The sequence below is a fragment of the Rana temporaria genome, chromosome 6, assembly GCF_905171775.1.
Source record: "Rana temporaria chromosome 6, aRanTem1.1, whole genome shotgun sequence".
Taxonomy (NCBI): domain Eukaryota; kingdom Metazoa; phylum Chordata; class Amphibia; order Anura; family Ranidae; genus Rana; species Rana temporaria.
This window is the reverse complement of record NC_053494.1, coordinates 31213175-31285263: the sequence shown is the minus strand read 5'-3', so window position 1 is coordinate 31285263 and position 72089 is coordinate 31213175. Positions and strand designations below refer to the sequence as shown.

Here is a 72089-nt window from a genome sequence, read left to right as displayed (position 1 = left end):
TATATCCTCTCCCGTGCCCTCCTCCTCCTCCGTGCCCTCCTCCTTCTGCGCGCATCTAAAGCCAGTAGTATAGCTATGACCATGGATGCCCCTGGCATGTTGGCATACAGATTGTTGTCCTGCAAGTGTGGGTGCTCAGCTCGTCCCTAACGGTGCTGCTGAAGCTGACCTGCACACGTCTGGTGCAAAGTTAAAGCTACTTTTATGAGGGGTAACTTTAGACCGGACGTACAGCTTACGCGCATAGCCTGTGTCGGACAAATGTAATTTTTATGGATCGCCGTATCTCCCTCATTTGCATATTTGCATAGCAAAACAATGGTGCGTCCAGCGTATTTTTGCGCCCACGATGCGCCGGTGTAGAAAAATTACGTCGGTCGTAAAAACCTGTTTTGGGGATACTGCGCATAGATACGACGGTGCATATTTACACTTACGCCGCGCATCTCGAGATACGCCGGCGTAAGTGCTTTGTGGATCTGCCCCACAGTGTATTAGTTAGAAGCAGGTTTTCAGGCATCATCTAAAGATGGATAGACTAGGAGATAGTTGGACAGATTGGGGTAGGGAGTTCTAAAGGATGAGTGAAGCTCTGGATAAATCCTGGAGGCGAGCATGGGAGGGAGTGACAAGGGAGCTAGAGAGCAGGAGGTTTACAGTATATCAAATGGGAAGCACAGGTTTGTGGAGCTATGATAAGGACTCCTCCTTCCCACCAGCCCACCTGAGTTATGCACTGTATAACGCATGGAAGTTGCTTTGTGTTATGAACGGAGGTGTTATATAAAAATGAGAAACACAGAGGTCTGTGGAGCTATGATGAAACATGGAAACATAGAGGTATGTGGAGCTATTATGTAAACATGGAGACACAGAGGTCTGTGGAGCTATGATGTAAACATGCAGACACAGAGGTCTGTGGAGCTATGATGTAAACATGGAAACACAGAGGTCTGTGGAGCTATGATGTAAACATGGAAACACAGAGGTCTGTGGAGCTATGATGTAAACATGGAAACACAGAGGTTTGTGGAGCTATGATGTAAACATGGAAACACAGAGGTCTGTGGAGCTATGATGTAAACATGGAAACACAGAGGTCTGTGGAGCTATGATGTAAACATGGAGACACAGAGGTCTGTGGAGCTATGATGTAAACATGGAGACACAGAGGTCTGTGGAGCTATGATTTAAACATGGAAACATAGAGGTATGTGGAGCTATGATGTAAACATGGAGACACAGAGGTCTGTGGAGCTATGATGTAAACATGGAGACACAGAGGTTTGTGGAGCTTTGATGTAAACATGGAAACACAGAGGTCTGTGGAGCTATGATGTAAACACGGAGACACAGAGGTCTGTGGAGCTATGATGTAAACATGGAAACACAGAGGTCTGTGGAGCTATGATGTAAACATGGAGACACAGAGGTCTGTGGAGTTATATCAAATGGGAAAAAAAGGTCTGTGGAGCTATGATGTCTGTGGAGCTGACATGATAATGTTTTTGACGCACAGAGTGCTACGTGCCATGGGGAAGTTGTTGGTATTAGCTTAGGTTTCCACTATTGCAACCTGAAAGTAGCGCGATTTTGCAGCTGTTTTTTTTTTGGCGTGATTTTGATGCGACTTAAAGCAATGACTGTGTATTCTTGAGGTCTATGAACCTCAAGTGGCATCAAAGTCAGGACTACTTTGAAGTTGCACAGATATGAACGGTACTCATTGGAAATCATGGGGTACAACTTTCCATGCGACTTTGTAGTCCCAAGTCGCAGGACGAGTTCCACACATGCTCAGAATCAAGTCGACGCATGCTCGGAAGCAATGAACTTAATTTTTTTCGGCTCGTCGCAGTGTTTTACGTCACCGCGTTTTGGCACGGTTGGAATTTAGTCTGATAGTGTGTATGCAAGACTGATGAAAGTCAGCTTCATCGGATATCCGACGAAAAAATCCATCGGATTCGATTCCATCAGATATCCGATCGTGTGTACACGGCTAAGTGTTTTGATAGTTATTTCATGAATCCAGGCTTAGGCCTAAGCTGGCTCCTCCATTCTGATACTGTAGGTGACAGGTAAATATGTAAAGTTTGGCGTTCCTCTGGTGTATTTGGTGCTGTACAGTCACCCAGTCCTCTCTCTACTATTTTAAATCAGCCAAGCTGTGAGTAAACATGAGCCGGATAAATACTCCCAGAACCCGATGAATTATTAATACCATCACCTCGCCTGTCAGAACCTCTCACGCAGCTGTCTGGCACACACTAGCCAATACCTCCCTCATCTGCTAATCCCCGTTCCTCCATTGAATCATACAGAGTCCAGGGCTGTGCAAATGCACATTGCAAATAAGACCCAGTGAGGGGCTCAGTACAGGTCATAGACAGGACCATTAATACACAATAACTGATAATAATAGGAGCCAATAAAAAAAAAAAAAAAACGAAAGAACATTAAACTCTGGTTTAAAAAATTATATTAAAGTATATATTTTTAAAGAATTTGGGGGTTGGGCATAAAGGGCTAAAAAAGGCACCGCATCCCAATTGGAAGGCAATTTAAAGAGACAAAAAAGCAGAACTTTGAAGGTGCCAAAGAATCAGATTATCATAAAATATATCAAAATTGTATTCTATAACAAGAAAAGTTTATGATCACATAAAAATTCATTTTATACAACATTGCAGCCACTTCGGCTCTACATGTTTCGCCACAAAGAGCTTCCTCGGGAGTCTTAAGAGTGCAGCATAAAGTTGATACTATAGATAAAGAGAACAAACATTTAAGAACATTTGCAAAATGTTACATACCAATATATATATTACATAACATTAACCACTAGCTGACCAGCTCACACAGATATACTGTGGCAGGTCGGCTCTCCTGCGCGAATCGGCGTACCTGTACGGCGGCTCACACAGTTGCGGTTGCTCCTACTGCATGTTGTGGGAGCGTGCCCACAGGTCGAGCGAATAAGATGTCCGCCGGTGACCCGCAATCACGGTGAGGAGAGGCAGAACCTGCCTATGTAAATAAGGCGAGCCCCCAGTGATCGGGAACAGTAATCTCTGTCATGTCCCAGGTAGCCCATCCCCTACAGTTAGAACACACCTAGGGGAAACAATTAAAGCGGAGTTCCACCTAAAAATGTAACTTCCGCTTAACCCACTCCTCGCCCCCTTACATGCCACATTTGGCATGTAATTTTTTTTGGGGGGGAGTGGGGGCTTCAGGAGAAGGGGACTTCCTGTCCCACTTCCTCCTTCCGCCGAGGGGCTGGAAAGGCGATTAGCTTAATCGCCTTTTCACAGCCCCTCCCTGTAGGCGAGCGCCTGTCCAATCGGACGGCGCCGCGCCGCTCACGCATGCGCACTGCCGCTTGCGCATGCGCAGTGGGTGCCCGGCCGTGAAGCCGAAAGCTGTCACTGCCGGGTGCCCACACTAAGAATGAAGACGCCGGCCGGAGAGGGGGAGCGGAGCTCCGGCCGGCGCGGCGCTGGAGCCGTGGAGCAGGTAAGTGTCTGTTTATTAAAAGCCAGCAGCTACACTTTTTGTAGCTGCTGACTTTTAATAAACTTAAAAAAAAGGTGGAAAACCCCTAGATCACCCCGTAGTGTTAACCCCTTCCCTGCCAGTTTGTAGGCGTGATAACTTTTGCACAAACCAATCAATATACGCCTATTGCGATTTTTTTTTTACCAAAAATATGTAAAAGAATACATATAGGCCTAAATATAAATAAATTATTTTTTTCATAAATTATTTAATTTTTCAAAAAATTGTTGCTCTTTGTTTGTTTATAGCGCAAAAAATAAAAACTGCAGAGGTGATCAAATACCACCAGAAGAAAGCTCTATTTGTGGGAAAAAAAGGATGTAAATTTTGCGCAATTGGCAGTTAAAGCGACACAGTGACGAATCGCAAAAAAATGGCCTGGTCGTTGATAGAGGAGCAGCACTGCCTCCAGCACTAAAGGGCCACCGGGAGCAGAGGCGGCTCTAGGCTTTGTGAGGCCTTAGGCAAAACTTGACATGGGGCCCCACACCCATGATGGGAAAAATAATTCAAGGACAACAGCCTCTTCCCCACAACCCTGGCCGGGGGTTTTGAGGGTCTGTGGGCAGGGGGCTTATCGGAATATGGAAGCCCCCTTTAACAAGGTGGCCCCCAGATCCTGTTCTTTAAAAACTAAGGTGCGGGGGCCACCCGGTAATGTCACCTGGTGAACCCGCCCCCTTGTGACGTTATTGACTGAGGGCATGCTGGGTCATTGACGTCACAAGGGGTGGTGTCACCGATTATCACTGGTTGTTAGGGACGCTGGTCTCTTAACGCTGTCTTAGCACAGCAGTGTTAAGGTCCCCTGTCCCTCAAAACTGGAGTAATGCATTGGATAAGTTAGGTGGCCGCGAGGCCCCTGTGAGTGCGAGGCCTTAGGCGACCGCCTAATTAAAGAGCCACCTCTGACCGCATTATTTTATTAATGCAAACAGTGCAAGTACCTGCTTTAGTCTCAGCCTCTGGTTAGTTACCTGTATAGCAGAGATCAGATGTGAAGAGGGAGAAGCAGCACAGCGAGCCAATCTGTTGTGTTTCAGTGCTCATGTGCTAACCTAGAGCATGCTGATATAGGATGAGAGAGCAGAGTAACTGAATTTAGCTTGGTATCAGCCTCTCAGTCCCTGACTGTGAGCGAAGGAAGCAGCACAAGGAGCCACTCAGTTGTGCTCATGGGCGTCCGCTCCATAGGGCAAGGGGGGGCAATTGACCCCCCCTGAAAAATCGAGAAGGTGTTGAAGAGTTTTGCGGCCACGGGCTGTCTGAGCGGTCCCGGGTTGGATGTCACACAGGCACAGCGAGCAGAGTGAAGCCGCCCCCCCACCCCTCCAGTGTACACAGGGGGAGGGAACCTGTTGTGCCTGTGCTGCGCTGATGGCTGATCTGAGGTACTGAATGGGATGGTGGAGGGGGGTTTGTGCTGAATGGGGGGTCCATCTGTGCTGAAGGGGGGGTCTGTAATGAAGGGTGTGTGTGCTGAAGGGGGGTCTGTGCTGAATGGAGGGGTCTGTGCAGAATGGGGGGGTCTGTGCAGAATGGGGGGTCCATCGGTGCTGAATGGAGGGGTCTGTGCTGAAGGTGGGGTCCATCTGTGCTGAAGGGGGTTCTGTACATTCTCTAGGCTATATTTGATGGGCATGGAGTGAAGCTGAATTATCTCAAGAGCTATTTCACACTGCCAGCTGGCCGCGTTATCGGTAAAGTGGCGCTTTACCATCATGTTAGCTGCGCTATTCGGCCGCTAGCGGGGCGCTTTTAACCCCCGCTAACGTTTGAAGAAAGGGTTAAATGTGACTGTGTATCGCCGCTGCCGAAGCACCCCTCTCTGCAAAAATGTCAGCGGACACCCATGGTTGTGCTGCAGTGTAAACAGAATGCTGATAGGCAGAGAGAGCAGACGGATAAGCTAATCAGTCTGCTGCTACTCCTGCTACTATCCAGTCACAGGTTGGGGGAGGGACAAGACCTGCAAGTGTTACCTAGTTGCACCCAGGAAGATCAGGTCTTCTGTCCTGCCAGACAAGGTTGTGCTGTGTGGCAGAGCAGTGCAAATCTCAGAACTGGATAGCCAGAAAAACAAAACGTTAGCAGTTGGAAAAGCACCCTCTCATGTCTGTATGTAGCCGTTTGCCCGGAGTTCAGCTTTTATTTTTTAACAATTCAGCGGGTAGGGTTTTCCCCCCAAAAATCACCCCTTTAGTCCGCGGCCTGAAGGATGTTTCCACAAAGGTTGTCACGTGTCTGGTGTATAGCGATTATCAGAACAGGAATAAAGTCCTGTATGCACAGCGGATACCTTACGTGTTATTAGTAGAAGAAGGCAGAGTGTGGCGTGACGCCGCTTTACTTATTCCCTGATCCCTTCCTTGTGTTACATGTGACAGAACAAAGCAAGGTAACCTCATCTTTTACCGCTCGGCGGATCAGGTGTCTGGGAGGGGACCTTAACCCCGTCACTCCAAGAGCCTGACTCCAAAACGACCTGCAAAAAACGCATGGCGAGCAAAACCCAACCATATCTCGTCACTATTGTCACCCATAGGATGCACACGTGAAACCGAGAATAAACATTTAAAGCGGTAGTAAACTGCAGCATGAACCACTTGACCTCCGGAAGATTTACCCCACTTCCTGACCAGGCCATTTTTTGCGATACGGCACTGCGTTACTTTAACCAATTCCACCCGAGAGGATTTACCCCCTTCCCGACCAGAGCGTTTTTTGCGATTCGGCACTGCGTGGCTTTAACTGACAATTGCGCGGTCATGTGACGTTGCACCCAAACAAAATTGACGTCCTTTTTGTCCTACAAATAGAGATTTCTTTTGGTGGTATTTGATCACCTCTGCGGTTTTTATTTTTTGCACTATAAACAAAAAAAAGCGACAATTCTGAAAAAAATATACCGGTATATTTACCTGTCTATATATTTATTATTTATATACCGCATTTATCGGGGTATTGCTCGCTCCAGCGTATAGCGCGCACCCCTAAAGTGGACCCGCATTCCTGTAAAAAAAAAAAAACATTTTAGTACTTACAGTTTTGGTGTCTTGCGCGGCGGCCTCGTCGGGTCCGGCTGCGGCGGTGTCCTCCTCGTCGGGTCCGGCGTCCTTCTGCGGTGTCCTCCCCGCTCGATCCCCGCGCTGAGTTTGAACTACTGCGCCGGGATATACCGAGTGCAGTACACTCGTGTATAGTCGGGCAGGCTCGGCTCCTCTCGCGGTCACGTCCTGTATGTGCAGGACGTGACTGCGAGAGGAGCCGAGCCTGCCCGACTATACACGAGTGTAGTACTGCCGGCGCAGTAGTTCAAACTCGGCGCGGGTATCAGGGTATATCGCGCACCCACGATTTTCCCTGAATTTCAGGGCAAAAAAGTGTGCTCCCCGGCCGTAGGTCCCCCAGAAAGCAAACTTTTCACACTTGTAGAGGAAGAGTGGGGCTACATGTGTGCCGAGTTTGGGGTCCAGGGGACCTACGGCCGGCCAGTACTGGGTCCCCAAATTCCGGGAGATCAGGCGCAAAAAGGTGACTCAAGTATAAGCCGAGGGGGGAATTTTCAGCACCAAAAAATGTGCTGAAAATCTTGGCTTATACTCGAGTATATACGGTAACTAATGGCAAAAAAAAAATTGATTTTGCATAGTGTCCGATTGCAGAGATTTTCCTTCACTTCCTGTCCTGTAGCCAAAAGAAGAGGAAGTGAAAGGAAATTTCTCCAAAATGAGGGAATCCCTGGTTGTCACCACAACTAGCGTTCCTTTAGGAAGATTTCCCCTCTATCACTTTTCAAGTCTTGTGTACGCGGCATAACAGAGGCCAGCTTGTTTTTATACCACAGGCCCTGTATGCGGACAATCCAACAAGACTAGGCCACAGGGCTCTTCAGAACTTGTGGAAGGAATAATGAGAGGCAGGGAACACATACTGGGCCTTGTAATCCCTCAGAGGCTGCAAAGCAATGGGCTGTCTGCCATGGCTCCTCTGTTCCCTCCATTTCTACAGAACAGCTCTTTTCTGGCTATTGCTCCAGTCATGCGTAAACATCTTTTATACAACCCTCACAGACCTGCCTTGTGAATGTGAAGTAAGCTGGTTTGAACAACAAGTGACACCATTGAGAATCCTAACCCAAGATGAGGAGAGAAGGACGGGGCATGCTGGGTTGGCAGGTCGACATGTGCTGACCATCGCGGAGTTAACCGCGTCCTTGCCGAGGCCCAGCATTCCCTCACACAAGGAAGAAACGCACTGGCCACACAAGGCTCAGCTATTGGGAACAGGCCCAGCAACTTTTAACCCTTCTTGGTACCTCCAAGGAATGTTCAGCATGAATGGACCTGCCCGGGAACTTGGGCGGATGACAACCCCCCTCCTTTCTCTACCTCCCAGGGAATTGTGATCGGCAGGGACACAAAGTGCGCTGTCACCTGGGCCTGCCCAGACATGTCTCCTTGTGTCACTCCTTGCATTCCTTTACACTGGCTTAACCACTTGCTGCCTGGAAATAGTTTCTGGTGAAAACGATAAAGTTACTAAATCGCAAGAACAATGCCGAGACAAAACATTTTCTGGAGAGGATCCAGCGAGTGGGAAATCTGGTTCAAATATACTTAGCAGCTTAGGGTTTCACCGATACCATTTTTTTACCGGCAAGTACGAGTACTGATACTTTCGGGTAAAGCGGAGTTCCACCCAAAAGTGTAACTTCCGCTTTAAGCACATCCTGCCCCCTGACATATCACATTTGGGATGTCATTTGTTGAGGGGGGGGGGGGGGACCTTATTTTTAGTGGGACTTCCTGTCCCACTTCCTCCTATTTTTGACCACCTAGGCGACTCCTCCCTGCCAGCGATCTTCTGGGACTCAACCCATGTCCCAGAAGATTGGGTTCCAGAAGTTTGAAACATTGGTCATTATATGTATCCGCATGTTCTGTCTTTTTTTGTCATAAATAAAGATTACATAAAAAAAATAAAAACACCAAAAGAATGTGGCCCTTTGCTTGCCTTTATCCGGCCCTTGAGCACTATTCTTCTGCCGATATGGGCACTATTCACCCCACTAACACCAATTATGGGACGCTATTCCTCCCACTGACACCAAATGATGCAACTTTTGTACCACCAATGCCATGAGATGTTCTACTCCCACTGGCCACAGCCCAACCCCCCCTAAAGTTTGAAGGGCATTAAATGCCTGGCCGACCAGCGCACGACTATATACGTTGACAGCATGGCTCAAACAGGCAGAAGGACGTACCAGTATGTCCCCTTTAAGATCACGGCATTGTGGACGTGCACGCACGCCGCAAGCCCGACCTCAGGTCCCGCGGACTCGATCGCCGCGGGATACCTGCGATCATCTCACAGGGAGTTAGAATGGGGAGATGCTGATGTAAACAAGTATCTCCCCGCTCTGCCTAGTGACAATGACAGTGATCACCGCTACCTATAATTGGAAGTGGTGATCACCGTCTTGTCACACACAGTCCATCCCCCCTACAGTAAGAATGACTCACTAGGGCACACTTAACCCCTACAGCGCCACCTAGTCATTAACCCCTTCACTGCCATTTTCACAGAAATCAGTAGCACTGATCGCTGTAAAAATGACAATGGTCCCAAAAATGTGTCAAAAGTGTCCGATGTATCTGCCATAAAGTCGAAGTCATGATAAAAATCACTGATCGCCTCCATTACTAGTATATATATATATATATATATATATATATATATATATATATATATATATATATATATATATATATAAATAAAAAAAAGGATTAATAAAAATGCCATAAAAACTATACCCTATTTTGTAAACTTTTGCGCAAACCGACCAATAAACGCTTATGTTTTTTTTTGCCAAAAATATGTAGAAGAATACATATCGGCCTAAACCGAGGAAAAAAAATATATGTTTTTATATATTTTTTGGGGGGATATTATAGTAAAAAAATATTGTTTTTCAAAATTGTCGCTCTATTTTTTTTTGTTTATAGCGCAAAAAATAAAAACCGCAGAGGTGATCAAATATCACCAAAAGAAAGCTCCATTTGTAAAAAAAAAAAAAAAGAAAAAAGAAGGATGTCAAATTTTGTTTGGGAGCCACGTTGCACGACTGCACAATTGTCAGTTAAAGCGACGCAGTGCCAAATTGTAAAAAGAACTCTGTCTTTAAAGCGGGATTCCACCTGCGATTTTTTTTTTTTTAAAGTCAGCAGCTACAAACACTGTAGCTGTTGACTTTTAATAAGGACACTTACCTGTCCTAGGCACCCGCGATGTCGCCCCCCCCCCTGATGCCGATCCCTCGATCATTGCAGGTCCCGTGCCGCCATCCTCACTAAGGGTAACAGGCAGTGAAGCCTTGAGACTTCACTGCCCGTTTCCTACTGCGCATGCGCGAGTCTCGCGCCGATTTTCGAATGGGCGGCTGCTCTCTGGGATTACACACAGTTCCCAGAAGGCAGTGCGCCCCATTCACCAGAAGACACCGCGAGGAGGATGCGGAAGTTGACCCACCACGGATAAGGAAGAGGAAGATTAGGAACATCCGCATAGCAACCGGTATTTCTGGTGAGTACATTTTTTTTTTTCTCTCATCGTCCATGGACGGACACATCACCTTAAATCTTGACAAGTGGGTTATGTTCCTGTTCACAGGAAAGGACCAAGTCCTCTCCTGTGAACAGGAACATAACCCACTTGTCAAGATTTAAGGTGCTGTGTCCGTCCATGGACGACAGAGAAAAGGATTTTAAGGCGAGTACAACAAATCCAACTTCTTTGCTGCATTTTTGTGTAATTTTTTTTTTTCAGGGTGGAACTCCACTTTAGGCTGACAAATGGTCGGGGCTGAAGTGGTAAACCGGTGTATTGTCACAGTTTGCTGCCTATCCTAGAATGCTCCGGAAGTCACTTGGCGGCCAACTGCGCATGCGGGATGCGTTCCAAACGCAAATGCTATCCGTTCCAATGGATTCACGACAGTGCACACCGGTGAAGCATCGGTCGGCATCCAGGCTCTTTCCTTAAATCCCCGTGGATTGGAGGATGTTAAAAAAAAAAAAAAGTGCCAGGAGACCGAGCGAGCGGAGCGAGCCGTCCGAGCGAAGCGAGGACGTGAGGCCGACTGGCCACTTTCCTCTAAATCCACGTCGCCCTGAATGCCGGGTTCGCTGGTGTGTACTGTCGAAAATCCATTGGAACGCATCGCACTTGCGTTTGGAACACATCGCGCATGCGCAGTTGGCCGCCACGTGACTTCCGCAGCATTCTACGATAGGCAGCAAAACTGTGACACTACACCGGCCCTTTGTTTCAAAAGTTTGAAGACCCCTGGGTTAGACCAACAAAATGGACAAAGAAAACCATTATAAATTCTAGTATTTTTTTATTATTTTACAACACATTTTCCATAAATAAACATCTGAATGGATTTCACAATGAAGGATGAAAATTGTGTAACTAGATGAAACTCAAGAAATAACATGGAAAGCTGGTGTACAGACGCCCATTCACACTCACACATCTTAAAAGATATATATGGACACACGTAAAACCAATATGGTTGTGCAATATGATGTGTAATTGTATATGGAGAAATTCAGTATGACTAATATATAAAATGTTTACATATATATGTCATTAAAGAACTACTCCAGGCAAATGAGAAAAACATTTTTAAATAAAATGTAGGTAGACCCCATATTTTTCTTATCTGTATTGTAGGATTTGGGGGGCAGTTTAATATTGTCAGTTAACGACTGCTAAAGTCCGTCTTAAACTGCGCTCCTCATATCAAATGTCGGTCTAACCAAAACTGATGTCCCAGCTGCAGATGGAGACTGGGGCAGCCAATATTGAGGTCTCGTTACCATAATTACCGTCTACCTAGTAAGCTCACAACGTCTGCTACAACAGGAATTTTCTCCTCCCGCAGACTTTTCCATAATATAAAATTAAAATATCCAACAAGAAGAGTGGGAGTTTATTGTAAATGCCACATCATGTGCATGGGCCTGGAAACGCAGAGGTTTCAACCCTTAAGAGACATTAGCAACCACTTGATGGAAGACCTCTGCAGCCTCTACTTAAATATGAAGTATCACCTTTGAATGGACTGATTCAGAACATTTTTCTATCACCCGCTGCACACTTGCTGAAATTGTGTACAAGGCTGACAGTGGGTGGGCCCTATGTTGCTGCTAATGGTGAAAAGAAAAGGCAAAAAAATAAATAAGAAAGCAGTAGTTATAAACATGAATTTTTAGGGTTGCACCTATACCGCTTTTCTATCAGCAAGTACTTAACGTAACAACACTTTCGGTCAAGTACTCGCCGAGATTAAGTAGCCATACTTTGCGGTGCCATTTGAGTCAATAAAAAACAAAAAAAAAATGCCACATTCCTGCCTGAATCGCATGCGATTTCCCCCCCACTGCTACCGTGTGCGCGCGCTCGCGCATGTATAGAAAAGGAAACGCGCCATCTAGTGGACAGTTTAAAAAACATGTTAGAAAACACAGTACAAATCTGGCCACATGCAAAATAATCCACATAGGTGTCCCGGTCCGCCGATAGTAGTAAATCAGGGTCGCTGGACGAGAAGGTCCAGGACACCGTGGGCATATGATGGAAGTGATGTCAGCTTGGGGATGAACTGCCTCTACATCACCTCCAGCCGTGTGAGCACCTCCAGCGGCCTGTGCATGCAGGCTCTATGTGCTGCAAGTTCTAGCATTTTTTTTTTAACTGCCCACTAGATGGCGCTTTAATCTCTTTCTATTATATATATATATATATATATATATATATATATATATATATATATATATATATATATATATATATATATACACACACACACACACACACACACATTTTATATATATATATATATATAATGTATGTATGTATGTATGTATGTATATCACACACACACATAAACAGGAGCAGTGGGGGTGGGGGGGGGAATTGCATGCAAATCAGACAGGAATCGCACCCCATTCCTGTTTAAATCGCATGTGATTCTTTGCAGTGCAATTTGTGTCCATTAATTTATGCAAATCGCAATGCAAAGTATCAGCTTCGGTATCAGGAGAATTGGGCGAGTAGCGATACTCGCCCAAATGCTTGGTATTGGCACCGGTGTCAGGACATCCCTATAAATTAGGTGTCGGGCAGGACACACATTTAGCAGAATTTATTTGTAGGAAAGTGCAGGTCAGCATCTTAAAGAAATAACCATGGATAAAATGTGGAGTTTCAGCTGACACAGGAAATATGACTTCTTAAGAAAAATGCTAGGAGTACTTTGAAAACCTTGAAAACATCCTTTGCCTGGGGTTGTTCTTTAATCTGTGTCAAGGACTGAAGTGCCATCTGGCTAATATTAACATAACCTGGGCAAAAAAGGAAAATAAAAACATATTCATATGAAGTCCACCTTTAACTACAACCCCTCATCACTGCCACAACCTTAAAGATCCTTTACCTGTATTGTAATCTACATGTACGAAATTCGAAACAGAAAAAAAAAACCTGAAATGTATATGCCTCATGCATCCAGGTGCATTTACCCAAACAGCACAAATTTTTTGTATTTCGGGTTCCAAGAAGGCACAGGTGGTATGAACATCCCGCTGCCAGCAGCCTGTCATAATGAATACACTTTGGCTGTACGCACTTCTAAATGGTACCCATGTACGTGGCTGATGCCCCAAACACGGGCTCTCTGTGTATGGTCTTGTATACCAGTACTGCTCAGAAGTGTGTACAATCAAAGCATATTGCAGCCTGTCATTGATCTTCACAGGCTGCTGAAGTGAACACATAGCAAAAAAACACACTCAGGCCCCGTACACACGACCAGTTTCCTCGGCAGAATTCAGCTTCCGACCGAGTTTCTGGCTGAATTCTGCCGAGGAAACTGGTCGTGTGTACACTTTCGGCCGAGGAAGCCGACGAGGAGCTCGGCGAGGAAATAGAGAACATGTTCTCTATTTCCTCGTTGTTCTATGGGAGCTCTCGTCCCGCCGAGCTCCTCGGCGGCTTCAGTGCTGAACTGGCCGAGGAACTCGATGTGTTTGGCACGTCGAGTTCCTCGGCCGTGTGTACGAGGCTTCAGGTGAAGATCCAGTTTGCAGCCATCAGATACTCCACAAATATACAAAGAGGTTGGCCGCACACCAATTGGCAGGAAATCCAATGAAGTTTATGGATATAAACCCATAGTATAAAACAGTGGTCTCCAAACTGTGGCCTGTGGTGCGGATGTGGCCCTGATTTGCTTGCCTTCATTTGGCCCTTGGGACACTGCTCCTCCCACTGACACCAACAAGGAGGCCCTGTTCCTCCCACTGACACCAATGATGGGACACCATTCTTCTCACTGACACCAATGAGGGGCGCCATTGCTCCCACTGACACCAACAATGGGGCATTATTCCTCTCTAGGACAACAACCAGACATTATTCCTCTCAGCGACATCAATGAGGGGCGCTATACCTCCCACTGACACCAACAATAGGGCACTATCCCTCTCAATGACAACAACCAGACATTATTCCTTTCGCCGACATCAACGAGGGGCGCTATCCCTCCCACTGACACCAACAATGGGGCACTATCCCTCTCAATGACAATACCATTCAGACACTATTCCTCCCACTGACATCAGTAGGGCCGTATTCTTTCCACTGACACCAATGATGGTGTTATTTACTTCCACTGACATCAGGACATTTTCTTTTTCCAAAGGCCACAGCCCGGCCCCCCTAAAGTCTGAAGGACAGTAAACTGGCCCTTTGTTTACAAAGTTTGGCGAACCCTGGTATAAAACATTACAGCACAAACAGGCAAGGAACAAGAGGGTAACGCGTTTCACGCAACATGCTCTTACTCATAATCATTATGATTAAACGCATGTTGCGTGAAAGACGTTATTGTTCTCTTCCGGTCTGAGCTGCGATTTTTTTTTTCTTTACCATGGGTTTATATCAATAAACTTCATTGAATTTCCTGCCAATTGGAGTGCGGTCAACCTCTGTGTATTTGTGGAGGCTGCTGAAGCAGTGAGCTGTATGTAGCACCTGTGCCAGAATACACCTGGTTATTACGGCGTACAGGCAAATGCACCAGTGTGCGCGACACCTTCAAATGAAATAAAATAAACTTTCTGCAGTAAAAGTGAAAAACTAATATCAGCTCCCACTAGATTAAGTTTATGACAATGAAAGCCACTTTATGATTGTGCATTTATTTGTTTTTTTTATACAAGAGACGGGTTATGTGAAGTTTTACGAGTGCAGACACAGTGCACAGATCCACACATACATACTGGCGGGAGGTGCAAACTGCATCCTAAGGATACCAAAACTCAATAAATTATAAATTCATCTGTCTGTACTCTGCATGCTAGGGAGAAAAACTGGGCTTGATGAAAAACAAGGCTTATTAAAAATAAAACCTGTACTGACTTCTGTCTGGAAATGCCAATTGCCTGGCTATCTCTAGCTCCAATACTCTGCGTCACTGACCTGGACTAAGAATGCAGCAGGGTGGGTCAGCATGACGTTGAAACTCCTGGTTGGATCATTAGGTTGGTTTGACAACCAGGCAACTCAGCACTTTCAAACTAAAGCACAGTAGTAGAGGATTACAGATTTCTTAGGTTTCCCTTAAAGAGAACATGTTACCTTTTTGCTGTGTACTGCTGGGAAAAATTCCTTTCATTTCCTGTCCCAGAAACGCAATTTGAGAAGAAATCTCCCAAAGTCACGGGAAGTCCCCTTTTAAACATCCATCACAGGAAGAGGCATCTCAACTGGAAGATTTCCCCTTTATAGAACTTCCTTTTTCGGGCACTAGTACAAATAGAGGCGTGAATCTTCCCAGTGGGGGACACACAGCACTAGGGCAGCACAGTGGTGTAGTGGTTAGCACTTTCACCTAGCAGCAATAGGGTCGCTGGTTCAAATCCCGACAATGACACCATCTGCCTGGGGCTTGCATGTTCTCCCTGTGCCTGCGTGGGTTTCCGCCCACACTCCAAAGACATGCTGGTAGGTTAATCAGATCCGGTCTATAAATTGGCCCTAGTATGTGTATGCGTTTGTCAGTGCGTCGGGACCCTTTGGGGTAAGACCGCGATATAGCAAGATTCCTTTCAACTCAAATAAACTAAAAACTTGCAACATCACCCCATAATTGCACTCAATCATCCCTTGGGACACAGTACTAAAAACGTGATAGAGAGACTTAAGTCCCAACTTTATCGAAAACTTGAAAAATGTTTTGCCTGTAGATACATTTTAAGGTGAAAAGAACACATTTACTTAACAATTCTTAAAAAAAAGGGGGACTTCCGCCTCACATTGCCAGCTAGTTCTTTAGATAAAAGGACACCAAGGATTGGCAGTGAAAAGACCAGTAGGAGAATGCCAATGTACTGATCCACAGCAACCAATCAATTGGGGTTACATTTAGCTTAGTTGGTGAAAAATAAATTCTGATTGGTTACCATGATTGTATGAAATTAGCCTTAGCATATAAAATTTAAAAACCTCAGTTGGCCCTAAATCCTGTAAGGATTGAATATTGTATTATGCGATTCTGAGACTATATCCAAGGCATTTCATGGCACCCTGGCAGGGTTCTTGGTGAACTGCGATGGATGATGTCAGCAAGCCTTTCCTCCTCTGCCAATCTGTCTGAAATCTCAAAACGTTTCAGAGGCAGCAAAGGCAAAAATGAAACAGGGAAGCGATTGTAAAATATAGGAGATACATAAATTATACTGTATGGCCACACAAGAGCCACTAGCAATGTAATTATGTTAGGCTGAACTGGGGTATCAGTTGAAGCTCCGCTTGCTCAGCGGGGATTGCTCCGTTGATCCCCACACACTGTGCAGGGACCGCCCTGTCTTTTCTCCGCTCTCCCCTATGGGAGGGATCGGATGAACACGGACTGCCTGTCCGTGTTCATCCGATCCCATCCGCCAGACGGATGGAAAAGTAGGTTTTTCCTCCGTCACACTTTGGCGGATCAGATGTCAGCGGGCATGTCACTACTGACATCCGCGGCTCCATAGAGGAGCACGGAGTGTCCGTTCAGGTCCGCCTAAAAAACTGGCAGGCGTCCTGAACGGGCCACCCGTGTGAAAGAGCCCTTACAGTCTTTTTTGGGATATTAATATCTGTCCTCGAATACAAACCCAATCTTGTCAACCACGGGCTTCTCTGCCCTTCCAATGGTCGAAAAATTAAATAAAACATGGGAACAAACTTACAGAACCACATACACGCCACCATCAATGATTAGATATTTATATACAGTACACCAGTATCAGACACACCCAGCAGTGGACAGGTATTGGCTCTAGTCTGCCAGACAAGCAGTATATTGGTCAGACTCTACTTGCAGCTAGCACATCGGGAAGACGGAGAAGGGCGAATCTGTCCTCTACATAGCAGAGGCCTTATAAACTGCTGCATAGTGCTGTGTGCCCGTGAATAACACTCTCGAAAGCAAGCAAGTGGTTACACTTGCAGCAGATATTCTCTGACCGTTGCCGAGACCCGAAGACATTTTCAATAGCTTAAAAAAAAAAAAAAAAAAAAGGTTTAAAAAATAAAAATAAATCATGCAGCTCCAGGCTACAAAACAGTAAACACTTAGGCTGCTTTCCTGTGTCACTGGACAATGGGATCCTCTAAGGGGGGGGGGGGGTATTGAGGGACTAGGGGTAAAGCAGCAGCCAAAAATCATGAAAATGGAAAAGGAAGATCCCATTGAGTTCTTATTTTGTGCATGGGTGCAAAGCAGATCCCAGAATGCCGGGAGAGGTGATATAAATCACAGACCCTGTATCCTATTCCTAAATGTTAGAAGTGTTGCTGTTCTCTGTATTGGAAGTCATGTGACACCTCTATGATGACAATCATCCTATCGTGATGACGGGAAGAGCAGACTGCGATGCTCACACACTGAAAGGTTCAGCTTCAAGGATCTGTTGGATAAAAAAAAAAAAAAAAAGACAATTAGGCAATGAAGAATTTATTTTTAAACAAGAGAAAATCTTTTATTCAGAACTTTAAGGCAATGAAGAATTTAAAATTTGCTCAGTGGGACGAAATTTACTGAGAAATATCCTAAGGCAGACAATGGTCTGGGAGATACCTCCTATGTCACCCAGTGCCAACACTGAGGAATGTACAGTACTTTAGGTCCTTCTCCATTGAAGGTTGAAGAAATACGACAATCATCAGTGGCCACTTGCAGTGTAGAATCGGCCTTATCATTTGCTAGTGATGCTCTGAATAGGGAACATCAATTACTTTAATCAAACCACCTATGACCAGCCCTCGTGGTACCAACTTGTTGCCAAACTTTTAAAATTACCAATAGCTTAAATTTTTATACAGGAAAAGTGGATTACAGAAGTGTAAACTTAAAATCTAACTGGCAATTGCAACATCACCCCATAATTGCACTCAATCATCCCTATTGCCGATCAAGCAACCCCAGCTGCAAAGGGGATTCCTCTCCAGACTCTCCCTGCAAAGCAATGCAAACTTGTAATTCCGCGTACACACGATCGGTCAATCCGATGAGACCGGTCTGATGGACCGTTTTCATCGGACCAAACCGATCGTGTGTAGGCCCCATCGGTTATTTATCCATCGGTTAAAAAATTGAAACTTGTTTTAAAATTAACCCGATGGATATCTAACCGATAGAAAAAAAAACGATCGTTTGTAGACACGTCTATCGGTTAAAAATCCACGCATGCTCAGAATCAAGTCGACGCATGCTTGGAAGCATTGAACTTCATTTTTTTCAGCACGTCGTCGTGTTTTACGTCACCGCGTTCTGACACGATTGTTTTTTTAACTGATAGTGTGTAGGCACGACTGATCATCAGTCAGCTTCATCGGTTAACCGATTGAAAACGGTCCATCAGACCGTTCTCATCGGATTGACCGATCGTGTGTAGAGGGCATAAGGCTTCGCACTGCTCTTTCTCCATTCGTCAGATAAACTTTTATCAAGACAAGGAGAGAGAACATTCTACCTGCTGGTTTCCTTAACGCATTTTGCCTCCCTACTAGGAGTTTTTTGTAGACTCTATGATTAAGCCCCAATAGGGGGAGAAATGAATTAGAGGAAGCCAGCTGGTACTGTGTTCCACTTGTCTGAGAAACTCTGGAATCGTAGTGTGCAGCCATATAAAGTTTGTATTGCTATCTAAAAAGGCATTTGGTTTGTTTTAAAGTCAAACAACATAAAAATCAGTTTCCAGAGTCTGATTGATTTTAACATGTCCGACAACCTAATTTTCCTAAAGAAAAAACATCTTATATATCTTGGCCATAGGCGTGCGCTAAGGGTGTGCCAGGGCATACCCTAATCCTGGGATTGGCAACCTGTCAATGGTGGGCAGGTAAACCGCAATCCTTCCTTGCCGACCCTCAGAACCTGGACAGGAGAGGTGGCGGGGGGTGGAATTTAGTGGAACCGATCTGTATTTTCCTCCTGCAGCAGCTGAAAGTAGGCTTCTCATTCTCCACCCTTTTGTCAACATTCAGCTGCTACAGGAGGAAAATATAGGGGATCGGTACTAATATATGCCACTCTTCCTTCTGTTGCCCGGGTCCCCCATGTGCTCCCTTGCTCCCCCTTCATCCCATTGTTTCAGGATAGAGAGTGGTGAAGAGGCCGGTAAATATTTAAAATGCATATGTGTTGGAGCTTTGGGGTGCACACCCTAATGCAATAGGCTGCGCACACCTATGATCTTGGCAACATGGATTCAAAAGAAGTATTTACAGAAAATACAGACAAGATAGTTTCCTATTAAATAACGCAGGGGCCTCCAAACTACGGCCCTCCAGTTGTTCAGAAACTACAATTCCCATCATGCCCAGTCATGTCTGTGAATGTCAGAGTTTTCCAATGCCTCATGGGATGTGTAGTTCTACATCTGGAAGGCCGCAGTTTGGAGATCCCTGCATCTAGAGGAGAGTACATAGTAGGCAGAAAGTAATGGAGTAGGTGAATGCCGCATACAGTTGAAGACAAGGTGGAGGAGACAGTGTAAAGCATCACACCTACGTAAAATAATAACGAATCATTGAGACAGAACAGTAGCTCTACCCAGTTAATAGCGAGTAGCATTACCTGTGGTCACATGGTACGACTGTACTCGATGCCACTCTTGGCAGAGATGCCAGACCAGGGTAGCAAATTCCGCAACAGGGTGTGAGCCTGACGGTATATCCTCTGAGGAAGAGAGCAGGGGCTGAGACCGGCCAGCGCAGAGCCTAGATGTTGAATATAGTCCGTGAACAGCAGTTAAGGAAAACAAAAAGACAAGCAAGGAAACACTTGTAGTCGGGATATATCTAATCTTTCCATGTAAGTTACTCTATTTCAGGAGGCCGACACAAGCCAAGAAGCGGGAATGATGTATTGTTAGATCAAAAGCAATGGAAAACAGATACCATTTTTTGGAAAGCTCTTGGGAAGTTGAATCGCATGCAGATTTATCTAGAATGTTTGAGAAGGTCAGTGGACTCCGCAATCTAAATCAGGTCAATAGCTGGGGAGTCCATCTGCAGAAGACATTTATTATATGTGAAGAGGGGCAGTTGTTGTGTTAAAGCAGAATCAAAGTTCTCAAGCACGGGCCCCTTTGTTTAGGTACCAGTCCTAGTAGTTCGATTGGCTTACAATTTTATGCCCGGGGACCCTTGTCCTGGGGGGTTTGAAGTTTTTGGCAATGGTACTGAAAGTTTTGATTCTTATATATTAGATTGCACTTTGGGTTGTACCCTGGAGATTCTTTCAGAGATGGTTTATATTTTTGTGGACCGCTACATTCTTGTATGATTGATGCATGGGCCTGAGGCTGCTTTCACATTGGGCAGCGGAGGTGCGGTGACGGTATAGCCGCGCTATTTTTAGCGCCGCTATACCGTCATATTTACCGCGATATTCGGGCGCTAGCGGTGAGGTTTTAACCCCCGCTAGCGGCCAAAAAAGTGTTATTACCGCCCACATTGCGGGCAGTATTACCGCGGTTTCCCATTGATTTCAATGGGAAGGCGCGGTATAGGAGCGGTAAGCACCCCACTCCTATACCGCTCTAAAGATGCGGCTAGCAGGACTTTTGGAGCCGTCCTGCTAGCGCACCGCTTCAGTGTGAAAGCCTTCGGGCTTTCACATTGAAGCCTGCAGGGCATGATTTTTTCATGCGGTATAGCAGCACTATTTTTAGCGCTGTACCGTATGAAAAACGCCTCAATGTGAAAGGGGTCTTAGTTTGCGTTTGCTAAAGATTGCTGATGTATTGAGATACTTTTGTACTGTTGTATAAATCTTTTCAATAAAAATAATTGAAACATAAAGCAGAATCAAAAGGGGTTGTAAAGGTAAAAATATTTTTTCCCAAATAGCTTCCTTTACCTTAGTGCAGTCCTCCTTCACTTACCTCATCCTTCCATTTTGCTTTTAAATGTCCTTATTTCTTCTGAGAAATCCTCACTTCCTGTTCTTCTGTCTGTAACTCCACACAGTAATGCAAGGCTTTCTCCCTGGTGTGGAGTGTCGTGCTCGCCCCCTCCCTTGGACTACGGAGAGTCAGGACGCTCTCTAACACACAGCTACTTTCTCTATCTGCAATGTAGAGAGCGTCCTGACTCTCCTGGATTCCAGGGGAGGAGGTCGAGCACGACACTCCACACCAGGGAGAAAGCCTTGCATTACTGTGTGGAGTTACAGACAGAAGAACAGGAAATGAGGATTTCTCAGAAGAAATAAGGACATTTAAAAGCAAAATGGGATGAGATAAGTGAAGGAGGACTGCACCAAGGTAAAGGAAGCTATTTAGGAAAAAAAAAAAAATTGTACCTTTACAACCCTTTAACATCTAGCCTGGGATTCCACTTTAACACCCCGAAAGAAATACCTGCATTTTTATTTAGGCAGCTTACCACAATGCACAGAGCATTCACACCTATCTGTTTCAGTACGCTGAAGGGCAGGTGGATTGTTTATGTTTCATATGCTCAAGCTCTTGCTCAAAAAGATCCTGCATTTTAGGTTGTCCAAATGCTGCAAGCGTGCAATAGTTACATGTGTACAAGCATAAAGCGTTAATGCAGCCTACTGGTTGCTAGGACTGCTGCCTAGTGTCTTAGCTGCTAGCATGCAGGAAGTGATTGTATGCCAAAAGAGTACATTTGTTCTGTCGGCATGTAAATGTTAGTACATACTGTAGGCATACATGCAATATAGTGTAAAAATACATGCAGGTTTGTGTGTTTTTTTTGCGGTTGTGTACATAAAGCGGGAGGTCAGCCGAAAAATAAATAAATATTAAAAGCCAGCAGCTACAAATACTGAAGCTGCTGACTTTTAATATATGGACACTTACCTGTCCAGCCCGCCCGCGATGTTCGTCAGCCGAAGCCGATCTGTGCGTAGGCTCTCGGCTGCTGCCGCCGCCACCATCCTCTGTAAGGGAATCAGGAAGTGAAGCCGTGCGGCTTCACTTCCTGGTTCCCTACTGCGCATGCGCGAGTCACGCTGCACATCCTCACCGGTCCCTACTGTCTTCTGGGACCTGTGTGTCTCCCAGAAGACAGCGGGGAAAGACAGAGTAGGCGCCGGAAGTGGCGTAGGTCACTGTGATGATATATGCCAGGAAGTGGGAGCAAATACCTGTATTACACAAATATCTGCTCCCTCCTCCCCCTGAAAGGTGCCAAATGTGACACCGGAGGGGGGGTGGGGGTGGGGAAGAGGATTCCAAAAAGTGGAAGTTCCATGCTTGGGTGGAACTCCACTTTAAGGATCTATTTAGAATCAATGGTAAGGCACATATGCAGTGCGTTTCTGAACGCTCCTTCTGAAACTGCTGCCACACTGATTGGCATGGGTGCTCAACCTGTGGCCCTCCAGCTGTTGCGGAACTACAAGTCCCATCATGCCTCTGCCATTGAGAGTCATGTTTGTAATGGTCAGCAACTTACAATGCCTCTTGGGACTTGTAGTTCTACAACAGCTAAAGCGCCACAGGATGAGCAACCATGGTTTAAATGCTGGCCCAGAACAGTTATGCAAGTCAAGACTTCATATCACCCTTGTTGCCTTTGGAGTTCAGCTTAACCCCTACGCGCCGACAGTATGCATATTTGCGTTGATTAGGACAAATACAACTGTGCCGAGAGCACGCACCCTGTGCTCTCCTGGCACAGTTATCGGCGGCTAATGGAAAGCTCACAAACGGGGCTTACGTCCGGGAGCTTTCTGATCATGTGATGGCCATGACAGGCAATCACGGAGGTCACATGATCCCTAACCCCGCCTCCCAGCATCCTAAACCCCTTAAAGACCCAGGAGGCGCCCGCTCCAAGGGGTTAAACCATGGGTGCTCAACCTTTGGCCCTTCAGCTGTTGAGGAACTAGCATGACTCCCAAAGCCAAAAGCATGATGGGAATTGTAGTTCAGCAACAGCTGAAGGGCCACAGGTTGATCACCCATGGGTTAAACCGTTAAAGTGAACAGTAAAATGTGTCATTTATTAAAAGTTGCCAGTAAAGAAACACAGCTGACAAATATATATTTGGGTGCAACAAATTCGACCAGGCAGATGCAAGTGAGGAATAATGCAGTTTTGTTAGCAACGTCCACTGAAGGATATATTACTGTCCAGGGTGGGTGACCACCGTTAAGGTATAAGACATAAGTGTAGGCGTCCTGCAACACCCCACGGATGGAGTAGTAGTAGGGCAGATAGTGGTGCTGATGGAAGTGGCGGTTCTCATAGAAGCGGATTGCACTGCTGTTGGTAGTCAGGACATGCAGGTACAGAGCTTTACACAGATCCTGGGCAGTGCTGGAAATGTGACTCTTCAAGCTTTCCAGCAGCAGGGAACCTGATGGGAGAAATACAAGATAAAGCAGCAAGACATGTCATTTGCTAATCATTGTTCTTGACAAGTCTAATCCAAAAAGAAGCAGAAGTAGCACTGTAGGTTTACATTCCTCGGTTAATAAATCTCCAACCATTATACAAAAGGAACAGTTAGATATTCTGCTAAGGAGATGATAGAACATTAGCCTCACTGTCCCAGTAGATCCACACAAATAGGTAGATTCAGGTAGAGTTAGGTCGGCGTATCAGTAGATACGCCGACCTAACTCAGAATCTGCGCCGACCTATGTTTAAGTGTATTCTCAAACTGAGATACGCTTAAACATATCTAAGATAGGACGGCTTGCGCCGTCCCATCTTAGGTTGCAATATTTCGGCTGGCCGCTAGGTGGCGCTTCCATTGCGGTCGGCGTAGAATATGCAAATCAGTAGATACGCCTATTCACGAACGTACGCCCGGCCGCCGCAGTACATTTACGCCGTTTACGTAAGAGATAGGCCGCCTAAAGTTAAAGATGCCCCCTAGGTAAAGTAGCCAATGTTAAAGTATGGCCGCCATTCCCGCTTCGAAAATTTTACGTCGTTTGCGTAAGTCGTCCGTGAATAGGGATTTACGTAGTTTACGTCCACGTCGAAATCAATAGGCCCGTGCGGCGGACTTAGCCACAATGCACACTGGGAAATGTAGGCCTAAACACGCTAAGCTACGCCGCCAAACAAAGTTGCGGCCATCTCTCTGAAACTAGCCAAAGGACTCCATAGTTTGCTTTAGAAATGGCTGATAAACCAAACCATTTTATTAGTGTAAACTATATTCTCTAGGAATTATTTAAAGCGATTTTCAAGGCTGATGGCATGCCAAGAGTGCTGGCGGGGGAGGATCTGGGTTGCTCTGTGTAAAACCACAGCACAGAGCAGGCAAGTAGAACATGTTTGTAATAAAAAATAAAATAAATAGATATAGAGATAATAAAGATATTCGGACGCTAGCGGTGAGGTTTTAACCCCCGCTAGTGGCCGAAAAAGGGTTAATACCACCCGCATTGCGGGCAGTATTACCGCTGTTTCCCATTGATTTCATTCGGAAGGCGCGGTATAGGAGCGGTAAACACCCCGCTCCTATACAGCTCCAAAGATGCGGCTAGCAGGACTTTTGGAGCGGTCCTGCTACCGCACCGCTTCAGTGTGAAAGCCTTCGGGCTTTCACATTGAAGCCTGCAGGGCATGATTCTTTCATGCGGTATAGCAGCGCTATTTTTAGCGCTGTACCGCATGAAAAACGCCTCAATGTGAAAGGGGCCTTTAAATGCATTCCATTTACGCTTATTGGGTTAGGCCTGGGGTTCTAGTGACACCTACAGTCAAAGGTGACATTTTCCCTTACTCTGGACATTCCAAATCACATAACGCAGCTGTTAAAAAAACAGAGAGGTTCCAATCCTTCTCTATAACTAGAAAAAAAAAGTTTGTCTGGCATTCCACTTTATTTTTCACAGGATAATTATGGGTTGTTTGAAGTCACAGACCACCCCCCCCCCTTATTTTTTTTTTTAAGATGAGCTGTGTTAAGACTTACTAGTAGATGGAAGCAATGAGGATCTTCTTAAAGCGGAGGTTCACCCTAAAACAATTATACACCATTCCAACCAGCATACTGCCGACATGTACAGTATGCTGTTTTTTTTTTTCTTCCGCTGTACATACCGTTTTATACTTCTTTTTCTTTTCAGACTCCCGCGGGGAATAGGCGTTCCTATGAAGAGGCGTAGATGATTGACGTGCGGCTAAGGCGCGTCACGCGTTCCGAAAATAGCCGGACTGGGACTCGGCTCTATACGGCGCCTGCGCACAGACTAGGAGCTGACTGCGCAGGCGCGGTATAGAGCCGAGTCCCAGTCCAGCTATTTTCGGAACGCGTGACGCGCCTTAGCCGCACGTCGATCATCTACAACTCTTCATAGGAACGCCTATTCCCCGCGGGAGTCTGAAAAGAAAAAGTATAAACCGGCATGTACAGCGAAAAAAAAAAAAAAAAAAAAAACACAGCATACTGTACATGTCGGCAGTATGCTGGTTGGATTGGTATAGAATTGTTTTAGGGTGAACCTCCACTTTAAGTACCAAACAACCAGCCTATTAACCAGTCTATAAATCACTGCATGACCTTCACTTGTAAGCAGGTGGAAAAGGGTCAACTCTTTTCTGGAGAATGTTTAACCACTTGCCACCCAGGCTAATCCGGACACTTTTCTCCTACATTAACTCAGAACCCCCGAACATATATTTTTTTTTAGCAGAGACCCTAGGGCATGGGTCTTCAAACTACGGCCCTCCAGTTGTTCAGGAACTACAATTCCCATTATGCCTAGTCATGTCTGTGAATGTCAGTGTGTTACAATGCCTCATGGGATGGAGGGCCGTAGTTTAAGAATCCCTGCCCTAGGGAATAAAATGGTGGTCGTTTTAACTCACACGTTATTTGCACAGCAATTTTTAAACGCCTAAAAATAAAAAATGTTTGCCCAATTTTTTTGCCTAAAGTGAAAGATGATGTTACATCGGGTAAATAGATACCCAACATGTCATGCTTTAAAATTGTGCACACTCATGGAATGGCTCCAAACTTCGGTACTTAAAAATCCCCATAGGGGACATTTTAAAAATGTTTAGAGGTTAGCAGTTTATAGTTACAGTGGAGGTCTTGAAGCTAGAATTATTGCTCTCGCTCTAACACTCCTGGCAATATCTCACGTGTGGTTTGAATTCTGTTTACATATGTGGGCGTGACCTATGTATGCGGTCGCTTCTGTGAGCAAGCACGTGGAGGGGGGGGGGGCACTGAAATGTTTTATTTTTTATTGGTTATTTTACTTTTCGATTCTGACACTTTTTTTATCACTTTTATTTCTATTACAAGGAATGTAAACATCCCTTGTAATAAGAATAGGGCACGACAGGTCTTCTTTACAAAGAAAACAAATGATTTAAAAAAAAAAAAAAAACATGACCTCAGCTTCCCAGCCGAGGCAACAGAATTTTTTCATTGTCAGATCATAACATCGCACCTGGCCCCCGAAAGGTCATAGAGACTTCCGGGGGCCGTCTAGCCCGCAGGATTCTCTATGGTGACCTACCGGCTTCGGCGGATTCCTTCCACGTGTGAGCCGGTAAAAGCACCAGAGGGGGGTGGAAGGGGGGTCCCCTCCTGCCGCCTGAAAGAACAATTAAGTGGCTGAACAGCAACTATGATTGTTCTCCTGGTTCTGGGAATCGCTGGCTGAATTTATTTTGGAACGGCAGGCATCATTCAGCCATCACCACTCAAAGTCTGCAACGTCATATGTTGTCATCCCAGGGAAGAGTGGTTCAATTCTATTAAATAGCACAGTAGCCAAGTGGTTAGCACTTCTGCCTAGTAGCACTGGGGTCATTTGTTCAAATTCCAATCATGGCACTACCTGCATGTTCTCCCTGAGCCTGTATAGGTTTCTTCTGTGTACTCCGGTTTCCTCCCACACAACTAGGACATGCTGGTAGGTTAACTGGCTCCTGTCTAAATTGGTCCTAGTTTGTGTATGTATGAATGCGAGTTAGGAACCTTCGATTGTAAGCTCCTTAAGGGCAGGGACTGATGTGAATGTATATGTGTAAAGTGCTGCATAAATTGACAGCGCTATACAAGTACCTGTAATAAATAAAATAGGGACAACATAGGGGATTGCCTACATTAGATCATAGAAGGAGTACATTATTATAATGGTAGGTAATGATGATTCTGTAGCTCCATGTTTATGTAGTGCAATCCTGAGTCTAGCAATTTGTATATGCTTATGCTACATCATCAGTACAGCTAATAAGTGGGTCTACAGTGACTACGCATGTACAATACTCCAGAGCAGGGGTCTCCAAACATTCTAAACAAAGGGCCGGTTTATTGTCCTTCAGACTCTTTGCGGGCCGGACTTTGACCACCAGGAGTAGAAATTTTCCTGGCATCATTGAATGAATGAATGAATGAATGACTTGTATAGCGCAACTCATGCGAACTGAATCGCCTCTGGGCGCTTTTTCCAGCCAGAGTCTGCTTGGCTGGTGCGGTCATTTTACCCCGTAGGATCGTGACACGCTTGGGACACACAGTCATACACACAGATATACATATATATACCGGGCCAATTTGGACAAGATCCAATTTACCTACCAGCATGTCTTTGGAGTGTAGGAGGAAACCGGAGTACCCGGAGGAAACCCACACCCATGCAAACTCCAGGCAGATGGTGTCGTGGTCGGGATTCGAACCAGCGACCCTTTTGCTGCTAGGCGAAAGTGCTACTCACTGCACCACTGTGCTGTCATTGTTAGTGAACATCTGGTAGTAGGGGAAGGAATAGTGCCCCAATTGCTGGTATCATAGGGAGTAATAGTGCCCCATTAGTGGTGTCAGTGGAAGAAATGATGCTCCATTGTCGGTGTCAGATGGCAGAATAGTGTCTCGTATCAGTGGGAGGGATAGTGCCCCAAGGGCCTGATTAAAGGCAAGCAAAGGGCCGCATCTGGCCCTCGGGCCACAGTTTGGAGACCACTGCTCCAGAGGAATCAAATTCTCAGTTCTCTGTACCAAAAATGGCTTAGTAGACCTCCTGCACTGGTATAAATCTGCCTTCTGTTGCCCAAATGTGTATTAAGAGCACAACTCCAATCAAAAAACTGTTATACAGGAAAGCCTAAAACGTTGACTTATTATAGAATGAAAGCAATGTGGAAAAATCTGGTCCTCACCAATCCCTTGTTTCCTGAATTCCTTTACCACACCCAGGCTAAGAATATACGCCACTTGTGTGTCGCTTGTGAAACTGGATGCCAAGATGTCCCCATCCTTTAAAACAAAATCATACAGAAACGGTCACACTACAGTCCTTCCTGACAAGCAGAGAAAGCACTGCAAGCATTGTCTTGCCTCCTTGTGTACTTTGGTCCTGCTCTTTATTTCTGCCACAATCATGCCCACTATTTGCCCATGATATGTGGCTGCCAATGAGAAGAATTTCTTGTTGGAAGTGATGTCTCTGTACCATGAGTCTGGATACCTGAAGAATATGAGGAGAAATGATTATGCATGTTCATCTGTTGGTGAAGCAAAGTGCAGCTTCTGCAGTATTACACTTACTCGATGGGGAACCAATCGGCACATAGCTCCTTCACAGTGTCTATGTCATCGTGGCAAAGAAACCGCAGAACAGTGTCAGCGACGGCAGTGGGAAGCTCCTCTTCGCTCATTCACACCTAAAGGAGATCAAAGGGGGAAAAAAAATATTTGAATAAGGAACAGTCTTTTCTTTTACAGCTTGATCAAACAATGAATGAGTAGAATTTGAAGCCACGTGGCACCATGGCATGCTCGCTTTGCAATACTGAGTTTCTGGGTTCAATTCCCAGCAGGAACACAATCTGTATGCCACTTTTATATTCTCCCCGTACTAATATGGTTCTCTGTTGGCTTTCTCCTGGAGCCCAAAATATATTAGTACATTAAGTGGCAACTGGTAAGGTGCTTTGAGGGCAGGGGCAAGAGGTTGGAAGGCTTTTTTCAAAGACTTTTTTTTTTATTAGAAAAAAGGGAAGTGTAGAATATGTTCTTTTACAATATTAAGTAATATATCTATGACATGGTATAAAAACTATATAACATGTAAAATCTTAAAATTATTGCAAGTTTGCTCAGCTGAAGACAAGCCAATCCTGGAATACAGTTCAAGTAACACTGTACTTCTCAATGCAGTCCTCAAACAAGAGAAATCTGCATTTCTGTCACTAGGGGGCACTGTAAGGGAAAGGCTCCAGTTTAATTTGCTTGTTGGCTCCATCTTGTACCTCCTTCAGTTGGGCGATTGTTGGGATATAGTAGATATAGTTTTTGTCCTCTCAGGCCTTAATTGACAGGTAAGAGGGTAAATTTGTCTGACAAATTAGTTAATCTTATTTAACCTTTAAAATTATTTATTTATATTAAATGTTGTCCACCATCACAGCATATTTTTTCTCTATAGTCCGGTTAGTAAATTTGTTTTTCTTTTCCTCCTCTCAGTAAAATTATGAGACCAACATCTAGAGTTTGGAAACATTTCCACAGTGAGATTTCTGCTTAGAGTAAAGCTGCAATTTGCAAATATTGTGTGGGAAGAAATATTTTCCAAAAGCTACAAAGGAAGACAAAAAGACATCGCGGCATGCTAGAGGTGCCCTAAAGACACTAAAAAATACTTTATGAAATGAAATCATGAGGACCAGAATGAAAGTGCGAGGAGCCTTTCCCTCCAGAGTTCTTATTCCAGAAACAGTCTTTCTGCTGCTTTTGGACCATTACAAAGTGTTTCTTCTCCAGCAGCATCTTCAAGGAAGAAAGTGTTACAAACCACGGCCTCCCAAAAAATACAAAATCCTTTTATTTATAGATAAAATAACCTGAAAATCAAGAGAAAGTTGAAGTGGTCTCCTTGTACAAATCAGGGCATCATGAACACAGCCGTAGCAGAGGGAGGTGCTTTCTAGATGGTACCTGGTGCCAGACCGCCTCTCGAAAACGTACCAGGGGGTTTCCTCTCTGTTTTCGGAGATGTGGTCAGCCTGGTACGATGTTCCACATTATGGTGGACCTGTGCCAAGGTTCGTCGGTTATGGATTAGAGTTGACTCCCCGATCTATTCTGTGACAATGGTGACTATAGTTAAAAACCCTAAAAAGGTGTCTCTTCTCTATGAGCCTGTCCTTGATGCGCCCAAGCATGTTCAAACTTTAATCCACTTCAGGTTTCTTTCGGCAAAAAAATAAAATCGCTATAGCGATCGCTTGGAAGAAACCAGTGGTAGATCTAGCCATTATGAAAAATAAACTGACATGGATAATGCTCAACGAAAAGCTGGTCAGTATCTTGCCGGATAAGACTGTCAAGTTCTTGGATTAAGTATCTCCAACTTTCAGCTGACTGAGGAGTGGAGGCGGGCGTTTGGACAGACCTTTTTCCTTTCGCTTTGTCCCTTTCTTCTTCCCCTCTTTCACTTCTTTTGTTTCTCTTTCCTTGTCTTATCCTTCTAAATTTCCCCTTCTCCCCCCTTTTCTTTCTTGAATTCGCACTTCCCTTTTCATTTAGTTGTGTTGCTTCCACTTGTGGTTGTACATTATGTATACTCGCGCCACGTGCTGGCGGGTGGTGGTGAAGTATGGGTTCTAATGGGATTGCCGTTTGTTCCATGAGAATCCCCTTTTTATTTTATGTTGAATTACTAATCTATACGGCATCCTTTTGTGTCAGAAATAACTGGTGGTACAACATTCGATTTCTCTTTTATACCTTTTCTTAAAGGGGTTGTAAAGGTTCGTGTTTTTTCACCTTAATGCATCCTATGCATTCCCAGGAAAAAATTAAGGGATTCCCCCCCCCCCCCATGGCTTCAAAATTTACTGACATTTTACATCTGTAGCAGGGACTGATGTGAATGGTTACACTCAGTAAGAGTGCTGGATTAGGCTTCATGCACGCATCCACATCCGTATCGCCATCCGTCTGATTTTGGCGGGTTGGATGTCAACGCTGAGATCTGACGCTCCACAGGATTGCATGGAGCGGCTGTTCAGGTCTGTCGTCAAAACTGAACGGTCCGACCGTGTGAAACCATTTTCAGTTCAGCCTTTCGTATGGAGCTGTGATGTCTTGACCTGGGTTTCCCTTGATCAAAGGCTTTGACTTACTGACCCCAAACATAAGGTTATTCCAGCATTGTCAGCTGGGGTTGAGTATTTGTTTAAACTTAACATTACATTTGCATTGATTACATTGGGTTAATACGATTATCTGAAGAACCAGTTCCCTGAGACCTTCCTTCTTATCCTTGTCTTAAAATGATTAGAAGGGCGAATTTAGTTATTGCAAAATCATTTGGTTATTATGAAAATGGGTGGTCAATAGGCGCCAAGCAGCCAATAGTGCAGCAATATTTATTCAACAAAAGGGCTAAAATAAAACTATCACATGCGATTCTTTACAGTGGGATTTGAGCACATTCATTCAAAAGGTATCAGGGAGTACGCAACGGTAAAAAAACAGGTATCGGTGCATCGCTAGATAAAAGAATGGACTTTGACCAAAGAAGCCCCAAGGTTGTCTCTATAGTCCGACTTAAAACTAAAAACGCCAGACAAACAAACAGTTACATATACTGGGCCGGATTCAGATACGAGATACGACAGCGTATCTCCAGATACGCCGTCGTATCTCTGCGCCTGATTCAGAGAATCAGTTACGCATAGATTTCCCTAAGATCCGACAGACACTTACGTGTCTTACACCGTCGTATCTTAGGCTGCATATTTACGCTGGCCGCTAGGTGGCGCTTCCGTATAGTTACGCAAGGAATATGCTAATTAGGTATTTACGCCGATTCAGAAACGTGCGTCCCGCCGGCGCATTTTTTTACGTCGTTTACGTTAGGCTTTTTCCAGCGTAAAGTTACCCCTGCTATATGAGGCGTAGCTAATGTCAAGTATGAACGTCGTTTGCGAATAGGGCTTTGCGTAAGTTACGTTCACGTCGAAACCAATGAGGCTTTGCGGCGTAATTTCGAGCATGCGCACTGGGATTCTTTCACAAACGGCGCATGCGCCGTTCACAAAAAACGTAAAATACGCGGGGTCAAGCGAAATTTATATAAAACACGCCCACAACATCCCCATTTGAATTAGGCGGGCTTACGCCGCCACACATACGTTATGCCGCCGTAACTAAGGGCGCAAGTTCTTTCTGCATACGGAACTTGCCCCCAAAGTTACAGCGGCATACCGTATCGCAGATACGTTACGCCAGCAGATAGATAGAGAAATCTATCTGAATCCGGCCCACTGTTGCAACACATATATGGGAAACGACCCAACGTCACTATAATACACCTCAATTTACGATACAAGTTTACACACTATATTCAGAATTCCTTGTCCGGCCACTTCCTTTTGTCCTTTTTTTTTTTTTAGGGGGGGGGGAATTACTTGCTATTTGCATACCTGTGCCCATCCCAGGCATCATCAGTTGGATGTTTGTTTACCATATTTACCAGTATGAGTGTACAAGGTAACATAAGTGATAAATATATTGTTGTCTTGAAACGGAGGTTCACCCTAATAACATGTATATAACATTACATTCTGCATACTTCCAACATTTACAGTATGCTTTTTTTTTTTTTGCTGTACATACCGTATTATTGCTATTTTCCACCCGGCTTCCGGGTGCTCACTCCCGCGGGAGTAGGTGTTCCTATGCAGAGGCGCAGTGTCATGTGGGACTTCGCCCAGATGATTGACGTCTTGAGAAAAACTTCCCCCCGGCGGATAAGGAGCGTCACGAGTTTCCGAAAGTAGCCGATCTGCGAGTCGGCTCTATACGGCGCCTGCGCACCGACTAGGAGCCGTGTAGAGCTGACTGCGCAGGCGCCGTATAGAGCAGACTCGCACTTCGGCTACTTTCGGAAACTCGTGACACGCCTTATGCGCCGGGGGGAAGTTTTTCTCAAGACGTCAATCATCTGGGCGAAGTCCCACATGACACTGCGCCTCTGCATAGGAACGCCTACTCCCGCGGGAGTGAGCACCCGGAAGCCGGGTGGAAAAATAGCAATAATACGGTATGTACAGCAAAAAACAAACAGCATACTGTAAATGTTGGAAGTATGCAGAATGTAATGTTATATACATATTTTTAGGGTGAACCTCCGGTTTAAATTGGATTTGTCATATTGTGGTACTATTATATTATATTGTTCTAGGTAGCTTGCTCTCTTCTTGTCTGGGTCCTGAGGAAGCCCAAAATCAGGCGAAATGCGTTAGCCATACAGAAAGCAGGCTAAACACACGTCACTTATGCGTTGTCGTATCTGAGTAGGCTAAACGGATGTTACTCAGACTGTATATATCCTACCTCAAGATACGTGGGGTAGGATACATTGATTTGTATCCCTTTTTAACATTGTATAATAAAAGATAAAAATATATCTTATTACTTGTCTCCATTGCTTTGACCGTTATAGTCTGGTATTATAGGTTGCTGGTGATTTTCTCCGGTTTACACCCAACTTCTTTTTTCATATATGGGAAATGTTTTCCTACAAAAATACTGGTATTTGTGTGCATCTAGTCCTGAGCTCTACATGGCCCAACCACATAGCAGAGCCAGGTGGCTGACCTGACTTTACTCTATTGCAGTAAAGCAAGTTGCCCTGGTCGCCCCAATGCTGTGCCAATCTTTGATTGAACAGCATTAGCCATCCCTTTGTTCACACAAAAGACTGCTATCAGTTACTTATACTAGTTGGCTTATAAAATGCATTTAAGGTCCCTTTTCACATGGTTGGACCGTTCAGGTCCGCCCGTCAGTTTTGTCGGTGGACGTGAACGGCCGCTCCATACATCCCTATGGAGCGTCGGATTTCAGGGGAGACGTGTCCGCTGAAATCCGACCCGGTTCCGATAAAATTAGACCGATGGCGATACGTCGCCATCCTTCCATGGTGAATCGGATGAGAATGGACACGCTGGGAGACAGCGGCACTGCACAAGCCCCTCCCTGTTCAGTGAGCAGAGAGGGACTTGTCATCCGCCGGCTCAGCGGAGAGATATCCAGCCGAGCTGGCGAACCGCTGAAAGCGGATCCGTCCCGTGTGAAAAGGGGCCTTATACATTTTATTTTTTACTAAAATACACTTCTTACTTGTTTTTGTGTTTATTTCATCTGCCTGAAGTTCAGCTTTACTGATAATGTCACTGGACATTGTACCCTGCCATAAGTTGTACTGTACCCTTAGACTGTAACATGTGATGAAATATACAGCCGTGTTCATAAAACCAGACTGATAATGGAGTTCAACAACTAGTAAAGCATAAAAAAGGTAAATTCAAGGTTTTAAAGCTCTTACCTTGTTTCCAGAGCTGACCAGACTCAGGCTGGCTTGCCCCGACAGAGCCCTGAGCTCCCAAACTGTTTACAGAAAGTCCATGAGCTGGAGGATATAGAAAATAGACAGGAATGAAGAAACCAACGAGACTAAACTTCTATCAGCGCAAACCAAAAAAGTTACAGTGATCATTTGTACATATTTTCTAAATCAGCCTCTCTCAACCAGGTTGTGTAGAACGTGAGGGTTCCTCCAGAGATTGATTGGGGTTTCCCGACCAACCAAAAATTTAACCAGTAAATGTAATTCTTCCTCCAATTGTCTAACAAGGTAAGTGGCCCCCTGTCCCACATACCATATATAGAAGAGGCCTTTCTCCACCAACCATTAACAAAGAGGGCACTTTTCTTCTATTAATCACCAAGTGTGAGGGGGACCCTCTCCGCTGGCCACCCTGCTGGTCTCAGCATTTAGGAAAACTCCAGCCCTCCTCCAGACCCTGCACTTGCTGCTGGGAGTGGAGCTGGAAAGCAGAAAGTAGGGGGTGCACTATAACGTAAGGGAGGGTGGTGGACTTGTGACTTCTGTTGGTGGGGAGGTGCTCTGGACATCTAGACCAGAGGTCAGTAGGCAGAATTGTGCCCCTTTCATTGGTGTCACTGGAGGGAATTATGCCCCATTGTTGGTATCAGTGGATGAAATAGTGCCCCAAGGGCCGGATAAAATCAAGCAAAGGGCCGCATCTGGTCCTCAGACCACAGTTTGGAGGCTACTGATCTAGACTTGCAGATACAACTGGCCCTTTGAGAGCAACCATGTGTTGATGTGGCCCGCAAGGAAATTCAGTTTGACACCCCTGACTTAAGGCATGCTTGGCCCATCAGTCAATATTATTGGAAGCCTTGTAAGGTGGTTGTAAAGCTTTGTTTTGTTTTTGTTTTTTAATAAAAAAAAAAAAACATGCCTATACTTACCTGCTCTGTGCAATGGTTTTGCACAGAGAAGCCCCAATTCTCTCCTTCTGTGGTCCCCCAGCTGGCGTTCCAGACCCTTCCTCTTCGTCTGGTGCCCCCAGGGGACCCCCATGCGTGCTCGCTCCAGAGTCTTGCTGCTGCGTCCATTGACACAGACAGTGGGACTCAGCCCGCTCCCGTGTCACCGGCCAATCGCTCCCACTGCCATCAATCTGCCCAATAAAGAGAAAGACAGCAGCGGGAGCCGCTCCGCTTGTGCACATAGTTGGATTGGTACAGGCTCAGATAAGGAAAAGGGGGGTGCTGGGGGGCAGCTGCCGTACAGAAGAAGGGTTTTTCACCTCAATGCATAGAATGCATTAAAAAGGTGAAAAAGCTTAAAAGCGGAGTACCGCCGAAAAAATAAATATTAAAAGCCAGCAGTTACAAACACTGCACCTGCTGACTATTAATATATGGACACTCACCTGTCCTGGGCGCCCGTGATGTCGGCTCCCGAAGCCGATGTGTCTCTCGGGTGCTGCCACCGCCATTTTCAGTAAAGGAATCAGGAAGTGAAGCTGCGCAATCCCACTAGCCCTTGCAGTCTTCTGGGACTTGTGTGTCTCTCAGAAGACAGCGGGGTAGGAGACGGAGTAGGCGCCAGACGTGGCGTAGGTCACAGTGGTAATCTATGCCAGGAAGTGGGTGCAAATATCTGTATTACACAGGTATCTGCTCCCCCCCCCCCCCCAGAAAGGTGCCAAATGTGACACCATTTTTGGGTGGAACTACACCTTAAGGCTTTAAAACCACAGTCTATATAGATTTTCCACTGTCCACACTGCAGACTGTTGTATTCAGACAAAATGGCTACTATATATTTAAAAAAAAAAAAAAAATGAATGCAAGTAATTTTGTCGGTATACACTGTATGTAAACTTTAACACAGTACTGTATGCGTGTATGCATCTACACTCCCTAGTTTCTCTGTCTTGGGACTGGCATGTGATAACGTATCTGCATAGCAAATCTTTACACACATACAAGGGCCAATTTAGACAGGAGCCAATAAACCTACAACACGTCTTCAGAGTGTGGGAAGAAACTGAAGCACTCAAAAGGAAACTCCATGCAGATAGTGCCCTGGCCAAGATTCGAACCAAGAACTCCACTGATGCAAGGTGCAAATACTAACCGCTAAGCCACTGTGCAGAGTACACCGTATACACACCCCTGGGATTGGTGGACTGTATGTGGTCATTTCCCTTTATTGAAGCAGCACACGGCAGGTACATCTGGATAATGTGTGGCGTTCCACAATAAATCAGATCTCTTCGGCCATTCATTCTGGTGTCTGGACACAGGATACAGCTGGTAAAGCTGCACAACGCAGGTGTATTATTACATGCTGGAGCTGTCTGTCCTCAGGATCACATTGCTCTCTATGGGATGTGTGTCCCTTCTCATATATCCTATTGTAGCGCCTACTAAATACACACCAATTTAATATACGATTAGTGCTGGCGTATTATGGCTAGTTGTCCCCAATTACCATGGACAGTCCTATAATCTGTCCCTGGAAATGACAATGATGTATTGAAACCTGTATTAAAGAAGCATGAAGGCTGCCATTGCTGACGGCTCCTTGTAACAATACTAGTTCCCTGGCTATTAGGCTGATCCCCTGGCTTCAGAGTCCTTAGATAGGAGTTCTGGCTTAACTTAGGCCCCCGAGGGCTTTCACACTGGAGCGGTGCGCTAGCAGGACCGCTTCAAAAGTCATCTTTGGAGCGGTGAGAGGAGCCGTGTGTTTACCGCTCCTTCCCATTGAAAGCAATGGGAAGCCACGGCTATACCGCCGGCAATGCGCCTCTGCAGGGCGGTATTAACCCTTTTTCGGCCGCTAGCGGGGCTTAAAACCGCACCGATAGCGGCCGAATACCGCCGCAATTCCGACGGTATAGTGCCGCTAAAAATAGCATCGCTATACCACACCTCCCGCCCCAGTGTGAAAGGGGTCCAAGACTTTTCTGATGTATGATACATGGAAGGAGCACCAAACCAGAAGCTAAAAAGAGCCCAATTTCATTCATTGGTATTGCACTTAAAGACGTCAGCACATTCCGGAGGGGTCAAAGGACACTTTAACTCCCCCCCCCCCCTCCCAAAATGCATTGGTTGTCTTTTCGCATAACAATGAATGAAATTGGACTTAAACCTTAAGACCCCTTTCACACTGAGGGCGTATTGCAGGCGCTATAGCGTTAAAAATAGCGCCTGCAAGCCGCCCTAAAAGTGCTGCTCTATTGTCTCAAGTGTGAAAGCCCAGAGGGTTTTCACACTGGGGCGTTGCGCTAGCAGGACGGTAAAAAAAGTCCTGCTAGCCGCATCTTTGGAGCAGTGAAGAGGCGGTGTGTATACCGCTCCTCCACCGCTGCTGCCCATTGAAATCAATGGGACAGCGCGGCTATACCGCCCTCAATGCGCTACAGGCGGTTTTAACCCTTTCTTGGATGCTAGTGGGGGTTAAATGCGCCCCGCTAGTGGCCAAAATGCGGCGCAAATCCGCCCATAGCGTCGGCGGTAAAAATAGCGGCATTTTACCGCCGATGCTATGGGTGGCTCAGTGTGAAAGGGGTCTAAGAGTTTCAATTTTTATGCAGTCAGACTCAGGCCCTTGCACTACATGGTTTTGATGAATCTAAAGGAAATCAAGACAACAAAAGTTGTATAGTGTGTATGGGGGTCTAACACATTGAGGTCTGCCTATTCATTTTAACACAACTGACAAAAAGGCGCTAATGCAAGTGTGAAGGGGACTTTAAAGAATGGCGATCCTTATGAAATAATGCTGGACCACTCAGACTGACACCTATGTATACAGGGGGGAGGGGAGGGGGGGGATCTCTGTGTTCTGGATGTAAAATGCTTAGTTGGTCCCAAACATAATGACTCATTCACACGTACGATTAGGACCAGACAGCGAACTCCTGTGGCAGAAATCACAGGAGTATGCAGACAGATTTGGATGGGAAGTCTTATGAAGCAATGATAGGCTGCGCACCGCTGTTCACTAAATCTACACATTTACTGGTTAGCTGCAGTCAGGGACGGATGATCAGGGACAGGCGCAGATAGACTGCATCCAGGACTGGTCACTTGTCCCTGGAGGTGACCACTGGATGTCTGGAACAGCAGCAGACAACCAGGGACGCTATGAGCCTATCATTTGTGCAGGCTTCCCATCTGCAGCTGTTCACATACACCTGTGATTTCTGCCGCAGGAATCCGTCCATTCCAGTTCCAGGAACCTGCAGTCCGGCCCTAAATCGTAGGTGCGAGTGAAAAAGTCACTTTAGTGTAAGCTGCACTCTATACATACAGGCAGATGAGACACGTGTGAAGCCAGTCACCCCAACAACACATGCCACGCAGATCTGCTGCTGGAATGCATAGAAAGTTATTTTAAAGATAGGGACACAAATAGTGTGTGCTCTAGCTTTACATACGTTCAAACCTATACAGATTAAAGGTATTGTTTACTACCGCTTTAAGTACACAGTGTGTGAACTGCTGCCAAAAATAAATAAAAAAAAGACGTTGCCTTGTAAGACAAATGCATAATGTGCTAGTATGCATCGCATACTAGCGCATAATGCGAGACTTACCTTAAGGCCCCTTTCACACATGCGGACAGCATGTCCGCCTTTTCATGCATCCTTTTACGGATGAAAAAGGGACATACATTCATCCCTATGAGATAGCGGGTGTCAGCAGATGAACATCCGCTGACACCTGATCTCATCGGTGTCCGCAATGCCCCGATTCTGCGATCCTATTTTTTCAATCCGTCTGCAGAGCGGATCGGGTGAACGCGGACAGACGGTCCGTGTTCATCCAATCCCCCTATAGGGGAGAGCGAAGATCTGACAGGGCGGTCTGGACCGCCCTGTCATCTGCCAGTTTAGCGGGGATCAAACGAAGCGATCCCTGCTGAGCAAGCGGATACACATGTATGGATCCTCACGGGATCCGTACATGTGAAAGGGACCCAAGACCCCTTTCACACTGAGCTGGTTTTTAGACATTTTAGCACTAAAAAAAAAAAATAGCACCTGAAAACTGCCTCTCATGCCTCCCCAATGTGAAAGCCCAAGTGCTTTCACATTGGGGCGGTACGGGAAAAAAAGTCGGACCTTCAAAGCGCATGCGTCGGTGATGCCACCGGCTGCATGCACTCTGAATATCTCCTAAACAGTGCAAGTTTAGGAGATTTTCACTGTACCTACAGGTAAGCCTTATTATTAGTCTTTCCTGTAGGTAAAAGTAAAAAAAAAAATAGGTTCACTACCACTTTAAAAGTACATTTTTTTACATTTACTTTATGCAGATGCTCGGAACAACTGTGCACCCAAAACATGGCCGTCACACAGGTATACGGGTGTATGCCCATGTGATTGAGGCCTAAAGGCCCATACACATGATCGAATATTCCGACAACAATTGTCTGATGGACGTGTTTTGTCGGAAGATCCGACCGTCTGTATGCTCCATCAGACAATTGTTGTTGGAATTTCCGACAACAAATGTTGGATGGTCATGCTCTCAAATTGTCCGACAACAAATGTGTTCCGTCGGATTATCCGACCGTGTGTACACAAGTCTATCGGACTAAAATCCAAAGTACAAACACGCATTCGCCGAACCGATGCTAACCATCAGACAACATTAGCAGAAGTTGCCCAAAGGGTGGCGCTAAAGAGCATAAAAAAAAACACATAGTTTTGTGTATGTTGGCTGAAAAAGTTCTGCCGTCTGTATGCAGAACAAGTTCACGGGCAACGCCCTTCGGACAAAAATCCACAAATTTGTCCGATCGTGTGTATGAGGCTTAAGAGAACCTGTAAGCACAGATTTTGGAACGCACGCCGACTCCATACAAGTGGCGGGGCAGGTTTACTTCTGAGGCCCTATGTGTTGGTGCCAACTGAAGCACCCGGAGATGCAAGTGAAACTTTTATGTATTTTATCTCCTTTCTAATAGAGTGAGAGCGCGAGATCTGGAGTGTCTATTTATTTTGGATCCATCACTTTACCATCTGGTGGCCATTTTTTTTTTTTTTTAGTATTCAGAATTTTGATTTACTGTATTTATCGGCGTATACCGCACACTTTTTCCCCTGAATAGAGGGGGAAATTCACGGGTGCGCGCTATACTCCGATAGCATACCTCGGAGGGGAACGAGCGCCCGCGGGAAATCACTGCGCCGTCATCTCCTCCCGGCTCTCACGTCACACACGCACAGTCCCGCCTCCGGCACCAGCATTGGACCAGTGTCCTGTCTGTCACAGGAACTGGTCCAATGCCGATGGCGGAGGCGGGACTGTGCGTGTGCGACGTGACAGCCGAGTGGAGATGACGGCTCGGTGATTTCTGGCGGGCGCTCGTCCCCCTCCAAGGTATGCCATAGGTACGAGCTACAGTCTCGGCCAGCGCTGCCCGCGTTTAAGGGTTTCCTCACCCTCCCCTTCACCACAGACTGCTGAACATTTGGGTATAGAAGCCCCAAGCCACGCTACAGTCCCGGTCAGCGCCGCCTGCGTCTGAGAGTTCCAGCTCCCTCCCTTCCACCATCGAGTGCTGACAGCGAGAAGCCCTAAGGTACTGTGTATCTCCTTGAACATAGGAGCTGCTCTCTGAGTTGCTTGCTGTACATTGCTGCTTATCCTATTTGGACTAAAAAAAATAGTTTTTCCAGAAAATTGGGGCACGCGTTATACGCCGATAAATACGGTAACTGTGTTTTATTTTTACAAAACAGTAGCGCTGTACCTTTCTATGTTTGTCTGTCAAAAGTGACTTTTCCATTTAAAGGGACAGCTGCTTATTGATTTATTTATTGTGTTATACTTGTCCCGAGTTTACACTGGTGGAGCCAAGTTTATCACACATTTTTTTATCTGTGAGAACAGATGTCTGGGTGTTGCCACCACCAACTTAGCTTTGAAGGCCTCATTCACACCAGCGAGCACGCCCGATGGCGCACATAATGTGTGCTTATTACAAAGCACCGCAAGTGCTTGCTTTTCTAATTCTTTTTTTTTTTAGCTTTTACGATACACTCCCCTCTCTGTGTGGCAGTGTGTTACCATGTCTTGTAATAAAATGTATGCCTGGAACATTTTATTGCAGACATTGGTATCAACTGGCCCTATACAAAGAATTACTTTTTGCTATGTCTTTACGTTGGGACTGAATTGGGCAACGCTATGCAGCGCCCATCAGGACAGGTGAGAATGAGCCCTTAGGGTGCGTTCATACTAGAGGTTGCCTCTGCAGGGGGTAATGGATGGCAGGCAGTAAAAGCGTGGCACAAACCCCAAGGTTTTACTGCCCACCAACCACTACCCCCCTGCAGCAGCAGCATTAGGGAGTGTACACATGCAGTGGCTGCAACTGGAATTATACCCTGGTCATCGGGCGTAGGGTCTGCTGAATGTGACCCATTCAAGTAAAAGGGGCTGCCCTGCAATTGCCCCATACCCTAAGGTTGTCACCTCACCCCTTTAAAGTGGTTGTATAGGCGTTTTTTTAACTTTTACATACAGGTAAGCCTAAAATAAGGCTTACCTGTAGGTATAAAGAATATCAACTAAACCTGTACGGTTTAGGAGATATTCCGCTCGCAATGCGCCGCTGATTGCAGCGACGCATGCGCGGCGGGGATCCTCGGCTAAAGGACCGGCAGCCGTCTGACTTCGCCGGATTGAAGTCTCCCACTTGCACGCGCGGGAGTGACGACATCGCCGCTCCAGCCAATCACAGCGCTGGAGCGGCGATACCCGGAAGACACGCCGAAGCAAGATGACATCTCGCTCGGCGTGGACCAGGTAAGTTCTCTTCACCTCATTCCGAGGTAAGTATTTCATAATGAGCTAGTATGCGGTGCATACTAGCTCATTATGGCTTTTGCCTTTCAGCTGGGAAAATAAATAAATCATCGCGGGTATACAACCGCTTTAAAACTGAACAACATTAATTACACAAGTTCTGTTGCTGATTAAAGAACAAGTAAACCCTCAAACTTTACATAAAAAAAAAAAAAAAACCCTGCATAGCATACTAGCTCATTATGAATTACTTACCTGAGATCGAAGCCCCCGCAGCGACCCTCGTTCCTCCCCTCCGCTATGATACCCAAGTGACTTTCGGGTATCGCTACTCCGGCGCTGTAACTGGCCGGAGCAGCGATGACGTCGCTCCCGCGCATGAGCCGTCAAGGACGGCACGATCCCATTCATTAACGGCACGCTCATTGCGCCTGCGCCGTTGTCCGCCTAAAGGTTTACAACCCCTTTAAGGTTTGACCTCAAATTATATGGTTTTGGTAAATCTAAAAGAAAAAAATATATATATATATATATATATATATACACAAAAAAAAAAAAAATGGTATAGTGTGTATCCAGCTTCAGAGCTCGTTTACATCAGCGCTGCTCTCTGAAGAGTGATCTGCAGTGGATTGCTTTATGGAGGCCACTGGACAGACAGTAAGGAGACAACATGTTATAAACCACAGGTGTCAAACACAAGGCCCGCGGGCCAAATGCGGCCCTCCAGGCCATTTCATGTGGCCCTCGCACCTCTCCTGCAGCTCCAGCCCTCCTCCAGACCCTTAGTTTTTGCTTTCAAGCAATGCATTCATATTCTTCCCAGCAGCAGCATAAGGTAAGGTGGTGCACTGTGATGTAAGGGAGAGTGGGGGGACTCAACTTCTGATGGTGGGGAGGGCTCTTGACATCTAATGTAAGGGGAGGGGATGCGCTGGACATCTAATGCGTTTCATGATGAAATTGAGTTTGACACCCTGTTATAAACCCATAAAATCAGGGGTGTCAAACTCAATTTCATCGGGGGCCACATCAGCATTACGATTGTCCTCAAAAGGGCCGGTTGTATCTGTAAGATTAGATGTCCAGCACATCCCCTCCCCCTTACATTAGATGTCAAGAGCCCCCCCACCATCAGAAGTTGAATCCCCCACTCTCCCTTACATCACAGCAGGGCCGTCTTAATAGCATCATGGGCCCCGGGCAAAGCAATGCTCTGGGGCCCCTACAATGATGACTGGGCAGGTAAACAGACATCAAGTAGGTAGGAGGCAGACTGCCCCCCCCCCCCTGTGTATCTATCACTCTCAGTGCCATCATGGGGCCCCCAATTACGGGGCAGTGTGAGCTCAAGGACCAGCTGCTTTGGGGACAGTGCAGGGGCCACCCATGCAGCTAGGGCCCCTGGGCAGTGCCCAGGTGTGCCCTCTCATTAAGACAGCCCTGCATCACAGTGCACCCCCCCCCCTTTCCTTATGCTGCTGCTGGGAGGAAGCTGGATACATTGCTTGAAAGCAAAAAGTACAGGGTCTGTAGGAGGACCAGAGCTCTCCTGCAACTGCAGAAGAGGTGCGAGGGCCACATGAAATGGCCTGGAGGGCCAGATTCGGCCCACGGGCCTTGTGTATGACACCTGCGCTTAAAAGCATTGCATGTGGTTGGGCGCGGCCCAATTCCCTTGAACGGGTCACGTCCCGTGGGCAATGCTGCACACGGGATCCCGTTTGCCGTGGCATGGCTATACCTTCATACAACTGCATTTACAGCTTGGGGGCGTTAAGAGCATGGCTCAACCGCCTGTTTTTACTGCCCCAGGTGCAAAATGTAGGTGCCACCTCCATAGATGTCACCCGGATCCTGGCCATCTAGTGACCCGGAGACACATGGCAGAGGTCAGCCCCAGAGCGCGCTCCGTGATGTCATCAATGGCGGCTCCCATGTCTCCACTCTCACTGACAGGTCCTCTTTAAAAATATTTAGCAATTTATTAAACACTAAAATGCCACATATTACACAATTATGGCTTACAGGGATTATCTGTGTAATGTATGCAAGCTATGTAATGACCTTCCAGCAGCAGGGGCCCCAGCATTGTAAAATGTAGGGGGCCCCCCCAAGGCTCCTCCTCCTTCCACACTTACCTTCCTGTCGGTGCTGGGCTCAGCCTCCCCCCGGGACTTCCACTGTACAGGCGGCTCCGCTCTGCCCCGTTGTTTTGCTGTCACCGAAACAGGAACTGGAGAGCTGGGCTATTTCCTTGTGGCGGGAGCGCGCGTCCTGCCTGTCAGGCGCGCCCCCAGAACCAGGCTCCATAGCAACACTAGCAGCGAGCGAGCGGGGCGGCGCCGTGCGCATGCGCGCCCCTGACCACCCCATGGCAGGATAGTGAAGTTACAGGCGGTGGTTGATTCATCATAAATAAAGCAAAGATGGCAGTTCAGAGCACTTCCGGTGTAAAGTGAACTTGTCCTTAAAAACATAAAGCAACAGAATATCACGGCCCTGTGGTGTGCATATAAATCTTTGGTGCTTCCGTAGAGCAGCCAACGCAACACAATACATGTTGGGGTAGATCCACGTACCTCCGCTGCGCCCGGCGCAGATGTGAGATATGTAACTTACCTGGCTTTGGTTTGAATCCTCAATGAATTCGCGCCGTAAGTTACAGCGGCGTAGTGTATCTCTCGCGGCGGATTTCAAATTGGGCGGGTAGGGGGCGTGTTTCATTTAAATGAAGCGCGTCCCCGCGCCTAACGAACTGCGCATGCGCCGTCGCAAGGACGTCATTGTTTTCAACGTGAACGTAAATGGCGTCCAGCCCCATTCACGGACGACTTACGCAAACAACGTAAAATTTTCAAAATTAGACGCGGGAACGGCGGCCATACTTAACGTTGAGTACGCCACCAGATAGCAGCTTTAACTATACGCCGGAAAAAGCCGAACGGAAACGACGTAAAAAAATGCGACCGCCGCTCGTACGTTCGTGGATCGTCGGAAATAGCTAATTTGCATACTCGACGCGGATTACGACGTGAACGCCACCTAGCGGACGCAGAAAAATTGCATCTAAGATCCGACGGCGTACGAAGACGTACGCCTGTCGGATCTAACACAGATGGCGTCGTATCTTGTTTTGGGGATACCAAAACAAAGATACGATGCGCAAAATTTGAAATTGCGCGGCGTATTAAGAGATATGCCGCATAATTTCTTTGAGGATCTGCCCCGTTGTATGCAAATATCGACTTATTCTGACATTTGTTTACAAGTAAAAATTTTTTTTTTTGCTTGAAAATTGCTTAGAACCCCTATATATATATTTTTTTTAGCAGCGACCCTAGAGAATAAAATGGCGGTTGTTGCAATATTTTATATCACACTGTATTTGCGCAGCGGTCTTTCAAATGGCATTTTTTTGGGGAAAAAATACACTTTAATCACCTCAGCCCCCGTAAAAATTGGCTTCCCTAAAGACCGGGCCATTTTTTTGCGATTCGGCACTGCAACGCTTGCATGGTGGTGCGACGTTGCACCCAAACAAAATTGGCGTCCTTTTTTTCCCCACAAATAGAGCTTTCTTTTGGTGGTATTTGATCACCTCTGCGGTTTTTATTATTTGCGCTATAAACAAAAAAGCTGTGAAAATTTTGAAAAAAAATAAAGCAATATATTTTACCTTTTGCTATAATAAATATCCCCCAAAAATATATAAAAAAAAAAGTTTGAAAAATTTGAAAGTACGCCGGCGTATCAGTAGATACGCCAGCGTACTTGCTCTCTGGATCTGGCCCATATGTCTACAAACTATGGGATATATTAAACATTTTTTTTACTAGTAATGGCGGCGATCAGCGGGACTGCGACATTGCGGCAGACAAATCCGACACTGACACTTTTTGGGGACCAGTGACACCAATACAGTGATCCGTGCTAACAAAAGGCACTGTCACTGTACTAGTGACACTGCCGGGGAAGGGGTTAACATCAGGGGCAATCAAAGGGTTAAATATGTTCCCAGGGAGTGCTTGCTAACTGTAGGGGTGCTTTGACTGGGGGAAGACAGAGATCCATGTTCCTGCTTAGCAGGAACACAAGATCTCCATCTTCCCCTCTGACAGAAGGGGCGATCGGCCTTGTTTACATAGGCAGACCGCCATTCTTTCTGCCTCAGGAACGACCGGACGGGTCCCGGTGGACATCGCTGATTGGCTCCCACTGTGTCCAATTGCAGCGGGGGTGGGTCGCCGGTGGCACATGCGCACTCCAGACCCGGCAAATGAAATCCTGTGCAGGCACGTTATTTTGCACTTATGGGCCGCCATGTTGCAGTAAATGTACGTGGGGCGGTCCAGAAGTAAAAACTAAAAAAGGACTAGTAAATACCAGCATTGGTCTGACTGCAGCTGATCCTTTCCCCATTATTGACCTACTATGTTCTGGACTGTGGGGGGGGATATTGGTAGAGGAAGGGCATTGCTAAAGCTTCCAGCAAGAACAGTGATCAGCACAGTAGCGACATTATCACATCTCTCTCCAATACTCCAGAGCAGAGTTTTTCAACTCCAGCCCTCAAGGCGCACCATCAGGTCATGTTTTCAGGCTTTCCATATTTTTGCACAGGTGATTTGATCAGTTTCATTGCCTTAGTAATCACCACAGCCGTTTCATCTGAAGGAAATCCTGAAAACATGACCTGTTGGGGCACCTTGAGGACTGGAGTTGAGAAACACTGCTCCAGAGAATAGCAGTCAGCAGCAACAGTGGCTGGGATCTCACACTGCAGATATACAGTGCCTTGAAAAAGTATTCATACCCCTTCAAATTTTACACATTTTGTCATGTAACAACCAAAAATATTAATGTGTTTTTTGGGGATTTTATGTGATAGACCAACACAAAGTGGCACATAATTGTGAAGTGGAAGGAAAATGATAAATGGTTTTCAAATGTTTTTACAAATAAATATGTGAAAAGTGTGGTGTACATTTGTATAGCGCCCCCCGGAGTCAAAACTTTGTAGAACCTCCTTTATCTGCAATTACAGCTGCAAGTCTCTTTGGGGATGTCTCTACCAGCTTTGCACATCTAGAGAGGGACATTCTTGCCCATTCTTCTTTGCAAAATAGCTCAAGCTCTGTCAGATTGGATGGAGAGCGTCTCTGAACAGCAATTTTCAAGTCTTGCCACAGATTTAGGTCTGGACATTGACGGGTCCATTCTAACACATGAATATGCTTTGATCTAAACCATTCCATTGTAGCTCTGGCTGTATGTTTAGGGTCGTTGTCCGGCAGGAGGGTGAACCTCTGCCCCAGTCTCATGTCTTTTGCAGACTATAACAGGTTTTCTTCTAAGACTTCCCTGTATTTGGCTCCATCCATCTTCCCATCAACTCTGACAAGCTTCCCTGTCCCTGCTGAAGCATCTCCACAACATGATACTTCTACCACCATGTTTCACGGTGGGGATGGTCTGTCCAGGGTGATGTGCAGTGTTAGTTTTCCTGCCACACATATTTTGCCTTTGCCAAAAAGTTTAACCAGCGCACCTTCTTCCACATTGCTTCTCGCAAACTGCAAACGGGACTTATGGTTAATTTCAACAATGCCACTCTTCCATAAAGGCCAGATTTGTGGAGAGCACAACTAATAGTTGTCCAGTGGACAGATTCTCCCACCTGAGCTGTGGATCTCTGCAGCTCCTCCAGTTACCATGGGCCTCTTGGCTGCTTCTCTTATTAATGTTCTCCTTGCCCGGCCTGTCAGTTTAGGTGGACAGTCATGTCTTGGTAGGTTTGCAGTTGTGCCATACTCTTTACATTTTCGGATGATGGATTGGACAGCATTCAATGAGATTTTCAAAGCTTGGGATATTTTTTTATAACCTAACCCTGCTTTAAACTTCTCCACAACTTTATCCCTGACCTGTCTGGTGTGTTCCTTGGCCTTCATGATGCGGTTTGTTCACTTAGGTTCTCTAACAAACCTCTGAGGGCTTCACAGAATTTATACTGAGATTAAATTACACACAGGTGGACTCTATTTACTAATTAGGTGACTTCTGAAGGCAATTGGTTCCACTAGATTTTAGTTAGGGGTATCAGAGTAAAGGGGGCTGAAAACAAATGCACGCCACACTTTTCACATATTTATTTGTAAAAAATATTAAAAAACATTTATAAATTTTCTTTCCACTTAAGAATTATGTGCCACTTTGTGTTGGTCTATCACATAAGGCTGGACTCACACCTATGGCATTTTTTGTGCTTTTTGCAGATTTGTGTTCCATAGGAAACCATGGGAAATGGACTGCAGTGCAAATCTGCAAAAAGCACTAAAACTGCATAGTTGTGAATCCAGCCTTAAATACATTTACGTTTTTGGTTGTAACATGACAAAATGTGGAAAATTTCAAGGGGTACGAATACTTTTTCAAGGCACCGTGTAACAGCTTCGCTTTTTCAAGGGACTGTAGCTGCAAAGGGTGGGCCAACTCTATATTGAACCCTATGGACTAAGATTCCATTAAAGATCTTGTGTGTGTAAAGGCAGGTGTCCCAATACTTTTGACAATATAGTGTATATGCCGCATATATGAGTAACTGTGTTTGTGCAGGAAGTATTTAACTGTAAGCTCTGACACAGTTACACCACAGAAAAAGCTCCCGTTCATTTTCATGCACCACAGCTACAGAGCGTTGACACATGGCGCAAGTGTTACATTAGCATTTTTATGGTCAGATACACCAATCAAGGACTCTTATTTGCAGTGTACAGTGAAACCTCGGATTGCGAGTAACGCAATTAACAAACGTTTCACAACACAAGCAATATTTTTTTTAAATCCTGACTCGGTTTGCGAGTGTTGTCTCGCAAAACAAGCAGGATTCAAGCCTCTGCGGTTTGCAGTACCGCATTTCGCCAGAGCCGATCGGTAATACTCAGAAACACTCCATTCCCAAGGATTTCCGGGGGTTTACGAGGGCAGCCAATTGAGCTGAGTCTCTCTGGCGCCCACCCCCCCCCCACCTCTGGCCACATGCGGTATTGCATTCCATAGAAGTCAGCGTGGAATAAATTATTTTTGTTTCCATTGACTTTTATGGGGAAACTCGCTTTGATATGCGAGTGCTTTGGATTACAAGCATTCTTCTGGAACGGATTATGCTTGTAATCCAAGGTTCCACTGTACACACTTTACGCAGTGTTGATAGAATGAAAATATCCTGAGTGTATTGTTAATTTTTTTTATTAACATTTTTCTAAAAAAAAAAAAAAAAACACATTAATGTATAAACACAATATATTTTATTTTTTTCCCCCAGATGTTCTTTAAAAAAATGTCTTAAAAAGGAGTAACTCAAATCCAATCAGAATCTATTTTTAAATTCAAAATGGCATCCGTTTGTCTCTTTTCCATGCCTATGAGTTTGTGTTTGACACGTGTGGCTGTGTAGTGAATCCACGTATAGTGAAGTGCAGCAATGAATTTTTGAAGAACCAGTACAAATCAGAATCTAAACAAGGAATTCACCAACAGCATAAAAAAAAGAATAAAATTCTGTATTCTCAATGTATAATTGTCAATTTAAAAAAAAATGTTCTGAGCAGAAATCAGCTATATGAACATTAATGCCACGCAGTCCTAAGTCGGTTTGTTCGGCAGACAGTTTATTATTTTCAACCTACCAAAGTTAATTGTTTCTACTGGGAACAAAATCCCAATATTGTGATTATGGCTGTTTAAAGGGTCAGTCTCTGCACTCTGATACTTATGTTTTTTTTTGGTAGATGTTGGAGCGTTGAGTTACCTAATGGTTTATGATTTACGGTGTGACCATCATTTTATGAAAACCTGACCATCACACTGCTGTATGGCCAACAGTAAGTGGGCACCCCTCTAAAAGGACATGACCATAAAAGTAATAAAAAAAAAAAGATACTAATATTATACAACAAGCATTAGCTGTTTTTTTTTCTATTAAAGTGTTTGTAAAGGAAGATTTTTTTTTTTTTAAACATCTTTATACCTACCTGCCCAAAACCTCCTCTGCTCAGGTCCCTCCTCTTCTCAGGTCCCCCACCGGCGCTCCCGACCCTCCTCTTCATCTAGTGCCCCAAGGGAAGCCGCTTCCGATGGAGAGCACTTGTACGTGCTCGCTCCCGAGCCTGCTACTGCGTCCATTGACACAGACTCTGCCTCGTCTGCCGCTTACTGGCCTTGATTGACAGCACTTGGAGCCAAAGGCTCCTGGTGCCATAGCAAAGCCAGTGAGACACCGAAGTCAGGGGGTAGAAGAGCTTCAGACATGCATGGCCCTGGATCGAATGAAGGGCCCAGATAAGTATAGGGGGTGGAGGGGCAAATTTAACATCTAAATATTTTTTACCTTAATGCAAGGAATTTTTTTAAAGCTTACTTAATAATACTTACTTAATTTTGGCTGCAGTGATGCACATTGTAATTGTGTACCTATGGCGCCCCTTGCACTCTCTTCTAGATGTGCACTCACGATCTACAACTGTATGTGCAACCGCTGGGTACACGCAGAGCCGCTGTCAGTCACTGCTGTGGAAGAGGGGGAGCAGTATGGCTTTTGCTTTGGGTGTCCCTCGCATGCTGCATGTGTGTGCAGTGCTCTGAATGGCTGAAAGTACAGCTATAGTTTAAAGCATAAGCCCACTTAGAGGAGACTGCTATGGAATGCATAGGCCCTGACATCACGAGAGGAACAAATAGAACGGGAATGTGTCAGGCTATTTTCACACTGGGGCGGCGCTTTACCATCATTTATGCAGTGCTTTTCGGCCACTAGCGGGGCGCTTTTAACCCCCGCTAGCGGACAAAAAAAAGAGGTTAAAACCGCACCGCAAAGCGCCGCCAGGCGATTTCAATGGGCAGGGGCACTTTAGGAGCAGTGTATTCACCGCTCCTACAGCATCTCAAAGATACAGCTGGCAGGACTTTTTTTTACCACCCTGCCAGCGCACCGCTCCAGAGTGAAAGCCCTTGGGCTTTCACACTGGAGTGAATGCAGCAGCTCTTTCAGGGTGCTTTGCAGGCACTATAGCGTCTGCAAAGCGCTTCAGTGTGAAAGTAGCCCAAGTGTGGCTGTGCAATAAGCTCTATAGAATAAATTTATAGAAAACAAAACAGCTAAATACATGCAAGTTAGGATCTGTTTTATCAAAAGCAAAATTACTTTAATATCAGATGTCCTCAGTGAAGGGTGGCATACAAATGCAGACAACTGTCTGGGGAAGGCCCCTTTCTCAAGGACTGTGCCCTTGTCTACAAAGCCAGCTCCATAAAGATGTGGCGGAAGTAGCCTGCACTGAGTCCTGACTTCAACCCTACTGAACATCTTTAGGATAAGGTGGAATACTGATTGAGAGTCAGGTTCTCGTCCAACATCAGTACCTGACCTCACAGATGCTCGAATGGGCACACGGGGTCTTGCGGATAGGGTAAAAAATTATTGAACGTTTTGTAGGTCCAGTCCACAGCCAACGCAAGCGCTTGCTTGAAGTCATTGCTGCCCAAGGAGGTTTGACCAGCTATTATCACTTACTTTATCCATCGGCACAGTAAATGTTTATTGGGCATGTTCCATAAAGACACAATGAATTAAAATGGTTTCATTGATATCAGCTTAAGCACATTGGGGGTTATTTACTTAAGGCAAATCCACTTTGCACTACAAGTGCAAACTACAAGTGTAAATTGCACTTGGAAGTGCAGTCGCTGTAGATCCGAGGTGGACATGCAAGGAAAATTAAAAAAAAAATAAAAAAATATAGCATTTTAGCTTGCACATGATTGGATAATAAAATCAGCAGATCTACCCCTCAGATTTACAGCAACTGCACTTACAAATACACTTTCAGTGCAATTTCAAGTGCACTTTACACTTGTAGTGCAAAGTGGATTTGCCTTTTGTAAACAACTGCCATTGTGTTTGTCGATTGTTGTGACTTGGATGAGGAACAGATCAAATTTTATGGCAAATTACTGCAGAAAAACAATTGCAAGAGGTTCACATACTTTTTTTTTTGGCCACTATAGGTGTGATGGCCAGGTGTGTACAAACCTTGGGCCATTCAGCGTAACTTTGCTTGTCCGATTTATAACACAGCACTTATATTTGTGCCAAACAACTAAAGGCCCACTTAAAACGGATATATTTTATTTCCTTCTGATAGCAGCTGGTTTATCAATGTATCGTATTGGAACACCAGAGTCAAGATTCCACATCTACACGCTGCCGCATCCTTGATGAAGCGCACTGATGTTTGCCATAACGTCGAACCCATAGAGACACAACCTAAGTGAGAACAGCTCTGTAAAGACTTTGACACTGAGGCACTTGAAAACTGCCCAGAAAACACAGGCATTAGCGATGCACTTTTTTGAAGGTCACGTGACTCAAAAACATTTTGGAAGCGCTTTCCATTCATTTCAATTGAAAGAGGTGCTTTTTTTTTTTGTAAGCGCTCCAAAGATGCTGTTTGCAGGAGTTTTTTCAGCTCCCCGCCAGCGTACCGCTCCAGTGTAAAGGCATTCATCAATCTTCATGGAAATAGGTTATCATGAGCTTTTCATGCCCTTTTTTTTTTTTTAGCACAAAAGTGCCTGAAAAGCGGCTCAGTGTGAAAGGGGTCCAATTGTAGCATGTAGGGGAAGCAAAGAGGTGCAGCACTCTAGTCTCCAAAAGTATAAAACAGCAGTGGGTGATTTACCGAGATGGCAGTTGTAGCAGGACATACCCTTTGCCCTGGTTCACACCTATGCCGTTTGCTTTTGAGCCTTTTCTGACATACTTTTTGCATGGGTTTCACACTTTTTATGCTTTTTTTAGGCAAATTTGTTGTCTGGCAGATTAAAAATGCAACAGGCAGCAAAAACGCACTACATACTTTTCTGCAGATTCTACTCTGAAGTCTACTGAACCAAAAACGCACCATTTTGCATTTAAAAATTTACCTAATCCTTTCCAAAACTACAGTGGCTGAAAAAAAATAAATAAAAAAAAGAAGCATAGCCCCATAAGAAACCATGTTAAATTGACTGTAGAGCATTTCTGCAAAAAGCATTAAAAACGCATAGGTGTAAACCAGGCCTGTAAAAGAGTCTGACCTATTTGATAGTACTAACACTGTGCTACTAGACACATCTCCATGTCAGGTGCAATATTACATCAAATGACCACCAGCACTGTGCCCTTATCCTCGATGTGCTGGAACAACAACAGCCTGTAGGTTCTGTACTTGGTCTTTGAGCTGTTCACTTCCTCTGTAACAATGACAGTCTGTCTCTGTAAGTTCATGTAACTCAGCGCATGGGCCGAAATGGGAAAGCCATGCCAGGCATGAAGGTCTGCACAGGATGTCCTGATAAGGGCGAGTGAGTAGGCAATGCTGCATGTGCCGGCAGTGCCGAGTGAGCGGAGAGTGCTGTGTGCGCTGGTAGTGCTGCATGAGCCGGTAGTGTTGTGTGAGCGGGAAGGGCTGTGTGAGCAGGTAGGGATGGGAGAGAGGGGTAACCTAGAGGTGGGGTGTGAATATGGGGGTAATATGCAGGTGTCAAAGTTGGGTGAGCAGGTTGAGGCTGAACCGGGCCAGAGATCACCAGCTGCATGAGGCTGAGGGAGAAAATAAAAAGAAACTGTTAAAGCACAAACGATTCCCTTTCATATTTTTACTTGCAACATATCTGCTAAATAACCTTTCATTTTGAGGACTTGGCAGCCATTACTGTACATAGGGAAGGCCATCTGCCAAACAAATGAAAAATAGGGCCTCCATCTGTCTGGATTTCACAGACAGGATCAGATATCGGTGATGTCAGCGGACATGACACCATGGACATCCGCCACTCCATAGGAGTGAATGGAGGCTCCGATCTGGTCCGCCTGAAAAACTGAAAGGCAGACCTGATCGGAAAGCCTGTATGAAAGGAGCCGATCTCTGCAAGGACAGAGAAAGATAGAATGTATCTGTCTCCTCCATTCCCAAAGACAGTGACTGATCACTGTGATAGCTAATCAGAGACTATCACATCGATCAGATGACCCGGAATCAGACGTTTCGGGTACAGATGGTTAAAATGGGGCCCGTAGAGTTCTGGGTGATACACAAAAAAGGGAGATACACAAATATGCGGCCCCATGGAAAAAAAGCCCAGTCCAGTGGGGCCACATATTTGCGTCCGGTCGGCGTGAGGGGGTTAAATAAAAGGTGAATATAAGAGTCACAGACATGGAACAAGTATGCAGAAAGTGAAATCAGACTGGTGTCTGTTCTGTATGCCTGTTTAAAGGTCAGTAATTCAAAGCCAAAAAGCAAGTATACTTTTGAGAAGGTCATTAATGTATGTTGCCAAACCAGGCCTCAACTTTGTTCTTGAGCTTTGGCGCGCCCGTCCTCCCCCATTTGATGCGGCGCCTCAGTTGCTACCATATAGCAGTTTATCTAGATATGGAGACAGCGATGGCATGCCAAAACAAGTACAGTCTTTGTTGTCAGATTCACTTTTTTGACAAAAGGAGATTTATGAATAGAATTAACTGTTCAAAACACTCACTTGTTATGGGGGAGACGAGAACAGAGCGTCCTCAGGTCATCTGCAAAAAAAAGGTGGTTAATAAAAATAGGAATTCCATACGAAAATGTAAACATGCAACAGCTTGGTTAAAGATATTTTATCCTCTACACAGCCTAAACCCCAATTCCAATTTTTTTTCTCTTGTCCAACAGTAGCAATAATAAAACAAGCAGCTCTCACTGCAATCCTTTGAAAAATCACCTGTAAGGTCAGCCATACACTGTTCGAATCTTGGCCGGTTTAGCAGGAAATGGTCAAAATTCAAACCATTAATGGGCAGCATGTTGATTGATTGATCAACTTGTGTACAACCAGCCAGCCGAATCTTGCAATTATCGCTAGCAGCTGCTATAGCCACTAGCGATAAATCATTGTCTTCTCACGTCCAGAGAAGATAATGGCCCGGCACGAGGGATTCCCACATCAACACTGTCTGTGCTGATGGAAGAATCAAGTAATTTCAACCCATGGTTGCAGGAAAGAAACTCACTCCGAGTATAGCCAGCCTTAAGCAAGCTAAACCTGAACTGGAGCAACAACACTGTACCCATAAGTTTACCAAATGTAAAAAAGGATTCATGCACACTGGGCATTTGTTCATGCGGCTATGGCATTTAGGCACAGATGGTTGGTAGACTGTATGAGAAGCCGACAGCTGCTGTGGCCTGGCGGTGCACAGAGCACTATGGATGTTTAGTGCAGTATGAACCCAGGGAAGAATTCCTGGAATGCAGACTGCTTATGTTCCAAGCATCCAATCCTGGGCACATGCTGCACTAAACTTAAGCACTGCTTGGTGCACCATCCAGCCCCAGCAGCTATCAGCCTCTCATAGAGGGGCAGGCTGTGGGTCAAGGGGCTGGACAATGTGCCTGTACTATCAACTTACAACTAAATGACATAGCCTCATGCACTTGGGCTGAATGCCCAGTGTGCCCGACGCCTCATCTGTGTGGTTATAGTTAGTTTAATTAGGGTCTTTTCATGCATAACTTACCACGGGTGCAAATCAATGCCCCTGTTGCCATGGACACCTGCAACGCCTGGGCCAGACGATCTAATGCCAACTCCATCTCTTGCTCAGCATTAAGCGGGTTAAGTTCTTCACAAAGCTGTCCTAACTCTTCAACTAATGGTACAAGCTGCTCAAACAGCACAAGTGCCAGTCGCCCATATAGTGCTTTCTCTGTAAGGTGAGTCTGAAGGACCATAAGCCCTTGCAGCACACTCAGATGGAGCTTGGAGTAAAGGTTCTGATTATCTCTAATTGGCTCTCCACCAGCTGCTTTCTGCTTGCGTCTGTAGGCTAGAGGCGCAATTATACACCAGTGAACAAGACCCATTAGTGGGGAGAAGTCCAAGAAACCAATTGGCAAGTTAGCAGAGATGGGGGTATTAAGAAAGGTGATCAGAATGAGGCGAGGATCTTCAAAAATCCAGGATACGATCATTTCCAGAAGATCATGAGGGGGCAGGAGGTCCTCTGCAACAGATTAAGAAAGAAAACACATGTCAAGGAAACTGAAATTGCTACTTAAATTGATCATATCTATATTCTTTACTTCAACTCAGTATATAGGAGTATACAATTTTTAAATCTAACAACATATGTATTTTAATAGGTTGGACTATCCCAGGATTGGAGGTAGCCAATTGACCCAACACATCAAGGAGCCATGTTTTGTAAAAACTGGGTTCCCTTCCACCAGCTTTAGAGCTACCCTGGTCCCTACGTGACCATTAGCAAGGAGGAAGGGGCACACCTTATTACCAACCCAAAAGAAAAATACCAACTAGAGTAGAGTGCCTGCTGATGTACAGGAAACAAAACTAAAGCAGCAATGAGGAGATCTAATTTTATAGTGTTCAGGGGCTCGCATTTGCTATGTGGTGGGAGAAGCCAAAGTTCATCCTGTCCTAGAAAATGACTGGGGAAAAAAAACAATCCAGTGGCAAGAACCAGCATATTCCTTTGGCTGGAATGACAGGTACATGTGAATTTCGGGGGCTGCTCCGCCTGTAAAAAGTACCCATGTAGCCGCACACCAAGCAGTTATCTGTAGTTAGGGACAGATGTCTGACTCTGGATCTATCTGACTGCATCCAGGCTCAGAAACACATCCCTAACTACAGACAACCATTTGTTGTGCTACTACATGCGAACAGCAACAGCTGCTTTCATTACATTGTAAAGGCTGAGTAGCTGCTGCTTTTCGCGTGTACCTGTCATCCAGCCACAGGAATATTCTGATTATTGCCACTGGAATCTGGTGGATGTAGGCGAATGTGAAGATGTGAAGGAGACCTCCATAACACATTGACAAGCAAGCATTTATGCCAAATAGTTATACAGCCAAGTGGGAAGAAGGTATAGCTATGTGGTCACACACAAACGCAGGGATGAAAGGTACATAGGATTTAATATAATGAGGTTATTACAATGATGTACATTAAAACAAAAAATGAAACTTTCACAGGCTCTGTGCACATACTCCGAGTTAGCTGGGCAGAGTAACTGGCAAAAACAGTGCTTTAGCTACTGTTTACAGCAGTGGTCATCAACCCTGTCCTCAGGGCCCACTAACAGGTCAGGATTTAAGTATTACCTTGGGGAGATGCAGACTAGAATACTGCAATCACTGAGCAGCAAATTATATCACCTGTGATGTATTTAGGTCATCTTGCAAACCTGGCTTGTTAGTGGGCCCTGAGGACAGGGTTGATGGCCGCTGGTTTACAGCACTCTCAGAATATTTCTGGACATTATAACTTGAATCTGGGACTGAATGGCTTGTACAAGAGCTTGTTGAGTTCAACAACTGGACAGCACCTGGTTGCCCAAAACCACGGTTCCGAATCATACACATCAGTTTGGCATTTTCACTTACCTGCACCAATTTGCTTATACACATCTAACAGAAAAGCATACCAACAATAGCACATTGATAAAGGACTCTCACCTGTAGACATGTCATAGAATGCAGCTACAGCAGTGATAAACTGACAGCAGAAGCGGGGGCTGACATTGAAGATCTGTTTCAGCGTCTGGATGGAGCCTGGCACCAGGCCACAATAGTCATCTACCAGTGCTTTGGCCAAGCGGACACAGTAAACAGCTGGAGAGCGCTGCCGATCAATTGAGAGGAGAAAGAAAACATAACTGAGTCAATTTGGAATTGAAACCATCACCATCCAAGCAATTCCGTTATTACATATCAAATTCCAATTTGAAAATGTCATCATTTTGACAAAACTAAAGACCTCATGTGACACAGGTATTATCTTGCAACATCTAGCATGGAGCCTCGGGCCTAAAAACTGGGAGGACCTAAGGTAGTGTAGCCATTTCCCACTAAATCACATCTCAAAATCTCCTGCAAAAACACTTTTTGTTTTGAATAGAGAGAAAAAAAAAAAAAAATAGGATTTTCCTTCGTCTGCAGAAACGGAGCATAGCAGAGACTGATGAGATCTGCCGACATCCGCAATCCCATAGGGATACATGTATGTCCGTTTTTCATCCGAAAACGGATAGATGAAAAACGGACGTATGTGTGAAAGAGCCCTTAGAGGTGTTTCCCTGTGGTTCCTGTCCAATAACATATCAAGCAATGAGGGGGAAGTGTTCCCAACAGGGGCACAGACGGCAGTAAAATTTAGGTGCAGTATCTTTTTTTTTTCCCATCCGTCATCGGATCGAATGAACACGGACAGACGATCCGTGTTCATCAGATCCCCCCATAAAGGAGAGCAGTGATCTGACAGGGCAGTCTGTGTACAGTGTGCAGGGACTGCCCTGTCATCTGCGGGCTCAGCGGGGATCAATGGAGCGATCCCCGCTGAGCAAGAGGGCGTTAAAGGAACAGATCCTCACAGGATCCGTACATGTGAAAGGGCCATAAAGAGAAAAAAAAAAAAAAACAGCAATAAAAAAAATAAAAAATAAACTTTTTTACTAATGTGGAATAGAGTAAAAAGGGAAAAATTTAGGAATTTAAAATAAAAATCTTCCTCTTGTATCTACTCCTTTCCCATTGCTACTAAACATTAACAAAAAAAAAAAAATGGAAGGAAGAAAAGAGATTAATTAAAAATTTCAAATCTTCTATAGCCGATTACCTGCAGCCAGGAAGCAGCACTCTCCAGCACAGGCAGCCTGCATACCGCAACTGCCATAGAGGTCAGTTTTCCTAGCAGAGCCATGCGCTGCTCATCGGCTTTATTTCCCTGTGGGCTGAACAGGGAGTTGAAGATGACCTGCCGGACTGGCTCCTTGGTTTGTTCATGGAAGTAATTGCACAGTATCTCCAACAGCTGTAGCTCTTGTATGGCGCCAAGTCGCTGGAAAGAAATAGGAGAAAACGCAAGATTTGGTTAAACTGGCAGTAAATATACAAAGTTCAATTGAAAATGGAATGCAAAGAAATGTTGATGCGCTATTTAACTGCTTCCCGCCAGCATTGTCAAATGATGGACAGGCAGACGAGAGCACTCTCGTTTTGGGACGATGCCTTCCCACTCTCGCGGCACATTGGTGGTGTACTCTGTCCCTGGAACACAGCGCATTACTGATCCCGGTAAAGAGCCGAGGACGAGGCTCCTTAACCATGTGATCAGCTGTGTCCAATCACAACTGATCACATGTAAACAAGGAAATGTGAGCCCGAGCTGTAGGCGTCTTTTGGTCATAGCACGGTGGCTAAACAAAGAAATGCGGTAACTCAGGGCTGTATACACACCATGGCAGCACTGCTTTGCATCATTGCCACAACAAAAATAGACTGGTACCATTACAAAACATGATGGATTTAAAAGAAGGCTCTGAATCACAACTGCCCTGCGGCCACATGCAGTTGCAGCATGATGGGTCAGCATTTTCAGGGCAAAACAGGTAGTGAGGATCGCTTTTCAGAGGTACAAGTATGAACAAGACCTAAATGCAGATGTAGGCGTCTGCTTTGATGAAACATTTAATTTGTGAATCTCTGGAAACAAAGCGGTCAACATGTTTCCAATGGGGATCCAAACAGCTTTGGTGTTATAATCTGCAGGACTGATTTTTCTTTTGGACTACGGCACATTAAACTGGAAGATAAGGCTAACCATTAGTATTTTAAAATATGCCGCTTCTCCCTCCCTCTACATACCTTTTTAAATCGACTTTGGTGTGGTCATGTGATCCAGCAGCTATAGCACCACCTGAGAGCAGCTGCTGAAGGAAATAGTGTGGACAATGAAGGGGCAATGGGAGGCTGCAGGCGAGGTCACAGGAAAGCCTTCGTCGAGCGTTCCCTTACATAGGAGCCACTGAAGTGAATTTAAAAAAATAAAAGTACTGTATTTATTGGCGTATAACACTCACTTTTTCACCCTGCAAATCGGTTGCAAAGTATGCCGATACTGCAATTTTGGCTGCCTCAGTGGGAACGAGGAGGGGGGGCGGGATGAGCGCCATACATACAGAGAGAATCTCCTGTTTACTCAGCGGCCTCTAATAGGAAGTCCTGTCTCCTGGGTCAGCATTGGACCAATGTTCTGTCTATCATAGAAGCCGGTCCAGGAGGCGGGACTTTGTATTAAAGAGGCAGCCGAGTAAACAGGAGATTCTCGCTGTATGTAATCTGACGGCGCTCACCCCACAACCCCCCCCCCCCCGAGATGGGCAATGATCAGGCTGCATTCATGGCAATTGGGAGGCTGCAGATGGGCATTAATCAAGCTGCATTGATGGGCAATTGTGAGGCTACAAATGGGCAATAATCAAGCTGCATTGATGGGCAATTGTGAGGCTGCGAATGGGCATTGATCAAGCTGCATTAACAGGCAATTGAGAAGCTGAAGATGGGCATTGATCAAGCTGCATTGATGGGCAATTTTGAGGCTGCAGATAGGCATTGATGGGCACTGACCCTTATTTTGCTTCCAAGAACTTTATTTAAAATTACATTTTTTTCCCTTAAAGCGGTGGTTCCCCCTTAAAAACAACTTTTTTTTATTCCACTGGCCCCCCACATTCCATCACGATTAAGGCACATATTTTTTTTTTCCTGCTGTACATACCTTACTACAGCATATTCACCCGTGCATCCGGGTTGCGAGTCCCGCGGGAGTGGGCGTTCCTCACATGCTGTTGATTGACGTTTTGCCCAAAAACGAGCTCTCCCCCCGTCGCGTAAGCCGCGTCACGATTGGCGAAAGGAGCCGAACGGCGATGCGCATGCGCAGTATAGTGCCGACTCGCCGTTCGGCTCCTTTCGCCAACCGTGACGCGGCTTACGCGACAGGGGGAGCTCGTTTTTAGGCAAAACGTCAATCAACCGCATGTGAGGAACGCCCACTCCCGCGGGACTCGCAACCCGGATGCACGGGTGAATATGCTGTACTAAGGTATGTACAGCAGGAAAAAAAATATTAAGAGCCTTAATCGTGATGGAATGTGGGGGGGCAGTGGAATAAAAAAAAGTTGTTTTTAAGGGGGAACCACCGCTTTAACCACTTGACCACCGGGCCTATTCTGGCACTTCTCTCCTTCATGTGAAAATCACAATTTTTTTGCTAGAAAATTAATCAGAACCCCCAAACATTATATATTTTTTTTTAGCAGACATCCTAGGGAATAAAATGGCAGTCATTGCAATACTTTTTGTCACACCGTATTTGCGCAGCGGTCTTACAAGCGCACTTTTTTTGGGAAAAAATTACTTTTTTGAATTCAAAAATAAGACAACAATAATTTTTGCCCAATTTTTTTATATATTGTGAAAGATAATGTTACGCCGAGTAAAATGATACCCAACATGACACTCCTAAAAATTGCGCCCGCTCGTGGCATGGCGTCAAACTTTTACCCTTAAAAATCTCGATAGGCGACGTTTAAAAAATTCTACAGGTTGCATTTTTTGAGCTACAGAGTAAGTCTAGGGCTAGAATTATTGCTCTCGCTCTAACGATCGCGGGGATACCTCACTTGTGTGGTTTGAACACCGTTTTCATATGCGGGCGCTACTCGCGTATGCGTTCGCTTTTGCGCGCGAGCTCGTCGGGACGGGGCGTTTTTAAAAAAAAAATTTTGTTTTCTTATTTATTTTTATAATTTTTTACACTGAAATAAAAAAAAAAAAAAAAAAAATATATCACTTTTATTCCTATTACAAGGAATGTAAACATCCCTTGTAATAGAAAAAAGCATGACAGGTCCTCTTAAATATGAGATCTGGGGTCAAAAAGACCTCAGATCTCATATTTAGGCTTAAATGCAAAAAAAAAAAAAAAAATTAAACTGTCATTTTTTTAAATGACAGAAAAAAAAATGTTGCTTTAAGACGCTGGGCGGGACTGACGTTTTGACGTCACTTCCGCCCAGCAGAACTATGGGGACGGGCGAAGGAGATTTTTCCTTCAGTCTCGTCCCCAGTCACTTGCCGAACGGACCCGATCGCCTCCGCCGCTACCGACGGCTACGGTAAGCGGCGGAAGGCGCGGGAGAGCGGCCCCTCTCCCGCCACCGATAACGGCGATCTCGCGGCGAATCCGCCGCGGAGACCGCCGTTATCGTTTACAGGACCGTCGGCACTAAAGATGCATACCTCGGTTGTGGCAGCAGCTGCTGCCGTTACCGAGATATACATCTTTAAAAACAGGACGTCTTTTTGACATGAGGCGGTGGGCAAGTGGTTAAACTTCCCTCTTAAAATGAAGGTGCGTGTTTTAAATACCGATAAATATGGTATTTACAATGATCTTTTTTATACAGGCTATGCTGTATACATAGAATAGGATTATAGTTACATTTACTACCACTTTAACATTAAGCAAATACAATCATATAAAGGATACTACAGACTACAATGACTGTGTATCAGATGCCAGACCTACCTTGCCATGAGAACTGCGGTCTTTGGGTATTTGGAAGATAAACTCTTCAAGCAGTTCTATAGGACCTTTCTCGACCAGCGGCACAGGAGCATTCTGGAGCTGTTTGCTGAAATAGATATCCAGGTGGTACAAAACCTCCTTTGCTGCACTCAGAGCGTCACGCCGCAGGAGAGAATGGCGAATGTCGCTCATCGTTCCCCTGGAAAGTAAAAGCAAACATCCTTGTTTTAAGTCAGCTTCCACATAGGCCAGCAAGTAGAGGACACTACTGGCCTTGTTCAGTAATACATTACAGAGTATGAAAAAAAAAAAAAGAGAGTATAGCCTCATGTAAAAATAAATAATGAATAGATAAAAACATACCATCATTCCGGTTAATTGCGAAAATAGGGGGAGTGGGGGCAATGGAATAGTTGCTGAGGCTAGACCCAAAGCTACCCACACGATTGGATAAGGGGACTATGCCGGTACTGATAAAACAATATAAACAGAATTGTAAAACACAAGTTTATTAATAAAAAGTTACAAAACAGATAGTTGTACATCTCAATGATTGGTCAAGGTCGACTAGTTTCGCGGAAGTTCACCACTTCATCAGGACAAACTAATCTGTAAAATACATAATAAAGTAAAACCATATAGTATAGTTCAGCATTGGAGTATGTAGTATATAAAAAGAATAACTTACCCTATGAGTAAATTGAAACTTTTTGGGCGGCCCAGCTCCGTGCTGTTTCAATTCACTCATAGGGTAAGTTATTATTCTTTTTATATACTACATACTCCAATGCTGAACTATACTATATGGTTTTATTTTATTATGTATTTTACAGATTAGTTTGTCCTTATGAAGCGGTGAACTTCCGCGAAACTAGTCGACCTTGACCAATCATTGAGATGTACAACTATCTGTTTTGTAACTTTTTATTAATAAACTTGTGTTTTACAATTCTGTTTATATTGTTTTATCAGTACCGGCATAGTCCCCTTATCCAATCGTGTGGGTAGCTTTGGGTCTAGCCTCAGCAACTATTCCATTGCCCCCACTCCCCCTATTTTCACCTTATAGAGTATGATGGACAATGGGACGCTCTGCGGTCAGCCTGTGTATGGCTGGGGGCAGGATTGCCTGCAATTTGTATCAACAGCAACGTTTTATTGGAACTTGCAGAGCACAAGTGTTATTTGCATCTAAACAAAAAACAAGCTGGTGTTACATCTATATGTATAGTGTGTTTAGGAATCCTTATGGTGAACATTGAATTATTGCCTTTAATAACTGCTGCATTTGAAACTGGATTGTTCTACGTTTTGCACATTTTTACAAGCAGAACAGTGGCTCACACTTGTACTTTGCAGCATTGGGGTCCTAAGTTTTAAAAGTAATATGTCCAAAGCTTTTTTGATCACATTTCTTGTTTGTCACAACAGTGCATATACTATTGTCCTCCTGTGACCCAGAGCTAGCCAACAGCCAGCTGTTGCCCACTATCAGCTGGCAATGCAGAGCTGCACCAGACTTGGTAGGGATCCTGACAATGTTGTCATGATCCACCTAGCTGCACGATTGACAGCTGGCTCTGCCTTTCAGCGTATTGGCTAAAGCATAGCCAGCTGCCCCCCCTCCCTCCACAGCTGACACTTATTAGCGGAGGCGCAGAGCAGAGAACAGCGAGTAACACTTTCCGCTTGGAGTGAACTGAGAAGCGAGTGATCAGCGGTCATGTGACCGCTCAGTTCTGTACACGCGATCGGATTTTCCGTAGACACACAATTGTCTGCCAACAAACACGAATGTAGCAAGGTATTGTGTGAAATTTCAGCTCTTGAGCGCCAGCCTTTGGGCACCTTTTGCTAATGACGTGTTTGCTGAGCATGGATTCCGAGCATGCGTGTTTGTTCTTTGGACTTTTGTCTGACGGACTTGTGTACACGCGCTGCTATCAACATTTGTCCATGGAAAATCCGACAATTGTCCCATGGAGCATACAAACGGTTGGATTTTCCAACAAAACCCTGCCATCACACAATTCCAGTCGGAAAATCCAACCATGTGTACAAGGCTTTAGAGTCAAAGTGGGACAGATGCTGCAACATGGAGGCAACATGGAGGCAAGTATGGATTTTTGTTTCTTTCAAAAAACCTATATTTCTCATTTAACCCCTTCAGCCCCCTTCATGACCAGGCCATTGTATGCGATACGGCACTGTGCCAATTTAACTGACAATTGCACTGTACCCAAATAAATCGGATATCTTTTTATCCCTACAAAGAGCGCTTTTTTTTGGTGGTATTTGATAACCTCTGCAGTATTTAGGTTTGCGATACACATACATATATATATATATATTTTTTTTTTTACTTTATGCTATAAAACCTACCCAATTAAAAAAAGAAATTTATAAAATCAAATATCTTCATCAATTAAAGCCAATATGTAGTTTGCTACATATTTCTGGTAAGAAAAAAATCCCAATAAGCGTATATAGATTGGTTAGCGCAAAAGTTATCACGTCTACAACTTATGGGAAATATTTATGGATTATTATTTATTTATTTTTTACAAGTAATGGTGGTGATCAGCAATTTCTAGAGGGACTGCAACATTGCGGTGGACAAATTCAGACACCTGACTTTTTGGGCACTAGCGACACTAATAAAGTTATCAGTGCTACAAAAATGTACCGTCAACGTACTAATGACACTGGCAGGAAAGGGGTTGACATCAGGGGCGAACAAATAATTAAATGTGTTCCCTGGGAGTGCTTTCTAGCTGTGTGGGGATGCATTGACTGGGGGAAGACAGAGAGCTGTGCTCCTGCTTAGCAGAAACACAAGATCTCGATCTTCCCATCTCACAGAACGGCGATCTGCCTTGTTTACACGGGCAGACCGCCGTTCTGCCTCTCTCTGGAACAATTGCAGCGAGACCACCGGATCCACTGATTGGCTCCCGCTGTTTATAATCACAGCACTATGTGTGGTAAATTTGCACTATGTGCAGTGATAGATGTTTTACTGCATTGTAAAAAACGTCTGTTACTGCTAGGACACACAGGAAAAATTAAATAAAAAATAAAAAAATCACACACCACACTGCCCCCTACCGCAGCCATTTTTAGCGCTGTACCACCTGAAAAACTCCTCAGTGTGAAAGGGGTCTTGGTGGTTAAATGACGAGGTCTGCAGCAGGCATCATTCAGATATCTTTTTTTTTTCTGCCTGCGATTTCGTCATGCAAAAAACATTTATAGCGTCTGTTTTTACAGGCAGCGGGGGGGGGGGGGGGGGGACGTCCCTCCTCCACGCTGCCCTCCAGTGCTTCTACCGACTTGCCTGTGCGATCGACGGCAAAAAATAAAAACTGCAAAGTTGATAAAATACCACCAAAAGAAAGCTCTATTTGTGGGAAAAAAAGGACGTCAATTTTATTTGGGTACAGCGTCGCACGACCGCGCAATTGTCAGTTAAAGTACCGCAGTGCCGTATCACAACATTTGGCCTGGTTATATGAAGGGGGGTAAAACCTTCCGGAGCTGAAGTGGTTAATATCTGACAAATTCTAACATCCCCTGCTCCATCCAAACCTGAAAAAATAAATAAAAAAAGACGAGGGGGGGGGTGTGGTTGGGAAAAGAAAGGAAGCAGGACAGAGTTGGGCTTTATAGGGTCTCCACAGCCACGAGTGGTGGGACATCGGTCAGGTTCTTACTGCTGCCTGTGTCCCCGCTGGGAAGATTCCCACTCTCCTGGTCACCATCTTCCCTGTAATAAAAATAGACGTGAAATCCTCCAATGCAGACGTCTGTGGCGGTGACAACTATCTAAAAGACCAGTGGAAAGATTTCCCTCTAACTTCCTGTTGTGTCAACAAGACAGGAAGTGAAGGCAAATCTCCTAGAGGAGACAAACACACTGGCAGAGGTTATATACATTCCCTACTCTATATAGAAATGAAAAAACGTTTGCCTTTGGGTCTACATTAGCTGGAAAGGAAGCCAGAATGAGGCGACATTGGAGTCTGTACAGGAAGTGATTATGATCACTTCATCAATGGAAGGACTGAGAGCTGCTGCATGCCGAACACGAAAGAGTTACCCCGAGCTGCACTGACCTTCCACTGGCCGCCATTATCTCTATTATTCCTCCCTCACCAACCCGTCACCTTGTGTCCCCGGCCTCGCTCCCTTCTGCCGCGAATGTTCCCACTCAGGGGAAAGCACACCAATTACAACGAGGCCCAATTCATCCCCACCCGGCCACCGTAGCCTGAGGAGGCGGTGCGTCTAACCAAGCCTCGATGTCGTTCAGCCAATCGACGGCGACTTTATTTTTTTTTATTACTCGGAAAGTTGAAAAACTTTATTTATAAGCAAAGAGGGGCTATTGGTACTCTGCTGTCCGGACTCTTTTTTGAGATGCTAATCCAATGATGCTGCAACCGAAGCACATGTGGCTGAAGCTCTAATGGTGGTTTAGGAAATATGTCTCTGCTATTTTTTATTTTTTTTGCACTGATTAATATAAAATGTTCACGTTTATACCACTGTAGAATTACTTGATACATGTTATTCACCTTTTGTATTTTTGTAAAAAATCAATAAAAATCTATGGATAAAAAAATAAAATGTTCACTATCAGACCTTAGGGTGACCAGACATCCCCGGTTTCAGGGGAAAGTCCCCAGATTGAGGACACTGTCCCCGGACCAAGTCTGTCCCCGGTTTTGTCCCTGGATTGGATTTAAACAGAGGTTGGAGCAATTTCAAAGACAATTCGTGTTACACACTCCCGCTCTGCCGCTGCTATTAGCTTAGGGGGGTGTATTTTTTTCATTATCTGTGCCCCTTTCTGATGATCATGTACTGGTCGGAGCGGAGGGAATAATTCTTCAGTTTCGGGTGCATGCCTGTTCAGCTCCACTCGCATGTTCTTCTGCCTTGGCTCAAGTCCCGGCCAGCCGCCTGCCTGCTTATCTCCTTGCCATCCCTGGCGCAGTGATCTTCCTCCGCTCCCCACCCAGTAGTAGCCATGGCCTGGAGAATAGAACTTGACAGGCTGTGAGGCGGGGGGCAGAGAGTCGCTGATTGTTGCCATTACTAGTAAAAAAAAGATGTCCCCGGATTTCATTTAAAAAATCTCGTCACCTTAGTCTAGTGGCAACTCCTTTATGCACATAAATAAAGCAACAGACGTTGTCAACTCAGTTTTCTTTTTCAGCTCACAGGTTGGAGTAGAGACATTCAATCAATTCCCCCCATCTAGGGTGACCAGACATCCCCGGTTTCCGGGGGCAGTCCCCAGATTGAGGACCATAAACCTGTCCCTGGTTTTGTCCCGGGATTGGATTTGAACAGGGGCTGGGGCAATTTCAAAGACAGTCAGTGCAGAATAAAAAAAAAAATCTGAATTACACCCCCGCTCCACTGCACCTACGAGCTTAGGGGGGTCTATTTCTTTCCATTATCTGTGCCCCTTTCTGATGATCATGTGCTGGTCAGAGTGGAGGGAATATTTCTTCAGTTTCGGGTGCATGCCCTTGGCTCAAGTACCAGCCAGCCACCTGCCTGCTTATCTCCTTGCCTTCCCTTGCAGAGTGATCTTCCTCCGCTCCCCACCTAGTAGTAGCCGGTGCCCGGAGAGTAAAGCCCCATACACACTATTAGATTTTCTGTAGATTTTTGTCTTTAGATTTACCAAAACCATGTAGTACAAGGGCCTGCCTGATTGCATACAAATTAAAACTCTTAGACCCCTTTCACACTGGGGCGTTTTCCAGGCACTTTAGCGTTAAAAAAAATGCCTGTAAAGCGCCTGAAAGAAGCTGCACCTGCAATCCCAATGTGAAAACCCAAGTGCTTTCACACTAAAGCGCCTAAAAAACGCCCCAGTGGGAAAAGGGTCTTAGCGTTAAAAAAAGCGCCTGTAAAGCGCCTGAAAGAAGCTGCATCTACGTTTCAGATAGAGAAAGGAGCTGTGTGTTAGTGGGCGTCCTGACTCTCCTGTAGTCCAAGGGAGGGGGCGAGCACGACACTCCACATCAGGGAGAAAGCCTTGCATTACTGTGTGGAGTTACAGACAGAAGAACAGGAAGTGAGGATTTCTCAGAAGAAATAAGGACATTTGAAAGCAAAATGGAAGGATAAGGTAAGTGAAGGAGGACTGCACTAAGGTAAAGGAAGCTATTTAGGAAAAAAAATTGTACCTTTACAACCCCTTTAATATCTAATACGACACCCTTTACACTTTTGCATTCCCTGATAGAGGACCAAGGAAGCTATATCTTTTTACTTTGCAAATTGGCGGGTGTTCCCTGCATCATTGCAAATATATATGTCCCTCCACCTTTTTCCCCAGATAACTTAAACTGGCACAATTTATGACTCAACATTCTACTGTCCCTCTCTGGGTACTAGGAGTCTTCAACACAGTGATGGATAAAGTGTTGGATAGGTTTTCGTTACAGTCTAGAGGTGGCACACTTTCGGGTGGCCCCTCCCCTTTTTCTAAACTGATGTGTGAACTTGGTTTGAGAGATGTTTGGAGGGACAGAAATTGTACGGTACAATGCTTTTCGCGTTATTTGGCCTCATACCACTGCTTGTCACACATAGATATGTGTATGGGAAATGCTGAATTACAGAGTAGGACCGTCTCTGCAGTATATGCTCCTAGGAATATTTCTGATCACTCCCCCCTCCGGGGGGGACTGACCATTGAGTCACTCGGGCACTGCCTGAGGGCCCGATGCCATTAGGGGGCCCCATCAGGGTTGCCAGGCTCAGCAAAACCAGGGACAGTATGTAAAAATCTATGTTTTTTTTAGATGTGTCCCTGATATGTCCGAAACCGACGTGCTTTTGATGTGAAAATCCCGAGATTTTAGCTGCCCCGCCTCTGCACTGCCTCCTGGCGTGGTGGCCATCTGTAAGCCCAGGGGCCCCATAATCTTCTATTTGCCCGGGGGCCCTATGAGTTGTCAGTCCGCCTCTGTCCCCCCTTATTGCTGAAATTCATCTAAGGGTGTCCTGGCCCTAACCCTCTTTCCCACAGTTCTGTTTAAGAGACAATAAATCTCTTTGCATTCAAAAAGTGTCTGGCGCCCATCTGCTCATCTTGCATTACACCCACCATGCCTTGTAACCCACTCTACACTGAAGGACGTCAGCTGTCCTTAACTCTTGAGGTCACCATTGAGCTTCAGGGGCCCCCGGGACTTTTCTACATAAGCATGACATGTTTTTTTATTTTAGGAAAAAATGTAAGCGTTACAATCACTTTAAAATTAGCATTTAAAAACACCCTTTTTTCCTTAAGTGAAATATAAAATATCACCTATGAAAATTATATAATTTTCTATCCAAGCAAGGGTAATGCTTTAGGCACATTTTCACATCATTCCCTGTATCTCTTTAATTCCTTAGTTACAAAAACCATGTTGTGTACAGTTCAGTAGCTCAAGCTAAAGTTTGCACGTGCAAGGGAATGAGTCAAAGTAATGACTCCTAATTGGTTGGTTCAGTGCAGTATAATGAATTTTATCATTAATCATTATCACCATTAACATAAGTATGCGCAAAATGAATTGGAACAAATTTATTACTATATACTAATGTATCTATTACTATTATATTGATCATCAATCATGTTATCATTAACTATAATAAATTGTTAAGGTGCTATTTTCTTTATCATGTTATCCTTTCTATTCAATGTATATTTCTTTGAAATCCACTAACATGTGATTGCATATCTTTATCCTCTTAGCCGTGCTTCCTTGTTCTAAAAGATATATATATATATATATATATATATATATATACAGGGAATGGGAATGGAGGCAGATGAACCTACCCATTCATTGCCTCACTTAAAGTCCCAACCCTCCTTTCTCCCCTTTTTTTCAGTGCAGTATACACTGTCAATGAAAAACAGCCTAACTAAAAGAATATAGGGCCAAATTCTCAAAAATCTTGCTTAACGTAACTTTAGGGAGTTAAGTTACACTGCGGCAATTTTCCGAAATTAAGTACCGATTCTCAAAGCACTTACCCGGAAAATTGCGGCAGCGCAACCTAACTCCGCAAGGCGTTCCTAGTTTAAATGGGCGATTCCCATTTAAATTAGGCGCGCTCCCGCGCCGGACGGGCAGCGCGCAAACGTAATTTAAGCCGGGCTTTGTGGATCGCGACGGGACAATAAAGTTGCGTCGGGAAAAAAAAAAAATACGCGCCGGGAAAAAAAATTCAAATTTAAAAAAAAAACGCGGCGATCGAAAAAAAGGTCTGATTTTACATGGTGGACTAACTTTCCACATTGTAAAACCAGCCCTAATTTTGCGCAAGCAAATCGGAACTTACGCAGAAACCACAATGCTTAAAAGCTTTGTGGATCTGCTTAAGTCCTCATTTGCATACGCAAAGCGGCATTTCAATGAGAAATGCCCCCAGCGGCGGATGCGGTACTGCATCCTAATGCCGCGTACACACCATCACTTTATGTGATGAAAAAAAATGACGTTTTTAAAAACGTCACTTTAATTGACTGTGTGTGGGGGAAAACGTCGTTTTATGTCTTGTAAAAAACGACCAAAAAAAATTGAAGCATGCTTCAATTTTATGTGTCGTTTTTCAAAAGTGCACTTTTTACTTCACAGAAATTGACCGTGTGTAGCAAAAAACGTCGTTTTCTAAGACGTTTTTTCATCCACGCATGCCCAGAAGCTACTTATGAAGCAAGCTTCAATGGTAAAACGTGGTGGAACGTAACCTCGCTTTGCTAGAACATTGTGAGAAAAACGATGGTGTGTAGGCAACTTCGTCTTTGAAAATTGAAGTTTCAAAAACGTCATTTACTTCACAGAAAGTGTCGTTTTTTTTCATCACATAAAGTGATGGTGTGTATGCGGCATATGATCTGACAGTGTAAGTGTCTTACAGATGTCAGATCTTCTGCCTAACTTTGGAAAAATCCTTTGGAGGATCGTTTCCAAAGTTAGGCACAGAGATACGCAGGCTGAACAGCAGTTCCGCCTGCGTATCTCTTTTGAAGATTTGGCCCCAAATTACTGTGCGCTTTTAAAAAATACAACTTATCTCATTCCCCCCCACCAAAAATATAATTTTTTGTTGTTCTTTGTCATGTATAACCCACTTGCCGACCGCGCACCATAATGTTACTGCTATAGTGCGGCCCGCTGCTCATAATCACCTATATATATATATATATATATATATATATATATACACTGCTCGAAAAAAGGAACACTTTGAAAACATCTCAACAGGCAAAAATCTCATGCTG

General features: G+C 45.0%; 2 protein-coding genes across 3 annotated transcripts; both read right to left on the bottom strand.

The window, feature by feature from the left end:
* Positions 1-16889: 16889 nt before the first annotated feature.
* Positions 16890-44591, bottom strand: NAA60 (N-alpha-acetyltransferase 60, NatF catalytic subunit). Its single transcript, XM_040356587.1, has 8 exons — positions 44446-44591; positions 34479-34562; positions 28688-28803; positions 28478-28607; positions 28300-28396; positions 23287-23521; positions 19760-19922; positions 16890-17588 (listed from the first exon to the last, which is right to left on the bottom strand). The coding sequence occupies exons 3-7, from the start codon at positions 28795-28797 to the stop codon at positions 19766-19768; spliced, it is 729 nt and encodes a 242-aa protein (XP_040212521.1). The 5' UTR covers positions 28798-28803; positions 34479-34562; positions 44446-44591; the 3' UTR covers positions 16890-17588; positions 19760-19765.
* Positions 44592-52351: 7760 nt separating this feature from the next.
* C6H7orf26 (chromosome 6 C7orf26 homolog) lies at positions 52352-67106 on the bottom strand. 2 transcript variants are annotated; one of them, XM_040356585.1, is made up of 7 exons: positions 66901-67106; positions 62786-62984; positions 59030-59251; positions 57871-58036; positions 55908-56393; positions 54890-54929; positions 52352-53948 (listed from the first exon to the last, which is right to left on the bottom strand). In XM_040356585.1, exons 1-7 carry the CDS (start codon positions 66915-66917, stop codon positions 53639-53641), a joined length of 1440 nt encoding a protein of 479 aa, XP_040212519.1. In that variant the 5' UTR covers positions 66918-67106; the 3' UTR covers positions 52352-53638. The 2 variants fall into 2 exon arrangements, with proteins under 2 accessions (XP_040212519.1, XP_040212520.1); XM_040356586.1 differs by having other exon boundaries at positions 66952-67106.
* Between the last annotated feature and the right edge of the window lie 4983 nt (positions 67107-72089).

What these genes read in the sequence shown, in the direction of transcription:
- NAA60 (XM_040356587.1), bottom strand. Translation starts at nt 28,797, where the DNA reads ATGAGCGAAGAGGAGCTTCCCACTGCCGTCGCTGACACTGTTCTGCGG. An exon ending in GGACCAAAGTACACAAGGAG is followed by an intron (nt 28,397 to 28,477) that starts GCAAGACAATGC and finishes TTTGTTTTAAAG; the next exon opens with GATGGGGACATCTTGGCATC. An exon ending in ATTCAGGAAACAAGGGATTG is followed by an intron (nt 23,522 to 28,299) that starts GTGAGGACCAGA and finishes TTCTCCCATCAG; the next exon opens with GTTCCCTGCTGCTGGAAAGC.
- C6H7orf26 (XM_040356585.1), bottom strand. An exon ending in ATTCTATGACATGTCTACAG is followed by an intron (nt 56,394 to 57,870) that starts GTGAGAGTCCTT and finishes AATCTGTTGCAG; the next exon opens with AGGACCTCCTGCCCCCTCAT. An exon ending in TCTCGTCTCCCCCATAACAA is followed by an intron (nt 53,949 to 54,889) that starts GTGAGTGTTTTG and finishes TTTCTCCCTCAG; the next exon opens with CCTCATGCAGCTGGTGATCT.